Raw genomic sequence first — 60,948 nt, 5'->3', positions numbered from 1 at the left:
TGTTAGCCATCAGCTGCGCACATAGCACGCGTTTCGCGATCACGTGACGTACATTCTTAGCGTATCGGGCGCCATATTGTTACCCGACAATCCGGCTAGCTCGTCAGCAGACAGTCGAAGACTTGATCGTCTTCCTTTTTGCTGGTTGACAAGAGAAAGGCTGACAGTTCACTTGCAAGCAATCCTAGCTATATTTAGGAGGTCCCTGTATTACTTGTCTGTCCTTTGATCTCGCTGAAATCTGAGTGAAAATGCCTTGCTGTGCTGTGCTTGGATGCTCCAATAGGCCGGATAGAGGGTCGAAAATGCATCGGTTTCCCAGAGATCCTAAAAGAAGACGGCTGTGGGAAATCCTGGTTTGTCGAGAAAATTGGCATGCCAAAGACTCATCGTTCTTGTGTGCCGTGAGTATGCTTGACAGCTTGTCATGTTTTTGAGACTGTTCAATGAATAGAAAATAATGATCTACATTCCTGAACATCGTGCACGCATCAGCCCCAAGTCGTCCGTGTTTCGCCCTCATCACGCCGCGCCGCCGGGCCGTGGCGGGGGACTCCCCAAGCCAGCAAGTATCGGTGCTCATTCATCGGTTGTGCAGTAGCCGTTCGAAGCGCGACTTACGAGAGAAGTTACTGTATGTAGGCCTAGAGATAGCGACAGTGCTTCGTACTGTTAGTTGTAACCGTTAACCGTTAGAACAGTAGTTTAAAATGTTTGTTACCAAATTATTACAATCAAAGGTCATGACCAACACAGGCAGCAGGGGTGTATCCAGGATTTTTTCTGGGGGGGGGGGGGGGGGGGGGTGTCGTAATCACGATTTTTGGACCTTTATCTTCGCGAGGGAGCGATGCGACCTAGGCCGAGGGAGCGGAGCGGCCGAGCGGGAGGGGGGTGTCCCCCCTCCCACGGTCGGGAGTTTTTGAATTCTATATCTTAAAATGGGGCCATTTGGTGCATACAAAAGTGACTTTTTAGGCATACTTAAAAACCCCATTTATGTTAAAATTGGTGATAAAACCTGTGTTGGTCACTTACAAATTTGTGAATCGGTAAGTTGAAAACTGCATTTAGGCCTTAAAAAAGTTGCTTACTAGCTACACCTTCTTGAGTATATAGTAAAAAGTTTTGCGGACCATTCAATACTAGTATTCCAGAGTTGACAATATTTTCAGAGATAGTCAATCCTGCCTAACTTTGCCTCTGTAGCAAGAAAAGATTCTAGAACCTCTTTGAATTGCAGTGTCCTATAACTAGAAGCAAGTAAGGAGCAGGCGAGCGCAAGCAACCGCGCGTTGCTGTGCTGCCCGGCTGTCAGGACGCGGCGGTTGTCATAGGGTAAGGTGCGTGTAATAGTAGGCCAGCTGTAAGTGTGTAGTCTAGTCAACCAATTCGATGAGTTGCTGATGGGAGACAGGAAAATCGGTAAACATGGCAGTGCGGCTTAGGCCTAAGCCTTAGCTATAAGGTATGGCAGATTAAAACTAAGTTACGGAATTTACGAGGTTTTTGACAATTTGCTGGAATACCACCTGGTCACTTTTTTTTTTCCTGTTGTATATAGATAGGGTAAAAAGCCCTTGAAAAACAAAAATGTCTTTTACAAAAAGTGGACCTTTTGAAAATTTGGGGGGGTCGTACGACCCTTCCGACCCCCCCTTGCATACACCCATGGGCAGGATTAAAGGAAAATAAGACCCACATATATGGTCTTCGTATTATTATTATTTTTTTTTCTGTGTGTGCTTTCCCAATGTTGTTTGTTGTTTTAATGATTGATGTGAATAGTGGAAATAAACTCAATTTGATTCAATTCAATTCAAATGCAGCAATTCTACTAATGGAACATATCAACGAAATTTAAAGGAAACGGGTATAGACAAGTTGTTCAAAAATTAAGAGTTTTGACAATTTTAGTGCCATCATGGCTGGGTGAGGAGACTAGTTGTGACATCACAGCCACATATGGACAGTGATACATAGAAATTGTAAAGAAAATATAACATAATATATATAATTTCCACTTTCCTAGCATAGACCACTTGACTTGGCTCTTTCAGAAAGTAGGAGGAATATTGAATATATCACAAATAACATATCATAATGTCAGTAACAGGTCATAGGAATGTTTACTTTTCACAAAGAATTAGATTTTGTGGAGCTCTCTTTTTGTTTTCTTTGCATTGTTGTCAAGCCCACGAGAGGTGAGGGGAGACTAGAGGATCGCCTGCGGCGTCTGTCCGTCCGTCGTCCGTCCGTAACGCTACAAAAACTCGAATTACTCTCTACGGAGGGCTTCAATTTCAATCAAACTTGGAGGGATGAGTGGTTATTCAAAGTTACATGTTTTACCAAACATGAAGGTCACCTCCGGGTCAAAGATCACAGGCAAGGGTCAATGAACTTAAAGGACAAGTTCACCTTCATAGACATGTCGGTTGAGTGAATGCAGCAATATTAGTAGAACATATCAATGAAAGTTTGAGGAAAATCGGACAATCCGTTCAAAAGTTATGAATTTTTGAAGTTTCCGCTCAGTGACGGCTGGATGAGAAGACTACTATGGCTTGTGATGTCATATGAGTACAACTATATAAAGAAAGTGTGAAGAAAATTCAAGATATTCTCACTTTTCTCACATAAAAGAACACTCGACTTCTCTCTTTCAGAAGTCACGGGGAATAATATTACCCCTAACATAAGTCAGTAACAAGTCGAGGAAATGTCCAGTTTATTCAAAAAGTCAAGTTTTGTGAAATTCTCTTTTTATTTTCCTTATATCGTTGTACGCATGTGACATCATACACTGTAGTAGTCTTCTCCTCCAGCAGTGATTGCACAGATATTTTACAAAATCATAACCTTTGAACGGATTGTCAGATTTTCCCCAAACTTTCACTGATGTGTTCTTCTTCAAGTTGCCTTCACTCAATCCACACATGAAGGTGAACTTGTCCTTTAAGGGCCAAATGTTAAGTTTTTACAGTGCATTTTGATTATGGCTCAAAACTTTTGATCCACTGGTCTATTTGCGACCAAATTTGGATGGTAGATGTCCCTTGGGGAGTTGGAGGTCACCAAAAGGTCAAGGGTCACAGACAGGGGTCAACAAACTTTTAGCGCCCAATGTTAAGTTATAATGGCGCGTTTTGATTATGGCTCAAAACTCTTTATCCCTATACTAGTAGATGTCTGTTTGTGACCAAACTTGGATGGTAGATGTCCCTTAGGGAATTGCAGGTCACCACAATGTCAAAGGTCACAGGCAGGGGTCAACAAACTTTTAGGGCCCAATGTTTACAGTAGCTTTTACGGCACGTCTCAATTATGGCTCATAACTTCTGATCCATTTACGTCCGTTTGCAACCAAACTTGGCCGGTAAATGTCCCTTGGCGAGTTGAAGGTCACCACACGGTCAAATGTCGGAGGTGGGGTCAATGAACTTCTGGGAGTTAGAAAAACAATTTCTTCTACGCGAATGGGCGAGACACATTTTGGCACTTGCCTTCATGTTATGAACTGCAGTAGTCTGAATTCATACTGTGACAGCTGCACCAAAACTTTAGGAATGCTTACTTTTGAACAAATTGTCAGATTTTCCTAAAATTTTCATATTCCTTTTTAATTATTGCTGCATTCACTCAATGCACATACATGTACAAGGTTTCTTTTCTCCTTAAATACACTAACAGCAGCCGAAGGAGGCAGCATGCCTCTGAGCAAAGCTAGCCAAGTGATGTCAAATGCACCCAACTGAAGTCTTATGTCCTCATAGCTCAATTTTTGTAGGAACTTGATTGTGTGAGTGTTGGACATATATGTCAGAGTATTGCTCCATATTTTGGGCAGGTCATGTTGGGCAAAGACTATGTTTTGACTGCTGCATGTTTCCTCCAAAATCTTTGTTGAGACTTTCTGATTATCAAAAGTCAATGGATATTGAAAGAAGCCCCCACCAAACCCCAACAGTGTGGCAGCTTTAACCATATTCTAATTGGGCTATTTGAAACCAAGTTTTTACTGGGGGGGGGGGGGGCAATTTGACCCCCACCCCCATCAGATCTCGGCCGCTGATCATGTGAAAAAATTTTGCCTGAACATAGAGCCGGATGTCAACTACGAGATTACATTGTCATACAGTAGAAAAATGTTGATTTTATATTTTTTTGATAAATTATTTATGCAAATTTACGCATGAAATCATATTTTCACCTATAACTCCATCAAAAAGACTGAAGGATTGCTACATTTTTGTGTCAGAGTTCCTCAAGACACATCAAACAATTTTCTTGTAAAAAAATATGCAATCAAAATCAGTTTCTTTTGTTTTGTATTGTTTTGTTAATTTCTTATGTATTTTATTGTTTTTTTCAATCTTTTGTTTTCTATCATTTCTTTGCTAAAATTTGTTGCAGGCACTTTTTCAAGCCTATCTATATTAGAATTGATTAATTTCAACGGTTAAAAGTTGAAATAATCTAATTTATATCAATTAAACAAAAAAACACAATTTGCATTGGATTTGCACACGAAATCATGAATTTGAGCTGTTTTCGGGTCAACATGCATATAGATATGCAAAACATTGCATAACTTCAGAATGGTGTACCCGGACGTCAAAAATTTGGTCTCAAAATATGCGGGAGACTTCAATGAAAAAAGTCATGAAATGACGCTGCAAAATCTTTGCGCGTTATATTACTGACTAGAGTTGATCATTTTGATTACTTCTATCTTTCACAGGACCACTTTGATGAAACGCAGTATGAGCAAGGTCGTGCTGATAATCTGCGGAAATTGAAGCCTAATGCCTTACCGACAAGGTTTGCCTTCAATGTTGGAGTAAGTGTTCCCCACCATACCCTTTTAGTGGAAATAGAGTATTTTGTATGCGTGTATTTATTGAAAACCACTAAGGTAGATGAATTTTATGTCTACAGAAAGATTAACCCACATACGCTTAGTACAAAATGTCAACCAAGAATACTACAAATTCCACAGCCAGATTTGATGCCGTAATGAAATGTAGGGGAGTGCTGATGAGAGAGCTGGTAACTCCATCAAGTGCAGGCATCATGCATGCAAGTGCAGCACTCATGTGAAATAAGTGTCAACAGATGATATTCTGTGAAGTACTTTGAGCTTCCTGCTCTGCCAAACTTCTATTGCGTAGATATCACATACCTAGGGTATCTGACTTCAGATTCAAAATAGATTTGCACGGAAACAGAAAGTGGTGGATGCTCACAAAAATTCAGACATTACATTGAAATCTTTTGAATGGAAAAAGGAAGATTTTAAATTCTAGTACATGTAGAAGGAAAAGTGGAGAAGCTTCATGGTGTACATGTGCAGTGACACAGAACTTCAGAGGGGATTTCTTTTTTTCCCTCCACCACCTATTGTTGCATCACATAGACCTATACTATGTAATGCATGAATATATTAGCGAACCTTTTCTGCTCTCTATCATGTTGAGGAGCATGTACTCATATATGCCTGAAATTGACCTTTTCCTTGGGGTAAGATGGCTCAAAAGATTGCATGAATAATGAAGTTTTGTTTGTTTACTTTATCTATCTCCCTCTCTTTATTCATGTTGCTCTAATTGAGTAAATTAGATATGATTAAGAAAAAAATATTGGTTTCTTTGTCCTCTTAGGAATGGTTATAAACATTTAGATATTTATGGCAAAAATCTAGGATCGTAGTCTGACACACTGATTGAAAAGCTGAAAAAAATGGAGTCCTATTGTGTAAACTAAGATCAATAAGTGTAGGAATGAGGTAGAAGTTTTGCATGGCCCCTTTAAAATGCCAGAATGCCACATTTTATTATGTAGTAAGCACAAAGTTTGTGCAAAAAAAAAAAATGAAATTACACAATGAAGAATTCATTTCCAGAGTGGCATTAAAACTAAAGCAACACCATGGTTTATAATTTGATGTAGATGTAGATGACAGAATGATAACTTGATTGAAAATGAACAAAGAAAATTGAATTCCATTTCAATTGTTTCCAATTTTCTTTGTTTATTGTCATGTATTTTCTGTCAGTTTCCCTATTTGTTTCGATTTTTTAGTGAGTCTACAAATGATAAATGTGATGTTCTATATCTGCATCTGAGGTTGTTGAGTTTCATGTACAAAACTTTTTAGAATCCATGTGCACAGTTTAGATCTTGAGATAAGATTCATAGCAGAAGGCTACCACTTTACATTTCACTGACTTTGTGATCATTTTGATATTTTTTTCCCCCAGAAACACTCTGATCACACAGAGTGCAAACAAGATTGTGCTGAAAATGTTAAAAAGTTGAAGAAAAATGCGGTCACCTTGTCTCCACGAGTGAAGACTCTCCACCGCCAACCTCTCTGGAGGAGAAGCAGACGTATGGTTGCCCAGAATAAAGCATTTCGCAGGAAGCAGATCCATCAGGAACATTCCTACTCCGCACAGACCAGTCTCCCTGAGCCAGATATTACACAGATGTCTTCAACTGATGGCAAAGCTAGTGTTACAGCAGGTTGATAATTCTGTCTTTTCTTTTTATTCTTCCACCATGAAGTGTCGCCAGATGTATTATGTTTTGGGTCGTTTGTCTGTCTGTCCATCAGTCCACCCGTCTTTTTGTTCCATATACATTTTGTGGACAGCACAATTTACAAAATTGGTCCAGGTATCCTTTAATGAAATTTGGTGTATGTCTGAGTGAGCCAAGTTGTGCCTATCAACTTATGCCTGCACATGCTCAAGGTCAGAGGTCAATGTCAAATTCTCAAAATTTAATCATTTCCCCACATTTTTGTCCCTGCCGAACGAGTTCGAGCAGGGGACTATGAAACGGGCTCCGTACGTGTGTGTGTCCGTCCGTGCGTCCGTGTGTCCGTCCGTGTGTCCGTCCGTGTGTGCGTCCGTGTGTGATCAAAATGTTCAAAATGCTACTCCTTCGCCATTTCTAACCCGATTTTGATTCTGTTTGCTTTATATGATAGCACTACATGGGAGCTTTGAAACTTCTATACAGAATTTCAATTGTGACCTTTGACCTTGACCTTTGACCTATATTGTACATTTTGCTTCAAAATGCTACTCCTTCGCCATTTCTAACCCGATTTTGATTCCGTTTGCTTTATATGATGGTACTAGGTGAGGGCTTCAAAACTTCTACACAGAATTTTGACCTTTGACTTCTTTGACCTTTGACCTTGATTTTTGACCTACATTGTACATTTTGCTACAAAATGCTACTCCTTCGCCATTTGTAACCCGATTTCAATTCCGTTTGCTTTAAGTGATGGCACTAGGTGAGGGCTTCAAAACTTCTACACAGAATTTTGACCTTTGACTTCTTTGACCTTTGACCTTGATTTTTGACCTATATTGTATATTGCCTACAAAATGCTACTCCTTCGCCATTTCTAACCCGATTTTGATTCCGTTTGCTTTATGTGATGGCACTAGGTGAGGGTTTCAAAACTTCTACACAGAATTTTGACCTTTGACTTCTTTGACCTTTGACCTTGATTTTTGACCTATATTGTACATTTTGCTACAAAATGCTACTCCTTTGCCATTTGTAACCCGATTTCAATTCCGTTTGTTTTAAGTGATGGCACTAGTAGGTGAGGGCTTCAAAACTTCTACACAGAATTTTGACCTTTGACTTCTTTGACCTTTGACCTTGATTTTTTTACCTATATTGTACATTGGCTACAAAATGCTACTCCTTCGTCATTTCTAACCCGATTTCGATTCCGTTTGCTTTATGTGATGGCACTAGGTGAGGGCTTCAAAACTTCTACATAGAATTTTGACCTTTGACCTTCATCTTTTTACCTATATTGTACATTTTGCTACTAAATGCTACTTCCGGCGGGGACATATATTACGCACCGCGTAATTTCTACTTTTCCTTGTCTTTAAATGTAATGTGTGCATGTATTACAAGATAAAGATTCTCAAGAGAAAGTTTTGAACCATGGGGTGAAAGGTCAAGAGAAAATACTAAAATTTTACCTTTTTCTCTATATCTCAGAAATAGCTTTGAAGAGGTATTTTCATGAAACTTACTTATGCATGTACTGCCTGACAGTGATTCTCTTGGGAGCTTTTTTGACATGGGGTCAAAGGTGAAGGGTCAAAGGTCAGGTTAAAATGCTTAAATTCCAGTTAATGCTAAAGTTGCACTTTTTACTCATTATTTAGAGATAACTCAATGCATAAATTTGATAAAAGTTGGTGTATACATGCATTACTGCACAATGATTCTACAGGGGAAATTTTGACCATGGGGTTAAAGGTCAAGTGAAAATGGTAAAATGTCACAATTTTTCCCCATATTTTGAAAAAGCTCAAGGTATTGCCATAAGAATGGATGTTACCAGTTAGTGGATATTAAAGAATTGTGGGCCATGGTCAAGTGAAAATGCTCAAATTTCCTGAATACTTGCTCTCTAATAAACAATATAGACTTCCATCCAAATGAAACCTTTTAGATAAAATAAACACTCAATGCATTTGTGACAAACATGTCATTTTTTTTTTTGCCACTCACATCATCTCACATTGTCAACATGTACTCTAGACCTCCAGGGAGAACCGTGCATTATGGTGGAGGCATACCAATCGCAGTAGCAACATTTCTAGTTTGTTTTATTTTTTCTTTTACCCAATCCTCTTCAGTCCAGCCTAAAACAAATGTGTGTGCATTGTCTTGTTTTTACAGTAATATCATAGTCGCTTCCATATGAGTATATTTAGTACAATATTTACAATTGTGTACAAACAATGTAAGAAAAAAAAAAATCCATACTTCATTAACTTGAAAATACATGTATTTTGATTTCTTCCTCCCCCCCCCCCAAAAAAAAAAAAAAAAAAAAAAAAAAAACTAATGGAAATCATAAGACCTTTTGGTGAAAAATATGTGGTGCTGGGTGCAAGGGCCATAGTGATTTTGATTGTCTTTTTCCAACCCAGCAACATAGGGAAGCGCATCAGGAAAAGCTTGACATCTTGTACCCTTGTATTACACTTGTTTTGTTTATTTGTCTGTTGTTTGATCATTCGCTTGCACTGTCTTGCAAATGCGGAATAAACAATAGTAATGATAATAATAATAATGATAATAATAACAATAACAATAAAATGAAAATAATAATAATAATGTAAACAAGATAATAACCCCTTGTGCCATAGCATGAGGCAAATCTCTCGTTTGAAGAAGCTACACCCCTGTAGACAATGCCAGTGTATATCTTGACAATCAAGGACTTAAAAACCAAAGATATAAAACACCTGTTTCTTGACCCTGGCCTAATCTAAGCATCAGTCACCGCCACGGGGGGGGGGGGGGGGGGGGGGGGGGGGGCACCCGCGAGAGGAGGAGATTGTTTTGGTTTTGGCATGGGCTATGTAGCTCCATGGTGCGTGTGTGTGTTGACAAACTTCTACAATGCTCTCCTTCTTATTCCTGTTTTTTCGTTACAGTATTTATGGGTCAAATTTTTTCGTTCGAAATTCAAAACGGATGACTATAGAATTTCTCAATAGAATATAAAATCTAAAACTTGAGGAAGAATAGAGAAACTTGAGTGCACTTTGAATCGTCTGCCACAGGCAGATATCCTTATCATGCTCTTGGATACGTAATATGACAGCTGTTGCAGTCATTAAACCCTGGCTTGGCCTCCAGGTTTGCCACGCCTGAGTAGAAAGTTATTTTGCAGTGGGCAAAGACATCTACTCCCACTTCTCGAATGAAGAATCATTAGGGGGGTATAGCACCCCATCAGCTTCGTTTGGCGATGGGGTCTCGCCTCAAACGGGGGTTTGACGGCATGGGTGTCTCAATGATATTTTATGACAAGATTAACATAAAGCCCGCTGCACACTATACGACTCACGACCTTACGACTGACAGAATCAGAAATAAATCAGTTTCCTCAGAATAAACACCGCTTGTTTATTTCAGATCCAAAGTCTGTTAGTCGTAAGATTGTGAGTTGTGTAGTGTGCAGCGGGCTTAAGTATTGGATATGAGGACAATACAAAGTATGGTTTAATTGTGAAATATCTTGCCTTTATTCCTCATCCAGCAGCTTCAAAAGAAGAAGATGGGAACCATTTTGTGGGAGAGGAGGCAGCAGCATCAGAACAACCGCAGTCTCCTTCACATAGTTCATCCAGCATGCTTGGGACTGCTCCCTGCAAGTGTGTGGCAAGAGAAAGGGAGATCCGCAGTCTTCGGCAGAAATTGGGCAGAGAGCGAAAAGAAAAGGAATTGCTCCAGCAGCAAAGTGCAAGCTTTGAAGCCAGAGTGGCCAAGGTGTTCAGTGAAGATCAGTTGGATGTACTCGGCCGTCGAAACAACGGAGGATCAGATTGGTCTGCTGAAACTATGGAAAAAGCACTCCAACTATGGTTTGCATGCAGTGCCACTGGATACAAGGTACTACTGGCACAGAAACAGCCCCTCCCAACTGTGCATTCCTTGAGAGAATGGCTTCGGGAAATATCCATAGAACCAGGTGAGCTGGATGAGGTCTTTCACATTCTTAAACTGAAGGTGGCTGCTATGGAAGAAACAGAAAGGGAATGCTGCCTGATGCTGGATGAAATGAGACTACGAGATGATATTGAGAATGCAGGTGACTCCAGTTGTACACAAGAGGGTGCTGCACCTCAAAATCACCTCAGAGCAAGCTCTAATGCTCTTGTGATAATGCTTGCAGGAGTCACATCTCACTGGAAACAAACTGTTGCGTTCCATTCCACGGAAAGTTCAGAGGATAAAGGCTCTGTCAAGCCATTTGTGCTCGAAGTCATCCGGAGGGCGCACAACATTGGCCTACATGTTACTGCAGTGACCTCTTCTTTGGGAAGTATCAACCATGCCCTGTGGAAAACTTTTGGAATTGGCTGCTCGAAGTCCAACAGAACAAAACACAAGGTTCCGCACCCATGTAGGCCTGACAGGCACTTACACTTTCTTGCAGATGTGCCTCATGTCATTGAGCACCTGAGAATGGAGCTTGTGACAGGGAACACCATAACACTGCCCAAGAAGACTGTTTCTAAATTCAAACTTCCTTCAGACAAAGTGACAGCTGAGCATCTGCAGAAGTTGGCAAATTTCCAGATAGACGGACACGAGCAGCTTGCTCCAGAGATCACCAGAGCCATCACAAAGTCAACACACTCTCAGGAGACAAACTTCTCTGATGCCTTGAACTTCCTTAGTCCCTCAGTCAGTTCTGCTCTTCGTCACTTGGTCAAATGTGAAGGGTGTGAGCCAGCCCTTAAAACAACAGCGTGGTTCCTTGAGTTTATGAATGGGTGGTTCAAGTTGATGTCAAATGGACACCCTGTCTTGGCACTGAGCAAGAACAACATGCAAGCTTATGACAAAGCTGTGGCCCACCTTAAACAGGTGCTTCAAGTGACCCAGAAGATGTCTGTGGAGAACAAAGACAATTGGCAGCCATTCCAGACAGGACTCATTGTCTCAACTATGTCCATTCTGGACCTGCAGACAGAACTGCTCGCTAGGGGTCACTCATATGTCCTAACTGCCAGTTTCACAGAAGAGCACTTGAGGGATGTGTTCCGAAGCATTCAAACAGCCAGTACTGCCCCAAGTTACCCTCAATTTCTAGCAGCTCTAAAGAGTATTACCGCTGAGCACTTGATGGAATAATCCTTGAAGAGGTGTTATGAGCAGGTCATGTGAAGCCATTAGCCTTATTCAGGGACTGCTACAAGTACGTAGTCAGGTCACATGACGCAGTCCCATTCCCAATTTATCTCTACCACATAGAGGGTTGTGCATCCCTGAACTCATAAACAGAAGTGCTCTGCAGTCTTTCTTTGTAGTTATTTTGAGAAATTATGTGTTGTTGTTCATGTGCTTTTTTGTTGTTGTTTCTTTTTTGTTTTTGTTTTTTCAATATGGCAGCAGAAAGTTACAGTCATTTTTCGTATGCTGGTACCTTATGCATCACCCCCACACAATTCACACACTTCAGCGAGACAACTTATTGGAATTGTTGTTGCTTTGAAATTAGAATAGCACCAACAATCATTTTTGGATAGATGCTCCATAGACTTACATTTGGTTAAGATATTTGGGGTAAATCTATCAATCATTATCATTATTTTGTTTCATCTATGCCCTTAGATTTTAATCCCTTCAATCTCTACTGATTTCATGTACGTAGCCTGCTGTTCAAGGCTAAGTGTACTCCCAGTGACGTAGAAATTCTTTATTAGCAATAATTGGGTCATGGCAAGGGGGGGGGGGGGGGACAGAACATTCCATTACCGGTATTTATTTCCATTTGCAAGTTTTCTATGGATTCATGCCATCCATACAAGAGTGGAATCATCTGCATATCACAACCAAAGAATCAGTCACACCCTCTCCTTGGACAATCTGAACAAAATTGTAGGTGGTATGCCGATATTGCATGCTACACTACACAGATACAAAACTTGTGTAGACTGCATAGGAAGTGTTGCCTCTTCCCTTTGTGTGTGATGAGGTACAATGAGTGTGACATGTCAGTGTGCATGTAAAGTGTACAAGTTGACCACTTAATTGTGAATCCCCAAGGCATGTATTGGGAAATCAAGCATGATGAGTTTTACTTGAAAAATCCTGTAGACCCTACTCATGAAATCTTGTAATGAGTTTCTGACATTAGCTTGGTACATTGCACTCCCGTTATAACGAAATGCTCGGGACCGGCAGTTTTCTTTCGTTATAACGAAATTTCGTTATATCCAAACAAATACAATGTTATGTATAACGAAAACAAGGAAACCACGTACATATATCATATTCTGTTTGCTGAATACCCATCATACACTGGAAAGCTATGTGAAATGTGATGGGATAACTGTATTACAATAATAAACGCAAGCTCCCCTCAGAAACTGTGCGTGTCACAAGGAGCGAACACACAGTGGTGTGAAGCATTAACCCATGGAGAGACGCTATACACATGTAAATGCTTGTTCCGCTACGTATTTTCGAAAGCAATTCGCATTTCGTTATAACGGAGCACATTTCTTTTGTTTTTCTTTGTCTGTGGCGCTCGGAAAAGACTTCGTTATAACAGAAATTTCGCTATAACCGTGTTCGTTATAAGCGAATTTTGCCCCATAGACTTTAATGGTGATAATTTTGGGACCAGAAGATTTACTTCGTTATAACGAAATTTTGTTATAACCGTTTTCGTTGTAACGGGAGTGCACTGTACTGTATACCAAATTAGTTGTGCCATAGCCATGCCTGTCCAGGGAAAACTTCCCTTATACATTGTAATAAAAACAAAATACTGAATCCATGTCTGTTGTTACATGGTTCTCCTGCATAATGATACATCACCAGTTTGATAAATTGTATTGTATCATTCAATTTCACTTTTAGTGATCAATAATTACCCTGTGAAACTTTGGCATTAATATTTCTTCTGAATTTTTCTTACAAATTGGACATGGTTTCTCCTTTCACTTGTTTGATGAAAGATATACTAAGTTTTTCCTTGATGCCTTCTCAGTTATGCCAGGATTTGATTCTTGATTAGGAGCCTTTTCAGATGTCAGTGAAGCTCTTCTGTGTGTTTGCCATAGCAACAGATAGTGTACCACGTTATTTTTATATTTTTTTGTCTGTGTGTCACACAGTACAACATTCATCTGGAGCTATGCAAACGGAGGGTCACAAATTGTTTTGTGTGTGTTTCACTGCAGTTTTGTAGAGAATCGGCTGTGCCGTATGTATGACAGAAATGTGAAGTACATGTATTCTCAGTTTCCCCCAGATATCTTCTAGATCTTCCCAGTGGATAATTACAGGCTATTAAAATGAAGTTCGACAAGGTTGGTGTTCATGCATGCTGTTAACTTAATTCTGGTCAGTCTGGGCTGTGTGATAATTACATATATGACACACACATTGACTTGGTGTCTCAGAAACCCTGGTGAGCTTACAGCAATTTTGGAATTCTCCCCAAACTTTGTTTGTATCTTCTGTCTTATTTATTACCATTTGTGCTTACAGTACATCATTTGATTTTGTAATGTCTTTGCTGTATAGGTGTACTGAGAAGACCAATACTGTAGTACTGTATTGTGGCATTCACCGTCATGTGTTAAACATTTAGTGAAGTATGTACAGTACCACTTTTGTGGCTACCATTTGTCATTTTTGGATATTTTGTATATTTTGTGATGATTGAATAAAACACAAAGGCATGATACAAGTTGCATCCCATAGTCTTTAAGTGTATTGATATTTGATGTTTGGGAGACCAGGAACTTGTAAGCATTATGAATATAATATAATATATATATATATATATATATATATATATATATATATATATACTGGAAAAGTGGAAATTTTCAATGTGTTGAAATTTTTGTGCATTTCACGCAACCATAGACTAGCGCGAAAGTAAAAGCACATGAATATTTTTGCTTGCCATATGTTCCAGTAGTTGATGTCTTGATTCCGCAGAATTAAAAACATGCGAAACTCTTCTAACCTGGCTGAGTGCGAAAAATTAATTGCCCGAAAATATTCACTTTTACAGTATATTGTATATGAATGATAGAAATCTTGATTTTGAGAAACTAGCAACATTAGAGTTACATGGTTGGAACAGTGCATGAATGGATTGCATTCAACAAAATGCCTTAGGATTTTCTGTTCAGTGCAAGCCCAAGGAATCCTGAAGTGCACCATTTGGTGCTATGTACACAACAGGAACACAAATACAGTACTCTCCGCGTAATTGGGTATCGCTTAAATGGGTACTCCCTTTAATTGGGTAGTAATGTCAAAAACAGTTCCAATGCACATTAAAATTACCTGATAATCGGGTTGCGTCTCCGCATAAATGGGTAATTTTCTTCTTATCTAATTTCTACCCACATTTTATCTCAGATGTAACACTTCAGAAATCATGAATGTCAAATTTTACATGGCTAATCGCATTCTCTGCTTAATTTGCAGAAAGGACCGATCATTTAGGGGAGTGATTAAACATGAAAACACATGTACCAGTACCGACTTGCCACACATAAACTAACATTACACATGTATATAGCTGGCACCACAGAACTCGTGTAGAGTTCTGTGGCTGGCACTCACAGCTGAATAGACAGACAGGAGTTGAACACACAGTTTGCGCTCCTCCCTTGCTCCGCAACAGCATTCAAAATACGAGAAGTTTGCAACGAAAATCAGGCCATGCACCAGTTCCATGATTTTGCTTTTCCCCAGTCACTTCTCGAAAAGTAACCCGACTAGTGCACGCAGAGAGACGTCAGAGCTACCAAGTCCCACGCATTCTGCGTGAGACTCGAGCATTTAGGGCCTGTCTCACGATCTCACGCAGGGCACCCATTTTTCTCACGCATCGGGTGAAGTCTGCAATTTGTGCCAAAAATAAGGAGCATAGCTCAAAGGATTCAAGTGATAGTTGCAATTGAAGGTATATTTCCCTTTTGTCTTTCAAAATTAGTAAAAAATAGTCACTTAAGTATGCACCAGATCGCATCATTAAGAGCTAATAATTCAAAAAAGCTCCCTACTATGGAAGGGGTGACACCCTCCTCGTTCGTGTGCGCATGCGCGCTAAAAGTTTTTTGAACTTGGCATCTCTGAGAGGTGTTCATTTCGGAAAACGCCTGCGTGTTAGCGAGGAGTCTATAGTCAAACGACAAAGTTTTTTGAAGACATATTTGTCCATAAAAAGAGTGTAAATTATTGCTCGTGACTGAGCAAGTGTAAGGTATGTATAATGTGCCATGCAGGCACACGTGTTACCTTAAGCATACAATGTAGATGTTTGGTGCAGTGTACAATGCATGTACATACACATTGTGTGTGTCCATTGTGAATGAAACATGTTTTTCTGTTAATCGGGTACTCCGCTTAATCGGGTAAGAAACGCTCTGCCCGAGCCTAGCCGATTATGCGGAGAGTACTGTACTACATATTGTACTCTATTTCAAGGTACTGTAGTGCACTTCCAAAAAAACAAAATTATGCTTTTATTCTGAATGAGTAACAGATATGCAAGTCATGACTAACACATTCTTGAAATGTGTGTGTGTGTTTCAACGTGTGGTACAGTGTACACACTTGACAGCAAATCTAGAAATTTACAAAAGACATGACAGTTAATGTGCATTTCGCATTTCTGTTGCCATTTATTACCAGCTGTTACGAAAAACTTATAAATAAATATAAGTTTAATTGCCTAGAAAAAGCTACATAAATCCATGGGGACGAGTCACTTCTTGTATAGCCCACCACAACCATAATACACAGTGTAAAAAAAGACAAAAAAGGGAAGTTTACTGCTTCACATTCTGTTTCTATGGGGGAAAAAATCTTTACAGTGTTTGTTACTGCAAGAACAATTCAGTATCGAGCATATACACATACACATACACATACACATACAGATACAAAGAGATTAAACATCTTGAAAGCGAACTTTACGCAGCATTCTCTTCATTAGTTTGGACTTTACATCACAAAGCTGTGAGGAACATATTATGCACAACATCTTTTCAGACATAGGTACAGTTGTATGTGTTACTGAAATATAGGAGAGACGGCTGCATCAGATTCGGTGTTTTAGTATTACAGAAACTGTTTATGTATGACACCTTGACTATTGTAAATGAGTATTCATATGTACCTCCTCTCTTTAATTAGGCCTACCTAAATAGAATATGTATGACACTGAACATGACACTGAAGTTGCTGTGACAAAGGTGTCAAGATAGAAAGAATAATTATGTTTCTATATTTACTTCTGCAAAATCTTTTAAAAAAACAACAAAGAAAAAACAGATCACGGCTGAACATAAAACTTGATTGCAACGACAGTGGAATTTGACACAGCGGTCCAAAGAGGGTGAAGACTAATATTTTCAATGGCTAAACAAAGAAGTTATAATAAAGAACTAAAAATTGCTGACTGCAATCCATTCACAAAGCCTTCTCCAGGTAAGTCTCTTCTATTCCACTGATGGAAACATGGTGTCTCGATTCCAGGTATAACACATCATCTAATACATGTACATGTATGTTAATAATAGGCAATACAGGTACATTGTATCACACAGTGGGATGATTTTAACATTATTCATAGTGCCCATCACTCGTTGTTTGTATGTTTTTTGCTCTTGTAATCTTCACCAATTATCAGTTTTTCATCATGTACGACATGTAGTCACTTTAACCTACACAATGTCACATGAACACCACTTTTTCATATACATGTATTAAATGTTTGAAATTCTCTTTAAATTGATATCTATACAATAAAGCTCTATCTTGATTCTATTGCTTACTAGACATGAGCGACATGATGGGGGGGGGGGGGGGGGGAGGCACTGAAACAAATTGTGTAGCACATGGGTGCTGTCTTTGTTATATATCCACATATCCACTGTACATACACCCTTCTGTTTCTTAACTGCATCGCCACAACATCCTTATATCTCATTCTTATATTTGTATTCCATCTGATTTCCACTCAAAACTGATAAAGACACACTCAGCAGGGTGAGAATCTCAGTCTGAGGAGAAAAAAAACACCTATCAAACCACATACTCCTATTCTAGTTATGAGCTGACTGTATTAATGCGAGTGTGTGTGAGGGAGGAAGGGGAGGAGGAACTAATATGTGGCTGTTATTTCCTCATGTAAAGGAGAGACCAGCCTGGTAGTACGTCTTGAAAATCTTCTCCAGCGAAGAAACGTAGGCGGCCGTTCGGATGTCCAGGCCCAGATTGTACTTCATGGCGATCTTCATGATTTGCTGCACGAGAGAACAATATTGGAGAGACAAATCATTAAATAATGGTGCGGCCTTTGTAACTTTTCAGGTCTGCAAGAGGAGCAATAGGCAGAAAAGGGGCAGAAGGCTCATTTATTTTTGGCCCCCCATTTGCAGAGGAGTGTTGAAATCTCTCTCACACACAAAAAAACAAACAAACAAACAACCAAACAAACAAACAAAAATGATTGCAACTGTTACATTGCCTTTTGACATTAAGTTCAAAGTGCAATATGGACTGACTTGTGAATATCTTTCAACATGCGGTCTGGAAGATGCCTTTGGTAATTATAATAAGCACATGAACAAGCATAACATTAATTTAAAGATCCCTTTGCCAAGCCAGGCTGCAGTTTTACCTTATTTACACATGCTGTTCTGATGCAAATTGTTGTCTGCAGTAGGAATATTCATGAAAACATGTTGGCACCAAGATAATTCTACCTATAAGATGGAACTTAATATGACCTCAGAACAAACAATTGACCTTTCATTTCATTTCATTTCATTGAGACAAGGCTCAGGCACTTTGTATTCAATCACTCCCGTGCAAATGTAACATGTTTCATGGGTAAACATGCAGTTACTGTTTCTATTTCTGTGAAAGAAAAACTCTTTATGCTAAGTATTTATCCAGTGCAACCCAAATAAAGGTCTTTCATTTCGAAAGAAAAGAAAAATAAGTGAAGCTGACATTAAATGATAATTTTAGTAATTACATCGTGTCGGCTCTGGACTATGTAGGACAGGTCCCATATTCTCATAATCATGTTGCTGCTATAGGGGCGAAGCAGGACATACGTCAGTAGACTACCATGCCTTATACTGCCATTACACCAGCAATGCCAAAATCTAGTTCAGGTCTAAAAAGAAATACAAGTTGTAGTGCAGGATGGAAAGGAAACAGTGGGAAAAAGAAATGTCCTGTATTGCATAGTACAATAGTTTCTTCTTGACTTGCCACCTTCTTCCACGCATCATTTCATGTTTTTTTTTGTTTTTTTTAAGACAACAAGATGTGTTCTTAGAATGGCAAGATGACACTGTGTAGACAACAGCAGCTGACGTCAAGCACTTTACCATGGAAACTAATGAGATTATGAGTAAACACCAGAAGTAGTGCACACTGCCCTTCCTTGTCAACTTGCCAACTTGTTCAGAGAAAAGTAAACATTAAGAATAACAAATAATAAATGTCCATCATCCAAAAGAAGTCAACAAGCAAAAAAAAAAAAAAATTGAGGAAGAAAGTACATTTTTTAAAGTTTCCATCTAATTCTATAATCATATTCTTTTCTCAGCCACTCACAGTCACAGACCACCAGAAACAGCGAGTTTCACCTGTCAGAAAGATATACAAAATAAAACTTGCATCAAGTTGAACTCAATGAAAGGACTGCAGAACACGGGTTGACATAGCTTTGTATATTCTCTTTATTATCGTATCCCATTTCCTGGAAATGAATTCATTACACCATGCCACATGCATGGCATACAATCACTTGTGCTTCTCTTTAAATTCTATCCAATGTTATGTTTTGTTTTTTTGTTTTCTCAGTGCCACAGAGATTTAGAATGAAAAGCAACAACATTACATCAGTCAAGCAGATACAAAACCAACCCTGACCAACTCATGTACAGATTTAAAATGGAACAATTTCCTTTGTCAAAATTATACAACATACACGTATATCACATCCTTATTTGTCTTGGCGTCAGCTGTAAAGAGAATGCAGCAGCATATAAAGGTATGGAAGTTTGAGTGTCAAGGCTCAGTAGGTTAAGGACTGTATGAAGAAGAGTTGCAATTTATCATTAGTCTGCACAATGGTACATGTTCATACTGTCTGTATTGAGCTATGATGGATACCGCTTCAATAAGTAATTAAAGACTGCTACCTGAGTTTCTGCCACAGTATCATACATGAAGTAAACCCTCACATATGGACAGGATGTTATCCTATTGCATGTTTACCCACAGTGCCTTGGGGTAAGCAAAGTCATATGAGAATAGAACAGTGTGAGACACATGTCTTGCTCAAGGAAACATGTACATTAAACCATGAGTCTAGGATTACACTCACTAAAATTTGGGTGCATGGGACTGATGTAATATTTCTCATGCTATGAACTGACCAAACACATTGTGTTGGTAAGTCAAATATCATAATTTTGAAATCAAGAAATATGCTGTCTCAACTACACATTCAATGTTATGTGTTTGGTATTTCCATATGATTATGAAGATAAAGATAATTTTCATATATTATTTGCCAGGTTTCTTTAACCAATACTCTTTAGTCCACTCTAACTCTTGCCTCAATAGAAATGAGCCTACAAAAATGACTCCTGTCGATGAATATCGTCCTACATATGACACCCTTAAAATGCCTTTGGCACCCTTCTTAGCAGAGACATGATGAAAATTCATTTGATATGTCTACAGCCTCAAGAATACATCACAGAATGTACTATAGGAACTTGTCAACATAAATACATTGTTAAAAATAAGTCATCTACTGCATCTGTGCATAATCTATTAAAAATACTATAACTTGATTTCATTTGAATAAATTACACACTTCCATCAGACTTTATATCCACTGATTATACATCATTAATAATGTGTAAAACTAGTTGAGCTCATAAATACAGCACTTGCTCGATTTAGTGTGCATCTACTGAGGATGGGATACACATGTATGCAGGATGATATGAAATTCACTTGGTGAATGTAAATGTTAACTTTTCCATACCTTTACTAAATGATGAATACATTAATATCACTTCAGTACTACATGTAGTAATATCTGTGCTTTTCTTACTAGATGAAAGTGAGATCACTAGCCGTTTGTAATGGGATTACACACAAAGCCATATCCCATTGTCCAGCTTAAGAGTAAGATAACATAAACCTTTGATACATGCTGTGCCACCTTATTAAGTATTTACTTGGCTTTCAAAAGATATAGGACAAATAGTATGTGAATTAATGTCTTTTCAATGACATGTAACATGATTACTCTTCAAATGCATTTCTATACCCTTCTGATATACTGGATCTGCTATGGGATGACTTGAAAATAATCAGTGAAATCACTCATTCTGAGAAGCATTACCTCGAGCAATGAAGCACATAAAGAAAGATTATCCAGTTTTCCTCCTGCATTTGAGCATACTATACATGCCATATATTCCATGGCACTTTTGTTTCTTTGAAAAAAAAATGAGTAAACAGTCAAGAGATTAACTTCAGACTAATACTGTAAATCCAGGAATGTTCACATGTAGTCTAATTTAGCGAATTTCATGCGAGCTAAGATTCGTAAAATTAATATACACGTAAAAGTTCTTAACTACGCTATGCATTGAATGCCAGAGGCAATTCGCGAAAAATTTTGTGCGGCGAAAATAACTTGCTTTACAGTTTTATGTCTCCTGTAACACAAACAAATTGTATACTAGTTGTCAAGGTGGAAAATTGTGAATGTCGCTACTTAAAAGGAATAATGCTTATATTGTGGTTTTCTGTTACAAATTTATCAATGGGCAAAATTGTCTTAAGAAGAAAAGCTTTGTGAATTATGCAGTCATGAAATATATGGTGCTGACAGTCACATTCTGCAGCTACACATGTAAAAAACCTTGCATCTACTAGGGGCATTCTACAGCTCACATCAGTGACATCAATGACCGAAGGGCATTCTTAAATTCTCAGAATTCTGTGCTTCCAAAGTATCATCTACATCTAAAGACATTGCAACACAGGCCTTGTTTTAATAGCTATGTTCAAAAGTTAATAACACAATGAACAACACAACAATTTCACTCGGCAAAAGACGGCACAGAGCGTTGCGTGTGGCTGAAATGAAAACGCTAGCAGTTCATTGTGTAAAAATCTTGTGATCTACTTTTTAGCACACTTTTTGCCCAAGAGTGTCTGTAGTAACACCCTCTAGCACAATGTTGTAGGGCCTACTGTCTTCTTATGTATTGTCAAGTCAAATTCCATGTGCTGGGGCCTTTACAGTCAGGAGATTCCCAACAGTAAATCAATACAACTCTAAAACAACAACAAAACAAAAGAGTAATCATTACTATTCTTAGCAACTTCTGCAAATACAAATTTTCTATAAAACCCTTACACAGCAAAAAGATGAACAAATAAATAGAAAAAAAGGGCACTGTGCATCCAAATTATCTATGAATACATTAAACAGATTGCTTTATCATGAAATGTGCCTTTTGTTTTTCTGGCTGTTGCAAAGAGAATATCAATCACAATGAATCTTGCCAGACAGAATTTTAACGACAAGCACACTTTAACGAATGATCCCCAGTTTATCCAAGTCTGAAACTGTAGTAAAGAGTCTCAAGTTTCCATCATGATTATTCAAAAACTGCTTAATTCTGAGAGCTGTGTAGGTGCTTAAAAGTCCAGTTATATGCTGGAAAATGTCTGATCATTACAGAATAGACTTAAGTATAGTTACTGGATGCAGAATATTGACATGTAAGCTCTATACACTGACCAGCTGCCATTTTTTGCTCATGTTTGTACAACTCTTCATATTTGATTTATTTCAGTATATTTGGTTTTGTTTCGCTACTAAATTTCAAAGAGCTGCAGTTTATGTTCAGAGCAGAGGAAAGCCGTACAATGTATGCTCATGTAAGTTTTGGAGAGAAACCATTCATAGCTGCAGTTGCTGTGTTTACAACAAAATAAAGAATAGACACCTTAAAAGTACAGCAGCTCAAACTTCCAGCCCAGAACATCCGATATCATCATTCATGAATTCATGCTTGCAAATGCTGCTCATTAACATATCTATGCTGACATACTACCACAAATACTTGACAACCATCTTAAACTGCTTTCTTTATACAAAAAGGCAAATTTATTGGGTGCTTCGTTCTCCCTTATAAAGAGTATGGACATTAAACAACTTGTCATTTTACTGTTTTGTTTGCTTTTTTATAATGAGTACAATGAGGAAGATTACTTGGGGTTCAAATATCTACTATGTAAGGAATGTAGGTCAGAAAAACAGTCCACGAGTATGTTCAATGCGCATCTCTTTGATCACTGTTTTGAGTGCCTGTTACTCTCACAGTATCATTTGTAGTTTTCTTTTTGTATGCAGGTGATATCATTTCCAACACTCCTGAAAAACTTGCAAGTCTTAATTCACTTTACAACCCCGTTACCCTGTTACGCTTTATAAGAAAACAAAAATGTTTCTAAGACCCAGTCCTTTTTTTTTTTGCATTACCAACTAACTCTATTTTTGCTTTAAATACGATCTGTAATTTGTTTTCTGTTTGTTTATTCTGCATTTCTAGACAAGTTCAAAGTACAGATATGATTTCAAACCTGATATGCACTTTGGTTTGCTTGGCACATCCTAGTCAGACAAAAGTTTCCTGGGCACAAAACACATAAGACTACTTGAGGAACAAGAATATGCTTACTCTTCGGGTTCTTACACTACTGAAAGTCAAATAAATATTAGCTAGATGCGAATTATGTGAAGGTCAGGCCAGCATCGTTGTACGTCAGGAAGATCTTCTCGATGGAGTTGACGTAAGCAGCCGTGCGGATGTCAAGACCCAGGTTGTACTTCATGGCCGTCTTCATGATTTGCTGAAAGATACAACAGAACGCATTCATCATTTGCAATGCATTCAAAGGCAATCATTTGGCAATCAGTGAATGAAAAATATATACCCGGTAGGCAATCATAGCATCCCCATGACATGATTGACAGTGATGACATCTTTGGATAATGGACTGACACAATTTGAATATGATATACAATCACATTGAGCAAGAGAATATGGGATGCAGGTCATGATGAACAAGATCACACAAAATAAGAGGTTTTCCCCTGGATGAACAAGTATTGCTGCTATTTTAGGACACATACATTAGTAACTTATGTCAGCATGTCATGTTATTGTATCAGTAGGCCTACGCAGTATATGCCTTTTCAAAGATATTGGAAACTGGGAAATTATAATTTTAGTATGCAATACGTTAAGATAATTAGGATTGCTGATTACTTTTTGATGCAATGGTACAAGTATGATGGCAGCTGTGGAATCTTTTAAATAAATTTTTTTTTTTTTTTAAAGAAAAAGAAAAGCTTCTTGTTAACTCTGGAAATCAAGGCATGAAATGGAAAAAAAAAGACAACAACAACATTGGGCTGGTGGCGCTGAATGCATATGTCAGAATGATTTGATTCTTGTTGATCTTTATTTGATTCTATCACTTTAATATGGCTGGCCAGAATTTCTTTTAGCATTGGATCATCACATCTCTGCTATTATCATCAGTGTATAAGCTTGGTATTCTACACTGTAATTGCAGTCTTGTTGCTATAGTACAGACATTATTTGGATTGTTCACTTTCAGAGCATCTATAGGTGAGAGGGGCACATGAGATTCAGAAGATGGTAATAAATGTAAAGTTCAACAAGTTTCGTTGTGATCACAAGCAGAAATAAATTCATGGCTACTTTATGAGTCATGGAACATTCAGTTCATAGCCATAGCACAGAATCACTTAAAGAACATTTTGTCTTAATCATTTATACGAAAAAAACATCAAATGTCTATTTTCCCCTTGCAGATCTGCTTTGTACTTCCACGGAAATTATATCAAATGTCATGAATATTGAACTCATTGAATATCTTAGGGGCATGCAGAAATGGCTAGTACAAATGGTCAAAATGAAGATTTTTTAGTAAATGGTGCATTCAAAACACTTTCCATGCATAGAATCTGTATGGCCATGTTATCTGACATTTTGAAAGGACGAAACACAATGGCAACATCAGCTGAACACTGAAAAGAGGCACTTTGATTGAAAATGTGTAGCGAACATAATCAGGTATGTAGTAGCTCAGCACTGAGCACTGTTATAGTATTAGACTTTAAGAACCAAGTATGGGGACAGAGGGGGCAAACACCATGACATAATAGAGTGGCATCTTATATCGTTAATGAATGACTGACTTCCAATCACCGTCACCCATTGTTTTTGGTGTAGGATTTGTAACCTTCCCCTAATGACCCCTTTATATAACAGCAGTCAGAATATTTTTCTCTTTCAACTGTATAGAAGAAACAACATACTTTCTCATCCCAAAACCAGTGAGTAGTACAGTAGGAAGTGAATCCCCAAATTCTAATCTTTTATGCAGAGACTCCAACCCAAAGCACCTTCTGATCTGGAGATTCTCCCGCCTGAAACCCCTAGCAAACGGGAGATTCCAAGTTGATGTGCGCGAAGTGCGAAATTTCCAGGTTCTAGATGCTCTCTAGTGCTATTTAAGGCTTATTATTTCAACATACGATAGCAATAAGTAAGAAATCCTTTCCAACGGGAGACACAGAGCCAGGGCGGGAGAAATTAAATCATAAGCGGGAGAACGGGAGATTTTGCAAAAATGGGTTTTCGGCGGGAGATCTCCCGTTGACGGGAGAGTTGGAGTCTCTGTTTATGTCCAGCATCTTGAGATAAACTTTGGCAGGCATTGGACAGACTGGCAACCAAGAGGGTCACGACCTTTGTAACCGCCCAGTTCACAACACTGCATATCATCACAAGGTGGGAAATGAATGGTCCGATCCATGAAAACAAAGAAATGCAGGGGAGAAAGACAAAACTGAAAAAGACCTATGTCAAACACACTCAGCTGGCCTACTAGCAGGATGTGCCAAAAGAGAGAGAGAAAAAAAAAATGAGAATATCACAACACATGCAACCTGAAGTAGACATATGTACCAAAGATCAGAACATATAATCAATTACCACGAAAAGCAACATTTGACCTGGCAATGTGAATATTATCTTTCGATCAAAATCAGATAGAACTCAATCAATGTGACAGTATTTCATTTGTGGCAGTATGGTAATGCCAGAAAATGGTCCATGCATCATGTTCACCGGCTGCATCAAAACTGGCCAAATGCCAGTTTGGCACTTAAACATCAATGCACATAGATCAAATCCACATAAAAACAAAAATAACAATAAACACAGCCACACACAAACACCCACACACAGAATAGTCCATTAAAAAGCAAGTACAAAAAGTATGTAAGGGGAAGCCTGTTGAATCCTTAACCTGTTCAAACTGGATCAGGCCAGAAACAGTACACACAGGCAGCATTCAATGTACAAACTCACTTGATTCTTACACAGTTGAACAAAGTTTGAAATTGACTCATAGAAGATCAAAGTGAATCATGAGTGGACTGTATGCAATGAAGATCCTTGTTGGTTAAAGCAAGAATCATACAATCTTGCATGAAAGACAGGCGAATTATAGTGATGATTTCAGCACTTTGGTGGAAGGGTTATATCAAATGCAACATAAATCATGAGGAAAAGGCTGAAGAAGAATATCATTTGATACGAAACAAGCACAGTTAGGAGATGAATGAACTTAGAGATGGCAGGGTTTGTACAAAACTATCAGTGGTGTTAGATATTCAAGGATGAAGGATGAAAAACAAAAGAACGAAAGGTAAATGCAGAGAAAACAAAAACACCGCACAACTATTCAAACTTTGTTGCTTACCCAAAATAGGCAGGTCTTCAGTGAGCACCTTTCAATCTCTTATGTTCTGCGATTTCAGCCGCGGTCTCACAATCCGATCACTTTCTTAAACATTTCTAAATCTTCTCTAACTTGAGTGTCTAGCACGGTAGCACCGTTGATATTGTGATAGTAACAGACACTGAGCTCTGGTCATAGTCTTCCAACACACATAAAGCAACTGACACTGCAGCTGTCCAGTGCATTTTTTTTTTTTTTTTTTTTTGCTTGAATTTTCCTTCAGCGTGTTTTGACACTCTGCAAATTTACATGGATAAAGGGCTAATTGGCAGCATTTCTTCAACAAAACACACATCGTGAAGGTCCCCAATGATCTGTTTTGTCCACGTCTTAAATTCCCCGCATCACCTAACCACTGACAGAAAAACAAAAGACAAATATTTCACCTTACAACCCTTGGAAGAATGCATTATTTCTGACAAATCCATCAGTCATCTTTTCACATGGTTGACAGGAGGGTTTTCCGCTGCATCTTTCTGAGTCTAAAGTCGATCTATTGCTTAAATATCAATGTTAACTCAAATATTGGGCTGTTCAATAAAGGTAGGATGGGTGCCAAAGAAGAGGGGTGATCATTAAGAGAACATCTCAAGATAGACAGAAGAAAATACCACAACCAGCAGACCATGAGAAAGACATTAGGACAGACAAAATAAGATAAAGTATAGAATTCTTCATCAAGGATAGAGACTTGATGCAAGTATTTCAGATGGGGGATAAGAATAGAAACTATGCCAAAAAAAAAAAAACCATGCTGGTCAGAGAACAACTCCTCATTGAATGATTATTGAGGTGTCAACAGTTAATTGTGAGTTTCGGTCAGTCAAGGGTCAGTGACTGTAGTGTCAACCCTAAGTAGAACACCACAAATAGGAAGAAAACCAAAAGGTTTAGAACTTGATAGGTCACACAAAAGGCTTGAGCTAAAATCTCACAGTTAGATTCCTTAAAAAAAAATACTCCCCCCCCCCCAAAAAAAAAAGCACATAAGAAAGCAGGGAGCACAGGAAGAAGCACTGATGCAACAATTCGGAGAGGCAAAAAAAAAAAGAAAGCAAAGAAATAAATTGAAAAAGCAAGTGATGATGAAACTGACCAACTTCCCTGGGGGAAAAAAAAAAATGAAACTCGTCCTGGAGACTTATGTAATCTAATGATCATATGAATCCTGATGCCAGATACCCACCACTGGTCACATACCCGTACTGACTTTATCTACACATTCTGCCCTTGACCAAATTAAATCATGTCAACCTTACATCAAAGTGCTGAATTTCCTTTTCTCTAGGGCTGCAGTAGACTCGACAACAGTCCCTGATTTGCTTGGGATGCAGTTATCATTTTCATGCGAACTTAATCACTTTGTAAACATTTTTTTTTTTTTTTTTTTTACATTTTGGGGGGTAAAATTCCCTGCTTAAATTGGAAAATCTGTCACGATCTTTATCTCAGAATATCAATGATATACACCCAGTTTCACGTGGTGCATTCTATTGCCATTGATGGTTCATGCAAAGTTTGGTGCATTTTCAACTCTGCAGAATATAAGTAGCAAGCAACAGCTTGGCAGCGCCAACCAGTGCATTGTGGGTAAGGCTTGGGGAGTGTGATTTGATAATTCATTCATTTGGCAGCTATAATGTATGCACTGGAAATCTACTTCATGTTCACCAAACCATCCAACGTATTATCATTTTCTCTTGTTATGGTATACTTTTGAATTTTTTCTTGCACACCTGAAAGCCTACGGGAAGATAACACACACCAGAAATATTCATACAAGGGAATACTTGGTTCATTCCATGTGTGCATGTGATTCACCTTTAAAGGGTGTGTACAGTTCTGGTCGAGGTGAAGATTTAGCTTTTAACATTTTGTGAGATATTCAGAAACCACTCTATGAGATGTCAAAGAGCATGCAGTTCTAAGGGGTATCAAAAGTTTATTTGATGAAAATCGGTTTTGATATGGCTGAGATATCCAAACACAAGTTGGAACAAAGAGATACTAATAAAGTTGGGGCATGTCGCCTTTTATCATTAGCACTTTTTTGGATATCTCAGCCATTTGAAAACCAATTTTCATCAAATAAACGTTGAATCCTTCTTAAAATTACATGCTCTTTCATATTTCATAAGAGGCTTTTCATTATCTCACTTGGGAATGTTCAAAACATGAATCCTTACCTCAACCAGTACTGTACAGTCCCTTTAACCTATTTACACTTCCACCTCCACGAATAGCAATGATATCTTTCCTGTTGTTGTCAAAACCCACTGACATCCAATGAGATGCAACGCACATTTTCCCCATATTACACTCAAGCATCAAGAAAACCACAATGTCCAGGACAGGAGACAATTACTATTGTCTTATCCACTAAACATACATTTAAAACATACAAACAAGCACACACACATTCTAAACACACATGCATACATTGAACTATTCCATCAACTCAAAATGAGGAAAGTGGATCGCTTTCTGCGGCTGCTGCTAACAGCAAAGGCCACCGCACAATACACGACTGTGTCACAATTAACCAGTTGCACTACTAGAGAGACGAGCCGGGTCGTACAACCAAGTCGCACAACTCGTCAACACACCATACGATCAGACTGCACAGCTAGGCTTACGACCGTTCTGGCTTCAGTACATTATACTGTAGCATGATTGGCTAAAAGTCCACAACAGGTTGTGAAAATTTGACATGTCAAATCTCTATGACTGGCATTAAGACCCAGTTGTGAGACTAGAAACTGGCAAGGCCAGTGACGTCAACCTTTCGGTCTTAGGACATACGACTGGTAAATCGTAGCAAAGTCGTGTAGTGTGCAGTGGCCTTTAGTCGGGTCATGGCTTCAATCTCCCTCTCTCTTCCACTCCACTCTCATGTCAACCTGCCTCAGGCAGCGTGGCTGTATGTTGCTGAGATCGTGGGAATGACCAACACTTCAGAACATACTTCCCTCATTCAGCTAGCCTTGATGTATGCCTCAACAGGCCTACACATCGTCTGAGCTGTCATATTCTTTTTCTGCCACACACTCCTAACAATCACTCAGCTAACCCTGTTACTCTCATGTGCACTATCTCATCAGTGAAAAAAAAAATCAACAATTGCATGTTTTCATACCTAGTAACTTCACCAACTCCTCTCGATAAGATATCTGTTTGGCAGTGGTGCAATATTTCACCTTTACTTTTCACCCTTAGTGTATTTCTTCCCCATCTCATATGGCAGATCATTCTGCACAAGTTTCCTTTCCAAGTGTCCTTCCTCTTTCTAACATGAGTGACTTGTTCTCCCATTCTACCCATCACATGAGTACTGTCATCAGAAGGCTGAATCAGCTGTAGCAAAGTCAGAACTGGTATTGCACACTTTGTGAAACTTTGCAATGATTGTCACTCAAATAAGAATTGCATCTACTGCAGTAAAAACCAAGTCAAATTATCACATTTTACAAGCTATAGGCTCAGTTTTGACATGATAGTTGCTACTATTGGTGAATTGGAAAATATGACCATAATGACCATGTCAATGATCAAATCTGCATTGACCCATGAGAAATATCAATACTAGTTAACCTTCATTAACACTGACCACTCTGTCTCAGTTACCTACAGCAGCAAGTATCTTTAGGTTATAGCTAAAGAACACATTCCCATACAGGTCAGTCTTCCCGCTTTCTGTGGATGATCTTGAGAGGTAAGAGCTATAGCATCTCGGAGACGCTGTAATAGCTTTGTCTCTAATCTGTGTGTCGTGTGTGTGTGTGTGTGTTTCTGTCACCCTCTTACCCTAGCTGATCGCTCCATGGTGTAGGACAGTCCACTGTGGACAATGTCTTTCTCGCTGGCACCAGCGATGCGATCCTTGAATTCGTCCGAGGGCAGGATGGGGATGCCACTTCCGTGCCTGCCAAACTTCCTCTCCAAACTCTCCTGGACACTCTCTGCAAGAAAAAGGACCGACAATTTCATGAGTCAGCTGGTCTGTGTACCTTTGGCATAAATGGTCTGATTCTCAATTCATCAGATTCCCAATTCAATAGAGTTCTCTCTCTGACTGGATAAGTTGCTGCCATTGAATGTAATTTGGAAAAGAATTCCTGAATGCTGTTAGTCATATATGTTTGGATTATCCATCCAAGAGGGGATGGATGTTCAGCTATCGGCAGCATTATTCCAGCACCATTCATGCCTGAAAGCATGAACCCAGCTGCAGCAACGACTTTCCTCTTTGCAATATCCTAGAAGTGCCCCTATTTAATACTGTATACGCCATGTATTTAGCGAGTCTAAATTTTCGTGAATCGGGACTTCCTGATGATTTCGAGAGTAGTTAAATCCGCGATCGTGGAGTACTGTACTGAATGGAGAATAATACGTGTGCATTACATTCATATTGGGATCAGAGTCATTATTTACATGTGTTTTTAATTTCGCGAATAGCACCTGACTCGTGAAATTCGCAAAAATACGAACCTCGTGAAATATTTGGCGTACACAGTAATCTGTTATACACAATCACACCTCACTTAAAAGGATTCACAGACCGTTTAATTTTCAAAAATTTATGAGTTTCCCATCATGTCACATTGCAAAAACTACTGCAAGAACCTACTGAGGTAAAATGCGTCCACATTAAGGATTATCAAAAGAAAATGATAAAAAAAGAAAGAGACAAAAAAAGGAGAAAAGTGATGTACCCTAACATGAGGAAGTACAACTTACCAAGAAGATACTGATTAGAGTCCCTCTCGTATTTGAAGGTTAGACGACCGTAGCTGACATGGTTAAGGTTCTTGAGCCACTCAAAGTATGAAACAGTGACACCACCAGCATTGATGAACATATCCTGGTGTGACAAGGGGTAAAGTGACCAGATGGGCACATATAGGTTAGAGATGAGCTTCAAAGCTTTGAGAAACCACAGAAAATCTTTTACAGAGCATCCCTTTATTTTCTGTCTCAGAACAGGAAAGCTTGACAAAAACATTTTGAAGATATGATAAATTGAAGGGAAATCAATTTATCACCTCCTACTTGAATAACATAAGTATTGACACTGTTATTCTTTATCAAACAGGTTTACTAATCTACCATGCTCCATGCATTTACATCAATTTTAGAAATATTTACCACACAAAGGAATTGATGAGTTCTAATGATTAACTATGAAGTTAAACAACACATAAACTTGTATGGCATTCAATGTCCAATATCTCCCATATTGAGGGTGGTATTTATTGATAATTAAAGCAACACATCCAAAGGAGTCTTTTTACCAATGGAATTAATCACACAAATCTTCTTTTTTTTTCTCATTCTAGAAGTCAGTGCTCATCATCAGCGCAAAGAGACAGGTCTTGACTACACATGAACACTTACTGGTATCACAAGCACATTCTTCTCCAGGAGGATTTGATCAGCTGCAGGCGTTGTGGGGCCATTCGCACCTTCTGCGATGATCTGGAGTGCAGGTGAGAGAAGTGGAAATAATTTTGTTTGTTACCTGGTAATTTGGTGGTCCTTTGGAAACATCCCTCCCTGTCCCTGTCTATCATCTAGTTAGAAGTTAGGAGAAATGTAGCTTACTAACATTGATAATACTTTGCACAATGCTTACATGTCTACATGGTGAATACTAGCCGATTTTCTGAACTACATTTGCGGAGGGAAGTTCCACATACCAGGTACCCTCTTTTCCTAACTGAACATCCCATGTCACCAAGAAATATCTCTAACAGAATAGCTGTAAGCATCTAAGGACTTACTGTCTCACCTAAGAAACCTAACCCTTTTGCCTATTATTACTGAATAAATTTGCCAAATGTCCTTCTTTCAACAACAAAAACCACTCTATCCCTAAAGATGATTCTTGGAAAGATGGGTGGCTGGTAGGAAGAGATCAAAATACGGGGGAATGCCCTGGATAAGGTGAGAGTTAAGAAACACACAGAACATGTTTAATATTGTGCATAACTTTCTTTGCCCTCCCCCCCCCCCCCCCCCCCCCCCCTCGCCCTGGCAGATTAAAATACAGTGTTGGACCATGGAGCATGACAAACCTACCTTGGCCTTGATGTCGTGAGCATTTTTGGCAGTGATCTGCTTCTCCCCGGCACAGGGGACCAGAATGTCACACTGTGTCGTCAGAAGATCCCCATCATATGCCTCTGCCCCTGGGAAGCCCACAATGGTCCCATGTTCCTAAGGAAAAGAAAGAGTAGATGCACAAACTTTGATACATAAAATTTGTTGGCCAACTAGAAGGAAGGAGTTTGATCACCTTCCATCAACAGCAGAGATTTGCTGCATAATTTCATAGCTTGAGATGCCGCCATTACATATTGCACTAGAGCACTGAATAAAAGTGAGTCTAATGCTTCATGACTTTGTAGGAGAAATGTTCGTTGCTCATTTAACCTATTAAAGTGTTTCATTTCTATTCAATTCCTCATTAAAACGCCTTGTTTCTCATACAGACACAATATTTTGCCCATCAAATCATCACTGCATGTATAGTGTGACAATAACAGAGAGTTGTTAGATTGTTTGTTGGTTTTCTTTGTTACCAAAGCAATCTATTTTTCATACAGGAACTGGGACAGTTTGAAATATGTAGGCTACAAACATTGATCCTGAGATTTTTGCCATTTGGCCAGTCTGCCCTTCTGTGAGCTTCGCATGATTCTGTTGTTGTTGTTGTTGCAACGACTTGAGGAGAAACTGCAAGAGCTTAATGCCAAATCAAAGAATCATATACTAGTACACAACACTCAATACTCTTCAAAGATCCATTTGACTGCAGTTCCTTGTTCTCTCATATATCCATCATTTCTGCCAATGTTGTTCTCTAATTAGGTTCCCCCCCCCCCCCACCCTTTGAAAAATCCATGCTACCAACGAATCTTGATCTACTCAGCTGCATCAGCTGACATAAGCCAAATCCAGACATGAGAAACTATACTGTAAAACCAGGAGTTAAACTTGCATTTAAAATTTCACATATTTCGCAAGAGCCAAGATTTGGGAAAAATTACTGTACCTTAATATCTACAGGCGTTGGATGCCTGGGACAATTCGAAAAAAAAAAAACTATGCCAGGAAAAAGGTTGTCTGTTCTGATTCACAAAAAAAATGTTAATCTTGCTTGTCTCATTTTACCAGCTTGTAGTCCTCCAGTTCCTTGGGGTGGATGCCACTCGGGTTGTAGATGCTGCCGTCAATCTCCATGACACCAACGCAGCGGGCACCAAAGCGGTGGAGGTACCTCATCGAGTGCAGCCCCACATTACCAAATCCCTACAAAATCATTAAAAAAACATGCATGTATTAATCATAAACACACATAACTTTCAACTTGTGACACTAATAATCTTGCCAACAGCTGTCTGTCATCACTTTATCTCACATGCTTATATTCAATACATGTTTATTTCATATATATTTATCTTTGACATATACACTGTATATCTATTGCATATTTTTACGGACACTTCCATACCAATTTAGCAGCACTTGACAAACCTCTGAAGCTTGCTACAGGCTTAGAAATCTATTCATTTATTTGTGGATTTTGTTCAGTTTTTTTCCTGCATAATATCAACAAACAATCATTTGTCTCCACAAAGCCAGAGGTCTGCAATAAAATGCGAGTAAGTTTGATGGTAAAATGAAACAGGAATTCACAGATAAAGAGATTCCCCATCCCAATACCAATCCCACTACCCCCCCCCCAAAAAAAAAAATACAAAAATGCAAATACACAGCAAAATGCATACATTTCATATGGTTCCTTCTCAGATTATTGCCTGTGGAGGCACAATTATATATATATCTAGGTGCACATGGGAATCTTTCTAACAAAAAAGTCACCTGCATGCTAAGAGCAAAATGCACTTTGAGCACATTGACATGGTGGCTATAGCCTTTGCAATCACTACCACAACAATTGAGAGCTTGATTTGATCCCAGTTTATATTCACTTGTAGACGACATGAGAATAATGGGTACTTACATGATAGAACTTCGAGGGGAACCACGTGATTCATTTCAATGAATTGAATGATTTTGACACATACTGAAAGACACCGCCTTCACACAGTCTAAATTACCTGTATAATGAACGTCTTGTCCCCAAAGCCAGGTGTGAGCCCGACGGCGCTCATGTAGGACGCCTCGTTGACAAAGTTTTCCACACCATGGTAGACGCCGCGGCCAGTGGCTGAGATACGTCCATGTATACCACCCTGAGAAATGGGATTAAGATATTCACCTTTAGTGAATCATGTGAAGATTAGTCAACACTGCTTGAAAGCTATATTTCATCATGGGGCATACTACTAGTCCATTTTGCTTAAATCAAGCTTTAAATTTAAGCTTCAATTGCTCATCCAATATGTATTCTGCTTTTTGTTAGTCAAATGCCACATAGGATTTCTGATTGCGTGTGTGAATATAGAAATGAAACAAAATGAAATTCTATGCAAGAATGAGATATCAAAATTATAGGACATAATGACTGCGGGTGTAACAACAGTGTTGTACCAATGTTCTCAATAAGCATATCTTCCCAAGAGTGTAACTGAAAGTACAAACACCAATATGTGCAGATGTTGATTTGTGTTGTGAGTCTTTGCTGGTGTTAGTGTCAGTGTAAGTCCCAAAATACTGATGCATGTGCATGTTTGTGTGTGTTACAAGTCTTTGCTGGTGTTAGTGTCCACAGTGCAAGTCCCACCTGTGTAATTGGCTTCCCTGTAACGCAGGCATGGGCGTTGATGTCCTTGAAGCCCAGGGTGGTGGCGTAGGTGTCAGCCATCCAGCTCATCTCGCGCTCACCTGTACCCATGTCGGGGGCAGGGACGTCAATTCCAGGCCCTGACATTGGTGATTGAAGAAAGAACTGGGAACTTTAAATCTATTCTTGGCAATACTCCAGAAAATGTACAATCTAAACAGTGCGCACTGAGTTTCCTTCCACAAGATGAGCACTATTACAAATCCACTTAGACAGGTGGAATTCGAGGTGATACAAGAAATTAAAAGTTAATCGGTCAAAGCCACTTCATATGATTTATAGTTGCATCCTTACAAGCAGCAGACACAAACTGGACATGATGAGCAAGATGAATGAGCTGATGATAATGACAGTACTGATAGTGTTCTCAAGAGATAACTAGAAATTCATCTAAAATGAAATAAATTCACAGGAAGGCACAAATACTGCTGCTGCCAGCAACTGCAGTATGAGTACCAATATTGAAAAAATTACCTGCAAACAGCTTCCATACATCACCATCACACACTGTGTAACAGTGATTATGGTTTTTCAGTCATATTTCAGCTACTATCTAGCTTCATGACATTTGACTCGCAACTGTTCTTTCTAGCACAAAACAATCAATGATACCTACATGTACTGGCAAGGTAAAATAGTCATATGTTTGAAACCCAATGACCCTGAATATCGTTGCTCTTTCACTTTGCATCCACTGTATCACTCATTATAGTAGAAGATATACATTCTCAGCATTGGAAATTTCTCTTTTCTGTCATCCCATAGTACAAATAATTATATATAATCAAAGTAAGTCAAAGAACTTTAGTGAAATCATAAACACAAGCTGCAGATCATAAGTATATTGTCGCTAGGGCGAGAAGACCTCGTATCTACAAAATGCCAGATGTTCAGGAGAGCAAAAAAACATGGCTGCCAAAGCACTGTATCAAATGGCAGAGCTTTTCTTTGACATGCTGTGGTGGCTTTATTTTGGGGGGTAAGACAGCTACATAGGATTTGGACATCACTTAACTAATTATCTGACCACTAATCCTAAAAAGTCATTTTCACCAAAATTTCAGATATGAGGTCTTGTCACCCCAGCGACGATATGTGTGATCTAGCCTTCCTCCATTGATGTTTCATGACAACAATTATTTCTTTCTTTTTTTACCAATGAATCCTTTTTTGGCAAGCTCGATGGTAAACCTCCTTGTGATCTTTTCTAGCTCCTTCAGGGAGTACTTCTTGGGGTTGATCTTGATGCCTCCCTTGGCTCCCCCAAAGGGTACGTCCACCACTGCACACTTGTAGGTCATCAGCGATGCCAGGGCCTTCACTTCATCCTCACTGACATCCTCACTGTAGCGGATACCTGGGGGCAAAGTTGCCATGACAACAGGGATCAGTTAGCATTTGCATTCATAAAGTGTTTTATGACATATGACAATGTGACCTAATATTGCCATCTGTCTTTTTTTTTCGTCATCTCCTTCTACATCTAATACCGAATGTCAGCCATGATTTGATCAAACCCATCTAAAAGGCAACATTGAGTTACCATAATGAATTTAAACATTTCACAAACAACCATGCAAATATCATCATATGCTCATTAAGTGTACTGTGTTTTGTTCAAAGGAATAATTGGAATTCTCATGGCTTATGATAATGAAAACATTTTTTTCTTGTGTGTGTGTGTGTGTGTATAGGACGTAGCAGAATCATACACATGAAGATCAAAATATTTGACTTGAGAGACACATAAGAAGGCAAAGCCCAAACAAGAAAGTCATTCAGTTTAGGTTCAATTAAAAGTGGCATATTATTACATCAGAGGTTTGCAGCATATACATGCACCTAAAAGTCATTACTGATTCTGATGCATAAATATGAAACCGAGTCAAACAGTCGTCAAGGCAATATGTGACGCATCAATTAGTCAGATGATGCCTGAACTACCAAGTTAGTCAAGGCAGAGTCTGACCCATCTACCAGTCAATGTGGTGGCTGACTCCACACAATCCATTGTGTCTGGGACTAAACTCACCTCCCTTGCAGGGTGTTCTATGCTGGCTGTGTTGGGCCCTGTATGCCTCGATCATCTCAAAGGACCCATCGTCCCTCAGGAGGGGAAAGTTGATGCCAATCACATGATTGCATGGCTTCAGCAGCTTCAGGATTCCTTGAACCTAAGAATTCAAAATAAAACCATCATCAAGTTCATATACCAGTACCTGACCAGTGGATTTTTATTGACCCCTGAACGGTAGACTTGAGCTTTCTTGGAAAGTGCATGCTGGTTATTAAAAAAAAAAAAATTGAAAAAAAAATTACTGAACTCCAAAATAAGTCTAAAGTTGTTTTTGGAACCACTCTCCTGTTTGACAAGTAATGGGTTCTACTGTGAAAGTGACAGATAGACAATCATGTTACACCATAATCTTTGTTCACAAGCTAGCAAACCATCCCTCAGTCATTAATTCTTCTAAATATTGTCTTTTAGGAAAGCAAAAACAAAAACAAATTTCTTATCCTACCAGAGAACAATAATTTGCCATGAATAAAGTACAAAACTACTAGTACCTCATTTAAAGGCATAATTGACCATTTGCAGATGAAACAAAAACCCAGCATTACTGCTTCAAAATAGTTCTAAAATGTGAGTTAGGGATAGAAATAACCAGTGTAAAAATTTGAACCAGTATAATCAATGTTAAGTATTGTTAAATATACAAAATGTGAACAATAGTTATAATAGAAATGTTTCCAGACTAAATCGTCTACAGTTATGGTTTCATAAGAAAAATAGTGATATCTCCTTACATTTTAGGTTTCAGTGCAAAAATTTCATATGGTAGGATGTTTTATGATACAACTGACCTACACATATATGCATCAAAACTGATATCTTGAAAATTTTTGAAATCACTGCTCCCAAAGGTAAACAGGACCTTTAATGGAACAAAGTGATCATTCATTTGTAAGACTGCATCCTCCTTCCTAGGCTGATGATTGCAGTTACGTACATGTGTTGACATTTTCAGTCAACATCACTGCTATGTTTGCTGTCGTGGTATCTATTTGATAACATTAAAACTTGAAGACTAATCAACAACCAAGGGAGAAACTAATATATTGTTGATTGACTTACTAATATACCAGCAGGCAAGTATTGTATAATGCAAGTATGCTTCAAGCAAATCCATGATACAGAAAGACAAAACAAAAACAAAAACAAAAACAAAACTAATGCAAATATTTTTTGACCTATGACCTACCCTTAGCCTCTTCTCGTTCGCTGATTCAGGTCCCTTCAAGGTGTCTACAAGCTTGTCCTCAACCAAGGCTGCCCCACGGTCATAGAACAGCTCCACCATCTTGAAAAAGTTTGGGTCATCTTGAACTTCTACTAGCGTGTGTGTATTTTTTTTTAATGATGTCATTGTTGTTGAGAGAAACAAAACAGGAAAGCAAAAATTCTCATTAATTCACACAATCCTTTCGGCACATTGTATACGAAGCATTCCTTTGCATCATAATTCATACTGCTCAATGTTACACATGAATAGTATGTCTTAAAAGACAGACCAGGGGCCCGTTTCATAAAACTTGTTATCAATGACAACTGCCACATTTCTATGACAAATTTGCTCTCAGCCAATCAGATGCAAGGATTTCAGTAGCTTGTCGCATCTATGACAACTTGTCACTGATGAGAAGTTTTACGAAACGGGCCCCTGGTGGTTGCATGTATCAAAAGTTCTACTGTAACAGTAAATTCAAAATTGCATCTGCAGCATAATTCTAACATTTACATTGATTTACAATCTGTTTGCAGATGGAGAGGCAGTGGAGTGACATACTGTCCAATGACATACAAAGTAGCTACGTACGTCCCCATCTTAATGAAGCACATATAATACAGTGGTCTTATTTCAAAAGCTATCACTTTTCTTCGTAGCTTTTCAAAAAGAATGCAAAATTGTACTGCACAATAGCAGTTCTCTTGTCATGCTACAGTTTACAATGTAACTCTTACCTTCCCAGGTTTCTATTAACAACATTCATTCTAAAAGGTTCCTCTTAATTCACATGTACATTGTACATGGCACACTAATTTTGGCCCTGATAAATTTTGCTAAACCAATATCACAAGCCAACCTTGAACACTTGCTTACAATATACAAAGCGACATTAAGACTATTTCTGAGACATTTTTTTTTCTCTCACTCTACGAGGCAGAAGGCTGAGGTATGATTGCTGAATGTCACACAGATGCATTCTTCTGTATTGTGATATTATCACCATTGACATACACTGTATGTTCCTCATTAGCACTTAATGCATTCTCCACGTACTCACACAAGCGCTGCCTGCAAGTTATGGCACAGTGTGTGCAAGAAGACCAATACACATTTGTACATATATGCATCATTATGAGATTGTGAAGCAAGCGTACCTGACTGGTGTAGGCCTACCTGACCTTTTTTAATCAGTATTACAAGTAGATTTATTTGCTGAGATAATTGGTAGGGTCTTTTTTCCCCCTCCTTCACTAGGGCACAATCAGCAGCACTCAGTTTTCATGATGGGTATAATGACTCCGTATTGCGATAGGGTAGAGGCGGTAGAGGATTTATTCAGCATGGTCTCACTTCCTACACATGGCAGTGTAATGGATAATTGACACACAGATCTACAATTTACATCTGTGTCACTAATCATAGCGTTTATTTTTGGCCTCAGACAGAATTGAGCACAGAATCTTAGTGCCATGCATGTACCATAATATAATAAAGGACTCGTAATGCTGATGCTCTGTAGGTAAAGTTTCAAGAATAGCCAAGAATGGAACTTTAATGGAAGAGTTAGCAACAGGTATAAGGGCTCATTGTTAAACTCTGTACTTAGCATGCTACAATTGTACATATTAGATATAAACATGTCTGTACACATTTCACAACATTCTGGGTCAATTCTCAGGATAGTGGGCATTGCTGCAACTTTGGGCAAACTGCCATGCACATGTGCATCAATAACGATACTTGAAAAATATCCAAAAACAACACTATGCATGTAGCTACAGTGTACATGTGTTTCGAATTGAAAATGATTTAAAAAGTCTGGCTAACTTCAACTTCAACAGTTAGGGCATCAATCTACAAACTCAGACTCATGTGAGGTTATAGTGTAGCTACTGTTTACAGTGCAAGCTGTAATACAAATGTGAGAAAATCAAACTGCAAATCCAGATTCCACCATTCTTTTGACTGGTACAATGCTGGCATACACTGTACATTAAAGGGATCATAGTTTTGGTTGAGACCTAATTTCAGGTTTCTAACATTTTTGGTGAGATAATGAGAAACCTTTTATGAAATATGAAAGAGCATGTAATTCCATGAGGAATTCAACATTTATTTGATGAAAATTGGTATTGAAATGGCCGAGATATCCAGAACAGAGCAATTCTAATGAAGTGTGGGACCCACCTTTTATTGCGATCGCTTTGTTTTACTTTGTTTGTGGATGTTTCAGCCATTCCAAACCCGATTTTTCATCAGATAAACTTAGAATTCCTCTCAAAATGGTATGCTCTGTACTACATGTATTTCATAAGTGTTTTCTTGGTACCTCGCAAAAAGTTAAAAGCTCAATTCTCATCTCCACCAATACTGTACCATCCCTTTAAAGGTATCACAGTCATGACACTAATTGGCAGTATCAGTGTCCCACTTTCAATGGTTTCATTAAATGCCTGTAACTTACATTGTACATGCTGTATGCTGTAGGGTTCATAGTATGGCCTAAATATCAAATGATGCCTCTCGACACAAGAGTACATTTCATTGATGAGATATACATTGTAGGGCTGGATCTAGAATGATATTGTGTCTGATTATTTTATCGGTAAACTCATTCATCATGTTAATCAAGGAAGATAACACATCCCCCTCAGTTGTACACTGTACAGGGTAACCCCTGTGGTATCTTGTAGTGTATGAATACTAAGACTAAATCAATTGTGGATTCCTGAAATATCAGATAATCCTTCAGTATGTGTACACACCGTCCTGGTGCAATAACCCTACACAGTGCTATGTACATAATATTATCACCAGGGAGGTGGAAGAGAGATTAAAATATGCTTATAAGCAAGTTAGAAAATGCCCCCCAAAATGCAGCACTTGCATTATTCCTACAATCAGTAATTGATTATTGATCAGAAAGAAGCCATAGCTTTACTGACAGGGAAGAGTTTAAAAAAAAAATTGCACAAAGACCAATGCCAGATATAGACTAAAACTAGTCCTCAAATGTAATACACTTAAAATGCATGATTGAATATGTATGTGTGTGTGTGTGTGTGTGTGTGTGTGTGTGTGTGTGTGTGTGTGTGTATGTGTTTGTTTGTTTTGTTTTCTTTGAGGGGGGAGAAACATACAACACATGTAGTTACTGTTAATACATGTATTTTGCATATTCAGTCTGTGTTGGGTTCTTGTAATTGTATGCTGACTTTATGTGAATATAGTTAAAAGAAATACAGTCCGACCTCTCCTATCTGGCCTTCCTTTATCCGGATCTCTCTATTATCTGGACGTGATTTCACTATGATTTTGTTTTTCCAATCTCATAATCACGGGGAAAAGGGGGATTCCAAACTCAGACAAAACTCCTGCACAAACTCATATGAATTACATATTATTCCCAACATAATTAACATACGTACTCACATCAAATTTTCATCCAAATAGCAGGCATTAAAGACATTTGCTACCCCCAAATCACAGCAAGAACATCAACTGACAGAAAAATTTTCAGAAAATCAGGGCACGTTACAGGTGATCGTTCATTGAGCAAATTATCAGAAAATTCTGAAAGCAAGACCAGTTGGCGAGGATGTGACATGTTCACACAAATATAATTATATGCGCATGTAGCTACCACTGGGTAGGCGCTGCATAATACTGTAAAAGTGGCTTCTTTCGCGGTGGTTTTATTTTCGCACTTTTCGCGCTTTGAGGTTGAACCGCAAATTTACCATCACGCGAAAATGTTTTGAACTCATCGCTTGTTACAATGCTATCATTACCGACCGCGAATTTAAACACACGCTAAAAAGTCGGCAACGATGGAAACCGCGAAAGTTTCTGTACGCGAAAGACACCACTTTTACAGTAGTATGTATTAAACAGTGAGTCTCCTATATCCAGCCAAATCCCTTATCCGGATGAGCGCTGGTTCTGGCATGTCCGGACAGGAGAGGTCGGACTGTACTAGAATACCAAGCATGATACATGCTGGTAAACCTCACTGGCACTACTAAAACAATACTATGGTATTTCATTGACAATGATATGTGTCGAGAGACAAAGTTGATACTTGTGAGAAGTGAGACAAAGTATTGCCACTACAGCATGGAAATTCTGCTGGTACATCAAAAATGGTGTAACAAAAAATTCCAGGAACTTTTGGCCCTGAATAGCAAGTAGAAGTACTCTCAACGCTGAGCACAAGATTAACAGTCCCTGCTCAGGACTCTTGTTTCTTTAGTTCCCTCTTCCGTTTTTGTTGTTTTGTTTTGTTTGGTTTTTTTTTTGAGGGAGGGAGATTTGAACTCTAAAAATTACTAGGAGTTTTACTACTTCCAGTAGCTTTAATGGATAAAATTGAAAAAAGAAATATTTTTAAAAAAATTGTAAAGCGGGACAAGAAATGTACACATACACGTACCAAATGAAAGCTTCAAACTTTGTTGTAATTTACAATGTAGAGCCTGAATACTTCACATCACATTTTATATGTAGGTACAAGACATTTCGTAATTTCCCATACATGTACAAAACTATTGATCAGTTTAATAGATGAATGTTTGCTTATCATTAATTTGTCTTTGTTGTTTCATTAGGATAAAATAAACCATGCAATAAAAGTAATGTAGATGTAGGCCTACAGAAATATACAACAACTTGGTACAGAAACTTCAGTATTTAAAGTGTTGTGGTACATGTACACTGTAACAATCACGACTTTGGCTCTGACAGTATTACTTGCTATAATTACATCGTACAGTGTAGTATCAGGTACAGCTGTACTCAAGCAATTTATACATTTTATACTTTACAAACGTAAAGAAGTTGAAATGTCTTTTTTCTTCAGGATTTCAATAGTCATATTTCAAGAGACTTGCATGCTTGCAAATGATGTCATGTTGTATGCTCCATGAACACAGTACATTTAAAGCCCAAACAAAGTTCTGGTACGCCTGCAAAAGTTGTCAAATTTTGCTCCAAAATAAATAATAATAATGTGAACGTATGCCTAGGAAATGTGCGGAATAACGCTGTAATAACAAGATATTCGATGGGTAACGACGAAAATGGGAAATATTAACCAAAAACGTTCAGTCTCAGAACTTACCCGAACGGGGTCAGGCTAGACTCGGACTCGGGAATAACTCGGCCTCGCTTTGCTTGACGGCGGGATGAGTTGTATTGGTTGTCCCTCTGGATTGTACAGTGTTGTACTATGCATATGGGAGCGGCCTGTATAAACTACATTGTAGCGTTCTGGCTACTCGCAGTAATGGTCCGAGTGTTAAACGCGCGCATCAAAAACCTCTTTGGCGCGCATGCAAAATTAGTGTGCGCCTCTCAAGCACCTCTAAAAACAATCAAAGACGCTTGATAAACAACAACAAAAACTTCAACGACCGCGCGTCTCAGCAACTGAGGTGATGTGTGTATACTAGTAGGCTTGAGGACCGCGCGCTGTCCATTTGTTTTGTACAGGATTAGCATGCACTTTCCTGTCTGCTCAGTAAGGCCTCGTTTGGTACCCGTAGTATTATAGAGTACTGATGAACATGGCGATCACAAACTGTGTGTAAATTGTCTGAAATAGGGCCGAGTTTTCCCTGAGACAGAGTTAGTCTGGAGCCTTCAGGAATAAAAGTCGGTCTACCTACTTTTATTTTTTTTTCTCAAAATACTCCAAAACGACTCATCATTCCGGCAAACCGCGTCAGCCAGGTAAGTTTCTTTGTAGACTCTTTCGATATATTGCAAGCAAATATGAAATGGTGCCAGACAGGTTCTCAAGCCCTTACCAGAACTTTGTTTTCACTTTAACCATTGTATCCAGGTTCACTCCAAATATAGACACTTATCAGTTTTTGATCTTGCAATTCTTGTCTTGAAAGTCAAGATTATCTTAATGAAATGCAGACCAGAGAGATAATTATGCACATTGAAAATCTAGGTGAACGTGGCATGTATTTTATTAATTTCCCAGACAATACAGAGTTGTTAGAACACCTGAGGGGCATTACTTATTGTAGCTGCCGCTGCCTCGTATGCAAGAAGAAGAGGAAGTGTGGAAAATATCTCATCCCTGTGGAGAGAAGAAAATGTTAGTTAAATGTGTCTTTCATTGATCATCCACTTTAGATGTACACCTGTCCCAATTATATAGTGAATAGATTTGACAGCAGGTGAAGTCTTCTACCCGACCCTCAGCAACCGTGACATCTAAAGGGCTTTAGTGCTACGTTGACAGCAAGAAAAAAGAAAGAAAGTCTATCCATTTCAGAAGAGTATCGGCACCCACACAAAGGTTTGACCTCCTGTGCCAAGGTTCAACCAAGCATAAAAACACAGCCTACAAATGTACAGAGTACAGTAGGTTTCTATTTCTACATGTAGCAGGCGGTCAAATTTGGGTCGGCAGGCAGTCAAATTTGGGTCGGCATTGTTTGTGGTCGAATTATGGGCTGCTTGCCTTACAGTCGTACTCGATACAGTGGAGCAAGCACGACAAACATGTTATGGTGAGTGATGACAGCAGACGTAAAAGTGTAATTTACGCTGTATTAATCAGTCATACTGGAACATTTCTACATTGTAGTTTATTATTTAGTCTATGTGTTTATAATTTATGTTTAAACTTTAAAACATTCACCATATCTGTCACAGAGACAATAAGTGTGATGTGAATTGTGTTTACAAATTACAATTGTACAAATGTCAAAGGAAGAAACATTTATTGATTTGACATGTATCAATTAAGATGAAGCTGAATCTTCAAGAGTTAAGATTACATGTACTCAAATATTTCCGTTTGGGTGTTAAACCAAACTGACTCCCGATCCCGGAAACGGCAATATGGTGCTCATGGTGCTCATCTGCTAGTGGAGTAGTGCTACTGCTAGTGCTAGATTTTACTGAAACCTAGGAATACAGTTCGGGAAACCCACTCACAAGGGGGGCCCCTCCTTATAAGTAACCCGTCCCCCTTATAAGTAACCCCGTCCCCCTTATAAGTAACCCCCGGGGCACCCCTTATAAGGAGTCTCCACGCTTTTTTGCAATGCAACGCGAAAATGAAAGGACTGCGGCAATTCGCTTGATTATGTCCATAAAGCTTCACAAGTTTCCTAGTTACTCACGAAATTTGAGCAAAATCGGTTTGAGGCATCATATCTAAAATCATGGATTTAAATGCGATGTCAAACGACCCCTGCGAATGCTGAAATGCGAGCGATTACTGGCGTGAGTGTCGCCAGGCGCGGCGGCGCGGCAATGCTTGAGTGCAGACGTGGCGACTGAGTACGTACTCAGTCGCCACGTCTGCGGATGATCTGCACTCAAGCATTGCCGCGCCGCCGCGCCTGGCGACACTCACGCCAGTAATCGCTCGCATTTCAGCATTCGCAGGGGTCGTTTGACATCGCATTTAAATCCATGATTTTAGATATGATGCCTCAAACCGATTTTGCTCAAATTTCGTGAGTAACTAGGAAACTTGTGAAGCTTTATGGACATAATCAAGCGAATTGCCGCAGTCCTTTCATTTTCGCGTTGCATTGCAAAAAAGCGTGGAGACTCCTTATAAGGGGTGCCCCGGGGGTTACTTATAAGGGGGACGGGGTTACTTATAAGGGGGACGGGTTACTTATAAGGAGGGGCCCCCCTTATGAGTGGGTTTCCCGAACTGAATAGGATCAAGGAGATAATTGTAGATCGAGATGACTTCAACTTTTGTTCAAGTGAAAGTAGATTCTAGAGTATGAACACTTGATGAATGTATGTTGCTGTTCTCGTCCTAGATTTGACGCCGACAAAATTAGCATGCATGCGTTCATCAACCACTAGACTACCGGTGCTAACGACAAACGTGTTACGCTATGACTCTCTACGGAGCACGAGCAAATGCCGGAACAGTCGGATTTGAACACGACCACCACCATCCCATGTCACACCTCATTCACGTACCTTCGCCATTGGCTGTGCAGTATGCATGACGATGCGTTGTCCCAACTGCCTGTTGGCTTGCTCGTAAAAATGACTGCGTTCCAGCTCCTCTGGAACACTCCCTGTAAATTCCTGAAGCAATATTTCGTAGCATAGTTGTTGCCAAGACGTCAGCTTATCTGCCTGGTAATACTCTCAGTGATAAATTAAGACACACATGGACAATTTCAAGCTAAGGACACCGTTACTTGTTAGCACAAAAATACCGGCAGTAGTGCAGTGCAGTGTTGCAGCGCAGCGCAATGGCGTCACAGAGAGGTCACTTCGTGATTTGTATGCAAATAAGGGCATGTCGGGGGTGTGTCATGAGCGTCCAATGACCGTGCACTTACGGGCAAGCCAACTGTGACGTAGTAAATAGGCGTACCACAGAGTTCTGTGACTGGTACATGTACTAGTAACACGGAAGTACAAAAGTGTACATCGTAAAGTCGGTGGGGGTTCACGACCATACGCTAGGGTCACTGCACTATTTATTCGATTCTTGCTTTTCACTTTACTTCTTGGAAGGATCGCTGTTCAACATAAACAAAATGGTATTACTACCAATGGAGGACTGCATACATCATACAGTGTCATTACTATCAAAGAGTTAATGTTGCCTTTATGGCGCATGATTCTTCTGGAATCTCACTCATATCTAGATCAAGTGGAAAGTCAGATTTGGCAGTTATGACTCATTTCCACATCCCCGGGTGATTCATTTCATTATTTCTCACTGGTGTTGCTGAACCTGTTTATCACAGCTTGTGTTTGATCCTGTTATATCCCTTTTCATCCATATTATGTAACAGTAGGGCGAGATCAACCTTTGTTGTTGTTGCACTCTTCTACCACATTTTGCACAAATTAATTTATAGCACTTTCCAATTTTAATAGTGATACAAAATGCAATTACATGTAGAAAACTGTTTTTCAAACGAGCTCTGAAAATATGTACAAGTTGCATATTTTCTTGTGCCTACAGAACCAGAATTACTCATTGAATGTATCTCACCAAACAACTTTGATGAATCAGTTCTGTCAAGGATGAATACTTCTGTCTAGGATCGCTGGATCTGTGGTGCCTTTTTGTTCATTGTGTTGTCTTCCTGTCACGTTAGTCTCGTCTTACTTTATCTTTTAGTTTCCCTTTATTAGTTTCATTGTTGTTCCAGTCTCGTTTCATGTTCATTCACATGTCTGTATGTATGTGTGTCTGTTTGTTACTCTGTCTTCTTAGTGGGCTTCCAGACCTTTTTTCAGCCCTTTTGTTTTTTTCCTTTTTGCATCAACTTATTTTTTCTATCAACATTCTGTACTTGAGGGGCCCACATTCTACAAGCTTTGTCTTTTTAGTTGGTCCCTCCATTTTTCAAAGTTTGGGTAATGCTATTTCAATTTCATCACTTCAGTTTTCATGACAACATATAATTACTACAAGGTTCCACAATTATTTTATACTCTTCTCAGTTTACTTTGTTTTGCTTATGAAACCTTATTCTTTGTTTTGTTGACAAAGAAAGTGAAATGTCTATTTTTTTTAATGAAATAAAATTTGATTTAAAAATTGACAAATTGAATCACCAAAATCCATATCATTTGTGTATGTGTGTGTGTGTTAGTGCATTTCATTGTGTGTGTGTGTGTTTAAATTTTGCAAAAAGATATAGATATATATCTTATTTTGATGTTTATTTTCCCTCCAAAGTCAGCAGTTCTCCTGAGGCTTTATTTCATTTTAACTCAGTCCCATCCTCTTTATAAAAAAGTTATACTTTATTTTCTAAGACACGAATTGTAGTCTTGACAAGACTGAATTTCTCATGCCATCAAATTCCACAATCCACTCATAATGAATAGAAGCACTCAAGCCACACATTTTTCCCCTTCTATGCATGTATTGTTTTATGCATGTTGTTGCATCACTAGCTCCAGTGGCCTCTACAATTCTGCAATAAAATGTTGAATTGATTGCATATATCCATAATGAAAACATACATATCCAGACAGTAAATGTGCATACCGGTAACCTAGCAAATTCGAATACACGCCTCCTATACATATTTATCCAATATTTTTATGTATAATTATCATCACAATCATGACTGCTTCCATCCAGCACATCCTTTCACATATTTCATTGCTTACATAAATACCTAACTTCCAGAGCATTGAATTCTTTTGAAAAATCACGAGAAACAGTTGCTTGATTATAACAACATATTTCACCCATCAATTTACGAAAAATATATCACATAACATCCTCTACTACAAATTCAATAGACTTACACATTCACACTCAGGACACATCTAAAATAAAAGAAAGAATAATAAAAGCAAAAATATATGAAACTGAGAATTAGATTTCAATATAACATGGATGTCATCAAATTTGATTACATAGATTTCTCGAAGACACAGCACAATAAAAATCCAATTTTAGCTCAGAGACATGCACAGCTTGGAGAAGTACTGTGTGGTCATGACGTAACAATAATAGAACATCATGAAACAATAAGACATTTATTTCTGGTATGCAACTCATGCCTTCAAACCTGATCATTTAGCCTCCGCCTGGTAAGAGCAAGGTGTATTCAATGTTCGCATAAACCTTTGCCTCAGAGAACGACGTGTTGCAGACCCTGTGTATACTGTATCTATCATAATATGACAACTATCTGTTCATCTACTGTAAAAGTGGAAAGTTTCGCAGAGTGGACATTTTTGTGCATTTCGTGAAACCAGAAACTAGTGCAAAAATAAAAGCACACGAATGTTTTTGCTTCCAACATGTTCCAAATAATTATTCTTCAATTCCGCGGAATCAAAACAATGCAAAATTCATCTCCCCCGGTCAAGCACAAAAAATTACTCACATGAAAATAACCACTTTCATAGTATCCTGCAGTAGTCAACCTGCTCTCATGAATGATAAGTTTAAATACAGAGTAAAAGCACAAGAGGATGCGGTTTTCACCTTTGCACATCATAATCCATATTCACAATGGCATTATCCCAAACATGAAATCTTTTGAAATGTTCCACACAATAAGAGGGACAAAGAGAAAAACAGACATAGTAGCATCGCCATTTCTTGCACCAACATGACATATCCCTTTGTACCATTTTCTTAGAAGCCTGCCTGGAATGTTACGAGTGATGTATCTTTTCCAACCAGTAGCATCTCAACAATTGTTTTCTTTATCAGGTTTCACAATTCTGCATACTCTATGTTAAGAGAGAGAAAGAAATGCGCAGGTTCAAGAGAACTATTAATCATGGGTGAATAAAAAACATCTAACACATAATAGGCATCAATCACGACTCCTGGCACATTTACAAAAGTTGATTGTACAAAGCACTGACACAAATATGAATGTCAATCTTGGTTGGATCTGACTTGGTGCATAGCTGACTATGAATTGAATACAAGAAACATTTTATGTACAGGCCAACCCTAGCTTCAAAGTGAACATTGGTAAAAGGAGAATTTTCCAGAATGGAATTTACAACATACATGTACAGTAATTTTAAAAACACTGACAAGATTTTGTTAGCATAGTGAGGACTGTACCAATTAAAATGTCATAATTTCCCTCACTTACTCTGTCCTTATAATGAGATTAAAAGAACAGGCATAAAATGCTTGACTTCCCATTACACCCTTCGAGAATGCAAATCCAGGTGCGAAACTTGTACATATTACATGTACAAAAATACCAAAAATATGGGCTGCACGTAGCAACTCGACACACACATAACAGAGAGGTAACACTAACAGTACATTGAATGTAAGTTTCGCATCTGTAGCATGCAGTATAGAGAGTACTGTAGCAGGAAAGGGGGGGGGGGGGTAAAATTTACTACTGACAACAACACAACCAGAGAAGGTCTGGGGAAGGTCTAATGTGTGAAGTCTCTCCCTTCACTCGCATACTTCTCTGTCTGAGATCGATCGATAAAGAATGATGATCGAAGTAAAACTGCTGCGGCCACATTATTAATCTTATATACAGAGAACTATGACCCCATTCAAGCCTTCACTTATTTCTCTACTGAGCACACTTAAGTTCTTCAACTCCTCCTCATTATCAACTCAACAAGCGCCAGTGCTTACCATGATGGATCTTACATGTGAGTTTATACTCACTGCAATTACTGCGTATTGTAACTGTAGTGCTGTAACACAATGACAGTCTCCAGCATGTGTGGCTGAGACATGCATGCTTTCTAACCAGACTTCACTTAACGTACAACATTCAGCGAAATAAGATGCTTTAGTGATACACTGGAGCACAACTGTATTTATCAAGATATGCTGTCTTCTCTTTTTTTTTTCACTAAAAATATCCATACTTTCCATAGGGAGTTGGACACATACAGCTCAAACAAAGGCAGAGAAGGAAATTCATTACTTCATATTTATTTACAAACAGTTTCTTTGGCACAAGTTAATATGTTATCTGTGCATGAGGTTTTACTCAATCATCATCACAGTAACCCTACACGAAGATGGGTAGTACTTGGGTACTTGGTACATTCATATCCACCAGTTTTTGTACATTGTTCAATAAATAATTCATATTATGTACACAGCAATCACTACCTTCCACTAAACTATATACACAATATACACAGATTGCACTCTTATGCAAAATAAATACTTTGTGAGATGTACTGACAGGGACGAGATTGTGTCTTTTGAGGGTTAAACACAGATTTCACGAAGGGTATCATCCTCTGCTTATAGTCACGTATTTCCACTTTTATTTTTTCTCCCCCAGACAAGAACATGTATGATTTGGTAAACTTTTTCCTCGCTTTTCATTATATATGTGTATTCATGTTTCTTTTTCTTTGGTAAATGATTAAACAGTTTCTATGCTGACTCCTGGCAGAGAGTGAAAAACAGCTCAAGAGGTTGGTTATGCAGGTGATATGAACATATCCTTGATCATTACAATTAGGTACTTTCTGAATGGCTGTCTACATTCATCTTATCCAGCAAATCATGGATAATAAATTGGTATTCTCTTTAAATCAGCACATTCAATCTCTGTGTGTATCCTATAATTTATCCTAGTTCCAGTGTATCTTCTTTATTGCTTGGTGCTGTCAGCAGCCTGATTACCTCGGCCAAGAGGGTTATGTTTCTGCAGGCATCGGTTTGTTTGTTTGTCTGTGTGTCTGCAAAATAACTCAAAAAGTTATGAACGGACCGGATTTGGATGAAACTTTCTGGGAAAGTTGATGATGACATACAGAATAGATCATTAAATTTTGGTAATGATCTGATTACCATCTGGATCCAGAATTTTTTGTCAACTTAACCCTAACTTACCTGGGCTATTTAGCGAGCTTGAATTCCTGGGGGGGGGGGGGGCATTATGGCCCCCCCTTCAGATCTCGGCCGTTGATCGCGCGATCGCCGCAAAATTTTGCATGAACATTAAGCCGGATGTAGTCTACAAGACTATTCAGTTAAATTTTCAAAAAATTTGCATTTTCTATTTTAAATCAATTAATTATGCATATATATGCAAAAACCTAATTTTCGTCTGTAATTGGCTTATAAAAGCTTATGGAACGCTGATTTTTGGTGTAAATATTCCTAGTGACATTCCAAACATTTGTGCGTAAAAAAAATTCAGTATCAAAATTAATTTCTTATGTTTTTTATTGTTTTATCAATTTTTTATGTATTTCCTTGTTTTTTCAAACTTTTGTTTTTGTTGTTTTTTCAGCAGAATTTGTCATACACATTTTTTGAAGCATAACTATACTAAAATAAATTGATTTTAGCCATTAAAATTAAAAATATGAATCTTTATATGAATAATTGAAAAAACACAATTTGTATTGACTTTGTACACAAAATCACGTTTTTGAGCAATTTTGGGGTTGACGAAAATTTTTTGAAGGGGCGTGGCTTCGGAACGGTATGCCCGGGCGTGACAAATTTGGTCTCAAAAGTTGCGCGAGACTTGAAAGTAAAAAGTCAGCGAGCGGCGCAGTCAAAAAATTTTGCGCGCCAGAATGGTCGCAGAATTTGTCAAGGGGGGGTCATTATGGCCCCCCCCCCAGGTAAGTTAGGGTTAAGGATTCTTCATCAGCTCCAAGTGTTTTTCTTGTTACGTATAGTGATTGTGCACTGTTTCTACAGACTGATTGTACCCTGTCAAAGTTTGAGTTCTTGTAACAGATAAAACAGTAATTCAATAAAATGAACCATTAGGTGAAAGGGTGGAGAAGAACTGTAATACTCAGTATATCATTTTATTTTTTTGTTAAAACAAAAGAAATAAAAAGAAAAAAGTTGGGGGGGGGGGTGCGCCCCCTTTAGCTTTTTATAAAGGCACCTCCCCTTTGCGGAATTCCTGATTCCACCCCTGATACTGTCTATGAAAGCATATGGATGTGACCCATCCATATAAGTCAACAAGACAAGGTAACTGTGGCCTTTTACTATGAGCAATGTCAAAACCTTGCATCAATTTAATATATGACCAAAACTGACAAGTAACACTGAGCAAAGACGTCTAAACTCAGATGGATCCACAAATGTTACGGTATCTACGGTATCTTTCCTTCTTGCTTAGGATGGAGCATCCTGAATTCTTGCAAAGACACTCTCCAAGGCCAGCGCTACATTCCTGTCGCCTTCCAACTGCAGACGACCCATCATGTAGGCCGTGGCCGGCCGCAACTGACCCTCAAACATGGCGGTCATGTCCTCCAGTCTCAGGGTGAGGGTGACATCAGGGGTCAGTGGTGGTTCCCCTACCCCAACCCTGCCGCTGCCTATAGTGGGAAATGTCATATGAAAAATCAATATTCAATGGTCACGAATGACACCTGGAGCCATGAAAATGATATACATATTATCTCTTTTCATTAGAATAGGAGGAAACACAACAGGCAAGTTTGCCGGTGGTAACAATGTAAAAAAAAGAAAGTAGTGCTTACACATAAAAAGAGTGGGTACCAATCCAAGAAGATTGTGAGTCTTTGTAAATGATTCTAAAAAGAACCTGACCCGATTTGTGCACACGTGAGAATCGGGAAGAGAGGGTTGCAGTAACAGTAATGTGTATGCTTTGCTGCACACTGCTCTTCCTCATTTACATCACCATGCAAACCTTCAAATAAAGCATGAGAATCAATCTGGCATTATAACATCATAATATTTAGTTTCTACAGGAACACTGGCATACTGCAGTACAGTGCACTCTGTCTTTGCACCTACCTGGTTAAATAAAGAAGGTACGTACCTCCTTGGTTAAACACTCATCATATCAGCCCAGAATTGATATAATTTCAAACACTGTCACATACTATAAATCAAGTGCTTGATAGAAGTATAGACTTACCTGTTTTTAAATCCAGAAAGTATGTTCCTCCCCCTTCTCCCTTCACAACAAATTTGTAAACTGCTCCAATTTCCCGCACCAACTCCTCATCGAGCACTGGCCGGGCAAGTTCAAGGAGCTGGGCGGGGGTCATTGCACTCTCTATGGGCACTTCCACTAGGGACGGGGTGGTATCAACCTGTCGAGGGACCGTCAGCTGAGGCTGTTGGTAGCTGGGGCCCGGGCTCTGGGCTGGGAAGGCGGCAGTGAAGTTTGATGGTGCCGCAGCCTGGCTGGCATTGGCTAGGGATAGGAGCGATATTAGAGGAGATGACTGGGCGTTGACCCTCTGTCCACCTGTATTCATAAGAAAGAAATTATTATAAATAAGCAAACAAACAAAAAAAAGCGAACAATGTACAGTCAAACCCGTTTATAGCGGTCACCCAAGGGAGATGAAAAGAGTGGCTGCTATAGACAGGTGGCCGCTAGGCAGGTTTGACTGTACATGCTATAAACCAACTACAGATAGATCTGGTTATGAGTCAAAAACAAACAAGCAAATAAACAAAACGAGCAATCTTCAATTCTACGACGTCTTTGCACTGCAAAAGAGCAAAATTATGCAAACTTGATGACTGTGATACATTGAAAATATTATTTTTTTGTTGCATAGCCACAGCTATCAATAGGGCAACGTGAGCTGAGGTGGTGTGAGTTCATGTTTTCAGAAAGGAGGCATGAATTTTGGCAGTTCATCTGCCATTCAAATTGACGGAGAGGTGCCTGTACAATGCACACCCACACATTACAAAGAACAAGTTCCCCCTATTCAGCTGATATATTTTAAAATTCAATGCTTATTACCAGTATCTGTGGAATAAACTTTAACAAATGTGTGGCCCATTTCGAGAGAATTGCAAGCAGTAATTTTTTCCTGCTTTGTTTGCTTTGTGTTTTTCTATCTAAAAAAGATCGACCATTGATATTCACACTGGAAACACCATTTACTGCCAACACCATTCACTCCCATGTGGACAAAAACTGCCATAGCTCACCTGTCACTTGACCAGCTACTTGGGTAAACATATTGGTCACTTTTCCAATGTCCAGACTCGGTGGTTTGGCTTCCTGAATCACAGTGATCTCTGAGCTGAAGGATAAAAACAAACAAACAAACAAACAAACAAAGCGGATACTGTTAATCATGTAGGGCAGGGTGGCAACTCTTGTGAATTATTTGGCTTTGTGTTGATGTTTTTGTGCATGCATTTTTTTTTTCCAACTGTAGCAACAAGCATGTTCCTTCCATGCTGGGTTTCAATAGCATCTCACATACTTCTTGTACCCCACACCTACTTACATTATTTGTGGAATATTGGGCAATGCACTTGCATTGACTGCTACCCTTGACTCTCAATTTTAGTGTGGACAAAACAAAATAAAACGGGATATAGGTAAGAACAAGTAGAGCGCACCAAAATACGACCATATTAAGTCACTGAAAGAATTCCCAACCTAAAATACATAATGACAATGACCTGTACATCACACTGTGAAATATGGTTCAACCCAATAGGAGATTGAATTAAAGACACACACTTTCTGGTTGAACTGGTTTATGATTTTACCCATCTATACATCACATCATGTCAGCACTGCTAAATATTAGAGTGTGTAAAGTGTTAGTAGAACCTTGTTCTCAGCTGTTCCTTCACCCTTCTAAATCTTGGGAAATATTAGTGCAAGCCTTGCAAATTTTTGCAATACTTTTGAGCTGAATTCCTTCCTTCCTTCCTAATTGATTAAAAAAGAAAAACCACACACACACACACACACACACACACACACACACACACACACACACACACACACACACAGTAATGGTACAAAACAAATCACACAGCTTCATCTTCCCAGATCCATCATGGACTTTTTTTACTTTTAGACTGGGGCCCATACAAGGAGCATTCACATTGAGGTCCCAGTCACTTATCCCACTTGCGAATCCTCCTTCTACACAACACCATATCTTTTTCTTCTGTTTTTTTTTTAACTTTAAAACATGGTCCTGTCCTTCCCACTATTTACCCATATCACAAGAGTCGCAATGATGTCGACAGACACTTAGTGTCAAACTCACATCTCCACACGGCTGACCTCAACTCCCCAGTTCTGTGTGACCCCATTCATCATCTCCTGCAGACTGGCATTGACCATGGGCTTGTCCTTCTGGATAGCACTCAGCTCCCAGGCTGACAGGAGTTTGAGCAGGCCCGTCTGGCCCAGGTTGCGGATGGCGTGGTCCATGTCCTGGATGCCAGCGATGGAGAGGGCCACGTCGATGATGCGATGGTAGATTGTGGCCCCAAGAGAGATGGCGGCACCATCTGCTGTCAGAATCTGCAGGATGTCATGAAAGTTGCAAAAATGTGTGCATAATTTACCATTTGCAGATGTAACAAAAACCGAGCATTAGTGCTTTAAAATAGTTCTAAAATGTGAGTTAAGGATAGAAACAACCACTGTAAAAATTTGAATCGGTAAAATTGATGTTAAGTATTGTTAAATATACAAAATGTGATCAATAGCTATAACAAAAATGTTTCCAGACTAAATCAATCAGTTGCAATAAACCATCTACAGTTACAGCTTATTGAGAAAAATATAGACATCTCCTTACATTTTAGGCTTTATCGCAAAAATTTTATATGATAGGATGTTTTGTGGTACAACACGCCCACACATATATGCATTAAATGTCGTATCTTGAAATCACTGTTCCCAAAGGTAAACAGGACCTTTAAAGCCAAAATACAGTTTTCAGAAGGGCTAAGAATCCACCTTCCACCATTTGGAATTTGCTCGCAATACATTGAAAGGATCTACCGAAAAACCTGTCTGGCAGATGTACTTTGCCAGGATAATGAGTTGTTTTGAGTATTTTGAGATCAGAAGCATAGAATCATTTTGAGATCAAAAGTGTAGAATAATTTTGATTGTATGCATACAACTTATATTCTTGAAGCGCCCTACCTACTCATTAGTGGGTAGGTAGAACGTTGCATGATGAACGATCATGCCTTAGTTATTGTATTTCCCAACAAGCTGCATGCATTTCACTTTAGCACAAAAGATCAGTGAACATATCGTCGCTGGGGTGACAAGACCTTGTATCTGCAAATTTGGTGAAAATGACTTTTTTTTGGATTAATGGTCGAATAATAAGTTAAGTGATGTCCTGTCCACATCCCATCTGTCTTACACCAAAAATGGAGCCACCACGGTGTGTCAAAGGAAAGGCTATCCCACTCACCATAGCGCTTTGGCCGCCATGTTTTTTGGCTCTCCTGAACATTTGACATTTTTGTAGATACGAGGTCCTGTCGCCCCAGCGATGATATATTCATCAAACATAATTCGTCGCTGGGGCAACAAGACCTCGTATCTACAAAATGTCAAATGTTCAGGAGAGCCAAAAAACATGGCGGCCAAAGCACTATGGCGAAAGGGATAGCCTTTCCTTTGGAATGCCATGGTGGCTTCATTTTTGGAGTAAGACAGTTGGGATTTGGATAGGAAATCACTTAACTAATTATTTGACCATTAATCCAAAAAAGTCATTTTCACCAAATTTGCAGATACAAGGTCTTGTCACCCCAGCGACAATATATTCATCTAAACACATGATACATCACGAAACACTTACTTGCTGAGGAGGAACATTAAAAGCCCTCGTCCTCATGTCCACCCTTCTCCAGTTATCGATGAGTGGATTGATCAGAATCACACCTGACATAAGAGCAAAAATAATGCATATTATTACATTACTAATGTCTTCTTGAAAGAAAATGAGTCTCAAAATCATTCCAATTTGAACTTGTTTTCTTTTAAGTCACAATACTGTATAAACGTGAGCTTCTTTCAATTGTTGATTCCTGTTTAAGAAAAAATAATTATTATCCTTGTCATCACTTATTTTCTATGTTTGTTTGTTGAGGTTGATCAGATTTTGTTGAAACAAGCAACAAGATGGATTCAAGAACTCAGCAAACAAAAGAATTCACCAGTCAAATAGTTTTAGGGGTGGCATTTGATGTGCTTGAACTCACTATCACTCCAACTGTGATATAGGGACTTGTGTTCTATACAAAAATACATGAATAAATGTCTGTAAAAAGCTGACACCTAGATCACATAAGAAGAGTATGTGTGCTTGATAGGGCAGTGGAAAAGTTTACATTTAGTATTGAAATATAATATATATACATATATATATATTTACAATGACAATTTTCTTGCATATATATATTCCAAACAATATATATGTATATATATATATATATATATATATATATATTGCTTTTTGTTTTGTTCCTTTTTTTTCAATTGTGACAGAATAATTCTTAAAACTTGTGTACATGCATTATATCACGACACAGCTCAGTCAGAAAAGTTTAGTACCTTCTAACATTGATTCACCGCATTAAACAGTGTATTAAAAATGATACATTATCTTTAGGATCATGCAAATATGATGCCCATACCTGGTCCTTGTGGTGATTGGAGACGTCCCAGCCGGAAGATGACAATTCTCTCAAACTGCGAGACCCTCTAAAAGTGACATAAGGAACAAATTTGTGAAATATTGCTGCTGCTGTTCAACGAGAGTCCACCATTTTCATAACACTTTTAATCTAATACTCTTGATTTTGCAAGGTAAGCAGAAGTGAATAATTCGAAAGAATGAATACTTGTAGTAAGTAAGTAAAGGCAAATGGACATACTTTACAATGATTACAAACACATAAAATGCTCAAATAAACCTTTCATTTAATATATACAGCACTTCAGTGCACTGATAAATCTGAAGAGCAGCTATTTAGCATGTCCAGTCTTCTACTGATTATAAAAAAAAAAAAAAACTTTACTTAGAACTACAATGTACACATAATAAGCAAAGAAGGAATCTAATTCATACTCACAGGAATCTAAAAAATGACTTTACAATCTGCTCTCTGGAAACTTCTGAATACCTTCAGCATGGTAAGGATTTAGATCATCCACAATGGCTGCAGAAAAAAAAATCATCTACAGTCTGTATTTATCTTGATATGTATTTACCTTCATCTCTTCTTTGCAGAAGAAGCCAATCTTACACAAAATCCACAATCAATTTTAATTGCAATTCTCTTGCATATATTTCAAACATTATGACAGCTACTTACCTTGATTGCAAGCCATCCAGTCAGAGGGAATGTTAAGAAGAGGATAACATAGGCAAAAAAGACGACAAGAAGGGTGCAGACTCGAGTGGCAACTGGAGGTTTGTACTCTGTATGACAAAACAAAATGGATTAAAGGTGGTCACGAGCATATACACCACAAAAGAAGCAAAGGGGGCACTGCTTTCAACTGTGCTTTACACTGTTAGTAGTAGGGTATTGAGCTGTTGACTATGATTGCATATTAAATTCTCCTAACGGGAAAAACTTGCACAGTTTGGCTACTCCCTCCAGAGTATGGTTGAATTATAACCTAGAGCATACCATATTATGACTTTCTATGTTTTTGAGAAGATGCAATTGTGGCAAAATTCTCAATAATAACAAACCTCAAAAGACAAATATCCAGTCCATGTTTTGTTTTGTGTTTGTTCTTAATCACTAGAGACCATGAAAACCATCTTCAATTCCTCATTCCAAATGGCATCTGTATAGTACAACACAAATTTTGCTCTGTCAATTCTGGATCTTTACTAAAATAAGTGAAATTAACATTTGCTGTTCTCACTGCCCCTAGAATACTTGAAAAAAGCAACAACAAAATTTTTGCAGACTACTGGACACTGGAGGAGGAGCAGTCATATCAACAAGATTATGCTGAGAAATCGCACATAAGCTAAAGAGTGATTGAAATATGTCAAATGTAAGTGACAAGCTAGATTTCTCTCTTTTCATGAAGGAAAAAATATTCTGCAGATGAGCACAAATAAAACTCAAAGCATATATGTTGGGAAAATTAAAAATATACTATTATCCACAATAATTCTTTTTAGGTTTGTTTGTTAGTTTGTTTGTTTGTCTGTCTGTCTGCTTGTGTTTAACAATTCATCAGATACTAGGCTTTGATTACCACACAACTGACCTTTCTCTTCATAGATGAATGGTGGCATAGACTTGCTGTATGAGTGGACTGACTTGTAGTCAAAGACTGAGCTGAAGTCAAAGGCCACCACATCCTTTGCTGGAGACTCACTGCTCATGGGCAGACGACTGTACTTCACTTGTGACATTTTTCACAGGATTTGTAATTCAGCTGTAACAAAGAGTTTAGAAAGAGATAAGAGTAATAAAAGTAGAGATACATTTTTGCAGATAACTGAGATGGTGAGCTTACTGGTCAAATCAAAATTCAGCTTAAAGGGATGGTACAGTATCTTGGGCTTTTAACTTTTTGCAAGATACCAAGAAAACACTTACGAAATAGAACAGTGCATACCATTTTAGGAGGAATTCAAAGTTTATTCGATGAAAATCGGGTTTGGAATGACTGAAACATTCAAAAACAAAGTAAAACAAAGCGATCGTAATAAAGTGTGGGTCCCAAACTTTACTAGAATTGCTCTGTTTTGGATATCTCAGCCATTTCAAAAACAATTTTCATCAAATAAACGTGTAATTCCTCGTGGAATTACACACTCTTTCATATTTCACAATCTTTCTCATCATCTCACCAAAAAATGTTAGAAACATGAAACTAGGTCTCAACCAAAACTATACGATCCCTTTAAGAATGGAATCATTAGACTTAAAAACTTTCAATGCCAAACTTTGCAGTTTTTTGCTACATAGAGCAGCAGCTTCCACTCAACAAAATTGCACTTCACTCTTTAAAAAAAAAGAAGTAACAAAACAGAACGATTAAATCAACAAAAACGAACAGCATCATGAACAGCACACACAAAACCTGTACATACATGTAGCTGACAGGCTGG

The 60,948-nt window shown here is 38.6% G+C and overlaps 2 protein-coding genes across 2 annotated transcripts; both read right to left on the bottom strand.

The window, feature by feature from the left end:
• Positions 1 to 21,603: 21,603 nt before the first annotated feature.
• On the bottom strand, positions 21,604 to 46,826 carry LOC139728831 (glutamate dehydrogenase, mitochondrial-like). Its single transcript, XM_071639766.1, has 12 exons — positions 46,582 to 46,826; positions 38,584 to 38,714; positions 37,353 to 37,494; positions 36,477 to 36,677; positions 35,261 to 35,400; positions 34,635 to 34,769; positions 33,685 to 33,822; positions 32,590 to 32,727; positions 31,906 to 31,986; positions 31,249 to 31,372; positions 30,313 to 30,467; positions 21,604 to 23,520 (listed from the first exon to the last, which is right to left on the bottom strand). The coding sequence occupies exons 1-12, from the start codon at positions 46,712 to 46,714 to the stop codon at positions 23,401 to 23,403; spliced, it is 1,638 nt and encodes a 545-aa protein (XP_071495867.1). The 5' UTR covers positions 46,715 to 46,826; the 3' UTR covers positions 21,604 to 23,400.
• Positions 46,827 to 52,854: 6,028 nt separating this feature from the next.
• Positions 52,855 to 60,263, bottom strand: LOC139728830 (stomatin-like protein 1). The gene is made up of 8 exons (XM_071639765.1): positions 60,099 to 60,263; positions 59,180 to 59,286; positions 58,499 to 58,565; positions 57,661 to 57,743; positions 56,095 to 56,354; positions 55,010 to 55,104; positions 53,973 to 54,308; positions 52,855 to 53,403 (listed from the first exon to the last, which is right to left on the bottom strand). The coding sequence occupies exons 1-8, from the start codon at positions 60,244 to 60,246 to the stop codon at positions 53,198 to 53,200; spliced, it is 1,302 nt and encodes a 433-aa protein (XP_071495866.1). The 5' UTR covers positions 60,247 to 60,263; the 3' UTR covers positions 52,855 to 53,197.
• Positions 60,264 to 60,948: the final 685 nt, after the last annotated feature.

Source organism: Diadema antillarum, unplaced genomic scaffold, assembly GCF_040938485.1.
Source record: "Diadema antillarum isolate AM-2024a unplaced genomic scaffold, OU_Dant_1.0 seq00000203_RagTag, whole genome shotgun sequence".
NCBI classification, from domain to species: Eukaryota; Metazoa; Echinodermata; class Echinoidea; order Diadematoida; family Diadematidae; genus Diadema; species Diadema antillarum.
The sequence above is the reverse complement of the archived record's forward strand: the minus strand, read 5'-3'. Positions and strand labels throughout refer to the sequence as shown.

Excerpts from the sequence above, each read along its gene's own strand:
- LOC139728831 (XM_071639766.1), bottom strand. The coding sequence starts at position 46,714 with ATGCTACGAAATATTGCTTCAGGAATTTACAGGGAGTGTTCCAGAGGA. Across the intron at positions 31,373-31,905 it reads AGAATGTGCTTGTGATACCA|GATATGTTCATCAATGCTGG; the intron begins GTAAGTGTTCAT and ends TTGTCACACCAG. Across the intron at positions 23,521-30,312 it reads CCATGGAGCGATCAGCTAGG|CAAATCATGAAGACGGCCAT; the intron begins GTAAGAGGGTGA and ends TGTATCTTTCAG.
- LOC139728830 (XM_071639765.1), bottom strand. The coding sequence starts at position 60,246 with ATGTCACAAGTGAAGTACAGTCGTCTGCCCATGAGCAGTGAGTCTCCA. Across the intron at positions 57,744-58,498 it reads CCAATCACCACAAGGACCAG|GTGTGATTCTGATCAATCCA; the intron begins GTATGGGCATCA and ends CTCTTATGTCAG. Across the intron at positions 53,404-53,972 it reads CTTTCTGGATTTAAAAACAG|GCAGCGGCAGGGTTGGGGTA; the intron begins GTAAGTCTATAC and ends TTCCCACTATAG.